The sequence below is a fragment of the Artibeus jamaicensis genome, unplaced genomic scaffold (genome assembly GCF_021234435.1).
Source record: "Artibeus jamaicensis isolate MK-2021 breed Jamaican fruit bat unplaced genomic scaffold, CSHL_Jam_final contig_387, whole genome shotgun sequence".
In the NCBI taxonomy this organism is placed as follows: Eukaryota; Metazoa; Chordata; class Mammalia; order Chiroptera; family Phyllostomidae; genus Artibeus; species Artibeus jamaicensis.
Window position 1 is genome coordinate 44,071,600 of NW_026521812.1, and position 72,089 is coordinate 44,143,688.

At 37.5% G+C, this 72,089-nt stretch overlaps 1 protein-coding gene and 1 pseudogene across 2 annotated transcripts; one reads left to right on the forward strand and one right to left on the reverse strand.

Moving 5' to 3' along the window:
* Positions 1 to 26,784: 26,784 nt before the first annotated feature.
* LOC119041797 (PC4 and SFRS1-interacting protein-like) lies at positions 26,785 to 30,067 on the reverse strand (annotated as a pseudogene).
* A 15,816-nt stretch (positions 30,068 to 45,883) lies between these two features.
* TENT5A (terminal nucleotidyltransferase 5A) lies at positions 45,884 to 52,770 on the forward strand. 2 transcript variants are annotated; one of them, XM_053664891.1, is made up of 3 exons: positions 45,884 to 46,207; positions 46,400 to 46,958; positions 48,035 to 52,770. In XM_053664891.1, exons 1-3 carry the CDS (start codon positions 46,188 to 46,190, stop codon positions 48,809 to 48,811), a joined length of 1,356 nt encoding a protein of 451 aa, XP_053520866.1. In that variant the 5' UTR covers positions 45,884 to 46,187; the 3' UTR covers positions 48,812 to 52,770. The 2 variants fall into 2 exon arrangements, with proteins under 2 accessions (XP_053520866.1, XP_053520867.1); XM_053664892.1 differs by having other exon boundaries at positions 45,884 to 46,152.
* Positions 52,771 to 72,089: the final 19,319 nt, after the last annotated feature.

Below are 72,089 nucleotides of genomic sequence, written 5' to 3' on the forward strand. Positions count from 1 at the left end.
TAGGCTTTAATTTCCTTTGTACAATGATCCTCCATCAATGGCAATGGAAGAAACAGAACGAACATGATTGAGTCACCAGCTTTTTCCGAAGCACTGAACTGTGCTTTATGGATGGCAGGTGTATGGAACTTCCTGGAACAGGTTGTTTACGAATAAAGACATCTTTCTGGCATTAAGAGGGCTGAGGGTATGTGGGTCCTGCTGATGTGGAGCATGACGCACTAAGTAACTGATTAAAAAGCAATGACTTCTCTGCGCCTGCATGCAGCCCAGACTGTTTTATTAAAGTAGCTCTTTGAAATTAGAGATGGCAGGTGGGCTAGCAGAAAGGCGCTGCTCTGGGAGAGTCTCAAGCAGCAGAGCAACAAAATTTATTTCACCTGACTGAGTGAGCAAGCATGCCCTTTAGATCTAGAGTTCTCTACTTCCTGACGGGGCAATTTCCTATGTTAGAATTCTTCCTACATTCTCCTCAATTCCATCAAGTTTGAGTTATTGATTTTCCATTCTGATTACTACTAAAATTTATTTTAAAATCACCCAGAGATAGAGTCCAGAAGAATCTCAAATATTAGAGGAAATAAAATGTCTTCATGAAGGTTGAAGTGCAAAGTGGGTATTTGGATTAAATATTTCATTTGGTAAGAGAGGCTGATAATATATCTTTGTCATTCTCATTTTTTAAGCCCCATAGTGAGCCAGCAGAGGGACCTGGGCCTGGGACCACAAAGACGCTGAATAAGAAAAACTGCAGAGCTTATACCACCTGGCCACACCTTGCCTGATTCCAAGGACACCAGGTGGCCAGGAAAAAACCCACAAGAATGTCACCCTGCCTCTACTTCCCTGCTCGAAAATGGCAGAATTTTACTCCCTTCAAGCCATTTGCTTTTCCCGCCCTGACATGGAAAATCCCACAAGTCCCCCTTTTAAAAAATGCCCATCTTTTTATCCACTCCCATTTTGTCCCCAGCTTTTAAAAATGGCCAAGCAGAGCCAGCCTCAAGTCAGTTCAGAGGACTTTTCTTTCCTCTGTGTTGCCTCCCCTATGCTCAAGCGTAAGCCTAATAACATTTGTCTGGAAATTTCTCTAGGGCTTTCTCTCAATTTCTATCTTGGAACCCAAGAACCCTAACATTGATAATAATAAGTTTGTAAGTTTTGAAATTTTCTAGCATTGCAATGACTGCTTTATGATAATGACATCTGACCACAAAAATATGATGATTTTACTTCCTTGTAACCACATTTCACATTGACTGTTACGTAGAAGTGACAACTGAGTTGATACTATGATATTTTCTAGAGTGGTAGGGACCTATTGATTGACAGCTGAAAGATGCCCATCAATTGGCCCTATTGATGTCCATCTTTGAAAGATGGACAGCTGAACATGGTTAGGAATATTTGGGTCAGAAAAATGTTGTCAAATCTGCTTAGGGTTGAACCTTCACTAAGACACTTTACTCTCTATTATTGTGTAGCTAAAACACCACACACATAGGGTAAATATCTAGACCTTACTTATGAAAATAGTTACTTCTCAAGTTTTAATAATTATTACAAATAAATAATTGAACTCCTGCTTCATAGGAGAAAAAATTACATTAAATTAAGTTACATGGTTGCTCAGTATTTTCAAACTAATTAGCAACCGTATACAATTCAAACCTATTTCTTTCAACTCCACCCCTCAATTTAAAAAATGATGATGACTAACATTCCTTATAAGAAGTACATTTGAGAGACCATATGAATTTGCCCTTTTGATTGGCTGGAAAATGTTCTAGTATCAAATGATGCTGGTTAAATTAAAAATAATTTTGCCCAAATGGTAGAGATAACATGAACTAGGAATTTGGAGACCTGGGTTTTCCTCTAATTGGCTGTCTGCACTTTGGTGAGTTGTTTAGACTCTCTGACTTTCACTTCTCTCAGCTCTACACTAGGATTAATAGTGTGTGCTCTCTGCAAATCTCTTAAGGTTGCTGCTGGTATCAAAGCAATAGTATATGTAAACTAAACTATGTTCTACAAGTACGGGACATTATGGACATTGAATAGCTAAGTTCAGTGTCAAAGTTTTCTTCTCAGAATATCATATTTCTCTAAATGGAACAATATTAAATAGAACTAGAGTACTACTGTCAAATAGCCATTTTTTCTCTCAATATTTTTTAAACACAAAGCCTGAGAACTGAGAAAATAAAAAGTTATGAACCTTTTGGATTTTTATTTGCAGGTTCACCCTGAGAATCACAGTTTCTGGGACTGAGTAAATACTACTTGCACCTGTCTAGTGGTACTGTCAATCAGAATGTCAATATTCAAACTTTGTTAACATCATCATCAACAGACTTTTTCTTACATTGACTCTAATGTGATTTATTGGTGTTTTAAAAGGAGTTTTGTAATGACCATTTTCTTTTCCTGCTAATGTTTCTGTCTAGTCCATTCTGATTCTTTGAGGCAAAATAAAGTCCTGAGGAAAACCTAATTTGAGGAGACCATGAGAGAGCAACCTAGGTAACTGAGCAGATTAGATGTGATAGGATATGCTTTACTCATTAAATACCAAGAGTTAAAACAAGTATGTGAATTTCTTTTTAAAAATCTATTTAAAACTGACAATGAATTTTGAAAAAGGCAAAATAGAAATAGCCACTAGGCAAGGAAAAATGTATCAGAAAGAACAAAGAAATTAAACAAGGGTGTATGTGAGTAAACAAAGCAAATAAAAAAAAACATGGCACATAAAGTAAAAAGAGAAAGGAAATAGCATTGACCCAGTAGTGGACAAAAATGGCTCTAGTATATATTTGAAAATATTATCAACTTACAAAAGGTGAAATTGAAACGAAAGTACTAAAATATAAAGCATCAGTGGGTATCAATAATATCTGTGGGTCAGAAAATGTAAACCCGTAAAGTATAGGTAACAAAGAAATTTCTGAAGATGAAATGTAAAGATGGGATTAATTATTCTAGAAAAGCTGTTTAAAAAATAAACCCAAACATTTTGTTGCCTACATAGCTCATCTTCCCTAGAAAATGTAAAGGTCAAAATATCTGTATGTCATATTAAGGCAATGCTTTAAAATTTCATTTCCTATACACTTACAAAATTATAAAAATTCTAAATTACTACATGCATATACCTTGCAATCGTGAGATCCATCGCCAATCTATTTGTGGAAGATTTTTGCATTTGAATAGTTAAGAATTGTCTTTCACAGGGAGAAAGGCCAGGATGGAGGCATAGGTAGACACACTGTACCTCCTCGCACAACCAAAATAAGGACAACAATTTAGAAAAAAACGACCAGTACCGACAGAAAATTGAACTGTATGGAAGTCCAACAACCAAAGAGTTAAAGTAGACATACTCATCCAGACTGGTAGGAGGGGTGGAGTTGGGCAGCCAGGTGGGGAGGAGTTGAGGCAAAGTGGTGGCTGGTGAATCCCAGGAGCGCAGGACGGTAGCAGGCAGACCCAGCAAAGTGGTGGATTGTGGAGGGGCACAGTGCTCAAGGTGGCTGGCAGACCTGGCAGTTCCACAGTTGTGCTCAGGTACACCAGGTGAAACAGGGGAGCGAAACAGACCACACAACCCAGGGTCCCAGTGTGGGAAAATAAAGCCTCAAAACACCGATTGAAAACACCTGTGGAGGGTGAGGTGTCAGGAGAAACTCTCAGCCTCACAGGAGAGTTCATGGGAGAGACAGACCCACAGGGTCCTAGAATGTACACAAACCCATACACATGGGAATCAACACCAGAAGGGCCCGATTTGCTTGTGGGAAGTGGGGGAAGTGACTGAAATCCCTCAGAGAGCAGAACAAGCATCATTGTTCCCTCTTGATCCCACCCCCACATAGTCACAGCCCAGCAACTGGGTTGCCCCACCCTGGTGAACACCTAAGGATCTGCTCCTCACTATATAATAGGTGTGTCAAGACTAAAAAAAATGGCCCAAACAAAAGAACAGATCAAAGTTTCAGAACAAATACAACTAAGTGACGAAGAGATAGCTAACCTATCAGATGCACAGTTCAAAACATTAGTAATCAGATGCTCACAGAATTGGTTGAATTTGGTCACAAAATAGATGAGAAAATGAAGGCTATGTTACATGAAATAAAGGAAAATGTACAGGAAACCAATAGTGATGGGAGGGAAACTAGAAATCAAATCAATGGATGGACCAGAAGGAAGAAAGAAATATCCAATCAGAAAGAAGAAACAAAAATTCGAAAAAATGAGGAGAGGCTTAGGAATCTCCAGGACATCTTTAAACATTCCAACATCTAAATTACAGGGATACCAGAAGGGGAATAAGAAGAGCAACAAGTGGAAAAGTTATTTGAACAAATAGTGAAAGAGAACTTACCCATTCTGGCAAAGTAAATAGACTTTCAGGAACTCCAGGAAGCTCAGAGTGTCCCAAAGAAGTTGGACCCAAGGAAGCACACACCAAGGCACATCATAATTATATTAGCCAAGATTAAAATGAAGGAGAGAATCCTAGAAGCAGCAGAGAAAAGGAGACAGTCACCTACAAAGGAGTTCCTATCAGACTGTCAGCTGATTTCTCAAAAGAGACCTTCCAGGCAAGAAGGGGTTGGAAAGAAGTATTCCAAGTCATGAAAGACAAGGGCCTACATCCAAGATTGCTCTGTCCATCAAAGCTTTCATTTAGAATGGAAGGATAGATAAAGTGCTTCTCAGATAAGATCAAATTAAAGGAGTTCATCATCACCAAGTCCTTATTATATGAAATGTTAAAGGGACTTATCTAAGAAAAAGAAGATAAAAACATGTACAGTAAAATGACAGCAAACTTACAATTATTAACAACCATATCTAAAACAAAAACAAACTAAGCAAACAACTGGAAGAGGAAAAGAATCACAGAAATGGAGATCACATGGAAGGTTAGCAACAGGGAAGTGGGAGAAGGAGAGACGGGGAAAAGGTACAGAGAGTAAGTAGCATAGATGGTAGGTAGAAAATAGACAGGGGGAGGGTAAGAATACTATGGGAAATGTAGAAGCTAAAGAACTTATCAGACACATAGACATGAACTAAAGGGGGGGGGAATGTGGGTGGAAGGGTGTGTGCAGGGTGGAGGGGAGTGAAGGGGGAAAATGGGACAACTGTAATAACATAATCAATAAAATATTTTTTAAAGTGTCTTTCACCCTGGCTGGCATAGCTCAGTGGGTTGAGTGCGGGCCTGCGAATCAAAGGATAGCAGTTCAATTCCCAGTCAGAGCACATGCCTGGGTTGCAGGCCAGTTCCCAGCAGGAGACACACTAGAGGCAACCATACATTGATATATCTCTCCCTCTCTCCTTCCCTTCCCCTTCCCTCTAAAGATAAATAAATAAAATCTTTTTTAAAAAGCGTCTTTCAGGGAAGGCTCTGGTTTAATATTTAACTCTTTAGAGTGGATATGGAATGTCTCTTTCACCTAAACAGAAGTGTCTTCTGCTAGAAGGACTTGGTTACACAAGTGATTGTCCATTATTATTCCTGTAATGCTTCAGCTGAGAGAGAACTTGAATTCAGAACCTGGGTCTACACTCCAGCACTGCCCTACATGCTAGGTGTCCTGAGGCTTAACTCATAGGGTTGATGAGAGAGTTAAATAAAACAATATCTGTGTATCTATGTACTATGAAATGTGAGCAAATTTACAGCATATATAGTTTTAAATTAAGTACTTGCCTTGGTTTTACAGAGTGATTTAGATGGAAAACAGTAAAATGTGAACACTTTGGCTCTCTCATTTTATACAATAGAGCTGGTGTTAATTAGTTCTAATCAACTTTATGTTTGGGGGGTATGCATATAACTTTGAAACCTGTCCCCCAATATTACATGTCCCCAAATTATTTTAACTCTGGAATTATCACCTTGTGCAAGAGAGTGTCAAGACATTGCACCAAAACCCACCTTTTCAGACCCCATTTCACTCATTCACCATGTATCTACCCTTCCACAGGCAAGACTATTTGTCTGTCATCTTCCTCATACTACTTGACTTTCTACTTCTGTATTTTTAGATGCTATTTACTTCACATCTTGTTCTTTTTTTTCTTTAGCAATGCATTATTCTTGTACCTTTAAAGAGCTACATCTTCTAGAAAATCTTCCATGATTGACTTCCATTCTTTTTTGCTAATTCTGTTTCCAACCCCACATTGAGAAGAGACTCATGCTGGATCTCATATCTCTGTAGATGTTGATGGTGTTTTAGGATACTACCTGAAACTATGACTGGGTCTGCATAATGACAGTGGATCTATGAAATAATTTCAGTCAGTTCATGGCAGCTTTTTAAACAAACACAAAACAGTCCATCCAGTACCCATTTACGAAAAGAAATTTCCATGAATCAGATTAGAAGTGCTGTTGGTCCCAGTTCCCCTCACACTCCAACTTAATATGTGTAAGAGAGGAAGGGAGGGAGGAAGAGAGAGAGAGAGAGAGAGAGAGAGAGAGCGAGCTGCTTAACTCCTTAATGGCTCAATCAGTAAGACATAAAGGAAATTAATTAGATAGGAAATTGTAGTCTGTACTGTGGCTAATTTTCTGTGAATCTTTAAGCAAGCCTCTGCAGCTTGAGTCTCTTGTAAAATGAGAGATCCATTGATCACTAATCAATAACACTAATTGATCCATAAGTCTCTTCAAGGATATATGACCCATGGACATGTAGAAGTCCATAATACATCTATGCCATATCATAACTGGAAAATACCTTGCCATTTTTCTATACCATTTACAAAGAAATTTGAGAGTTAAAATTGCTATACTTTATATAGATGTTATTGTGTGAGATAGAAAAAAGTGAAATTAAAAGATTAGAAAACATGCTTCTCTCCTGGCATTTTTTACAGTGGGGGTACATTGTGGACTGGCATGCTAGGTTCAAATGTTGCAGCTTGTCCCTCTCTGGTGCCACTCCAGGCCTTGCAAAGGAGTGATTAACTTCCTGACCCTTAACTGCCTTCTTCCTTACACAGTCTGAGTCCAGAGTCTCTTGATCCATATATTCGCTTATTTTAAAAGTTCTGCTATCTGTCAGGAGTTTTATTGGCTCACCCTGACTTTTGGAACTTTGAAATGGAGCAGAAACTATACAGGTGACCTCCCTGTACCAGCCTCTAAAGTCTACCTGTTGCTACTATTGCTGCTCCTCTGGGCAGGCTGACCCAGGCTTCTGGGTCAGCAGGTACAAACGACAGAATTTTAAGTAATAAATCAAATTTAATAGACTCTGACATACTGTGGGCAGTTGATGGTAATTAGTTTGATATAATTTCTAAGGCATTAAGGATAACTGATTATGCTATGTATTATACATAGTGAATGCTTTGTAAATGTTTATTGAATTACTAAACCAGACTGAGTGATATTTTACAGAAAGTCTTCCTGGGTGAGCCAAAACCAAGAAGATAAAGTTTAATGGAAATGAGCATCAAGTCTTATTCTTAGGTTGACGTTAATAATAAAAGGACCTAATATTTGTGTAGATTTTCACAGATTACAAATCCTTTACACATACTTTACATTTAAATTTACTAAAAGTGCCACTTTCCTATATTATCAATTTTTTTATAAATATATTAACTGTGATGCAGACAATATAAGTATCTTGCCCAAAGTTACACATTTAGTAAATTGATGTATTGACTCAAGATTAGGTCTTCTGATTTTTAAGTCCTATGCTTCTCCTAACATATATATTAAGGTGCTGCATGGATCTAATAGACTGCATCTATTCAGAAAGAGGAAGTCCTATCTTCAAAAATAGCTTTGGAGAGCATCAGTATTTTTTAAAATATTTTTATTTATTTATTTTTAGAGAGAGAGGAAGGAGAGGAGAAAGAAAGGGACAGAAATATCAGTGTGTTGTTGCCTCTTGTGTACCCAACTGGGGACCTGGTCTGCAACCCCAGCATGTGGCCTGACTGGGAATCAAACCAGCGAACCAGCACTTAGTCCACTGAGCCACACCAGCCAGGGACAGAGAGCATCAACCTTAACTGGCCTTCATGAAACTACATCGTGTAGACCAAGACTAACAGTCTTATTGAACTGTCTACTGTTCAGGTCATACTGGAGCACATATTTTATTCTGATTTCTATATTTGGGATTTATGAAGAGTCAAAAAATGGAGAGTTGCCAGGAATTTTTTCTGGTAGTTCAAGTTCTGAAAACCATGCCTTAGAAGAGGTAACTGAAGGAATTTGAGTTTTTCAATGTGATAAAAGAAATATTGGAGGATGGGGTGATATGTTCAGGAAAAGTATTTTCATTGTCTCCAAAGCTCTGAGCAGTTGTTACATGAGAGGGATTAGAAATGTAGATCCGGAGGCCAGAAGAGAAATTGTCAAGGTCATTTTTTAGTTAAGGAAAAGTTTCAAAAAATTGGAGTTGCTCAAAAATTCAGTGCATTTATTGTGAGATATAATTTGTAAATTACCGAGCAAAGATGGACAGATCATTTGATGTGGATGATGTAACTATGGTTTTGGCACTGGATGAGGTTAGAATAAATGAACTTTAAGGGCTTTTCTCAGGGCCTCTAAGAGTCTATGATTTAATATTTTCCTAAAATTGTTAAGCTTGTACTCTGTATCTATAAGTCTGTTTCTATTTTGCTTGTTAGTTTATTAGATTCCACATATGAGTGAAATCACATGGTATTTATCTTTCTCTGACTTGCTTATTCCACTTAGCATAACTCTCTTAAGGTTCATCCACTCTTGCAAAAGGTAAGATTTCCTTCTTTTTTACAGCTGAGTAGTATTCCATTGTGTAAATATATCACAGCTTTTTTATCCACTCCTCTAGTGATAAGCACTTGGGTTGCCAGTCTGTCAGAGAGATGGGGTAGGGGACCTGGGTGAAAAAGGTGAATGGATTAAGGAAAAAAAAACCTCACAGATGCAAGCAATAATATGGTGATTACCAAAAAGAAAGGGATGGGTGAAGGGAGATAGGAGAGGGTAACAGAGGTATAAATGGTGATGGAAGGAGACTTGACTTGGGGTGGTGAATACACAGGACAATATACAGATAATGTATTAGAAATTGTGCCCCTGAAACATAATTTTATTAACTAATGTCACCCCAATAAATTTAATAAAAAATAAAAACTTGAATAAAAAATTATTAACTTGAATAAAATTATTAACTTGAACAGAGGGCAAAAAAAATCTGTTCTCATAACCAGCATTTCTAGTGATACCTGTGTTCCACTATCCGTGCTTATTATATTATCCAAAACTTAGTAGCTTTAAACTATGTATCTTGTAAGAGCTATGGGGAGGCCTCTACATTGCCTAGTGCTCAGCTGGGAAGACTCCATGGCTTGGGGGAGTAAAGCAGGAATGTGACAGCTGGAGGTTGGAATCACCTAGAGCTGTGTTGTTCAATACAGTAGACACTAACCATACATGACAATTAAGTACATCAAATATATCTAGTCTGAATTGAGTTGTGCTCTAAGTGAAACAGATACACACAAAATTTGAAAGACTTAGTATACAAATAAAATAATTTAAACTATCAATAATTTGTATATAGATCGCATGTTGAAATAATATTTGTACATATTGAGTTAAATAAAATATTGGCAATATTAATTTCATTTTTCTTTTAAAATTTTTAGTATAGCTAACAGAACATTTTAATTTATATATGTGGTTCATATTATAATATTATTGGACATCACTGATATCAAGGTGTTTTTCACTCATGTACATGATGGTTGATGCTGGTTGTTCACTGGCATCACAACCAGGAAACTGACTGGAGCATCTTTTCATGTCAGTAGGGTTTGCAGTCTCATTATGGTTGAAATTTCTGTATGGCAACTGACAGCTTCAAAAGCATGCTTTCTGGTATGCAAGGTGAAAGCTGCATTGACTTTTTTGACTTAGCCTTGGAAGTCCTATGTGTCACTTTGCTGCATTCTGTTGGTCACCAGGAAATCATAAACCAGCACAAATTCAAAAGAAGGGTGCACTGTAGTAAAGTATGTGGGATGGGGGCTACTGTTTCAGCCGTCTTGAAAAATACAGTCTTTTACAACTTGTTACCAGCCAATGCCCATGGTTATGAAATCTTCAGATTTAAAGAGCCATTCCTGAAGTTTAAGTGAATTTATAGATAGGAGATAGATTAGAGTTCTTCTAAAGAGACTTTCAAATCTTGAAATCAAGTAAATATGTTATGCTTAGGAATGATATTAACAGCCATTATTAAGGGGGAATGTAATTTAAAATGCAAACTGTCATTTTGGTGTTCAAAATGCTGTCCATATGCTAAGAAAAGAGTAATAAATCCAGCCTGATGGTCACAGAGTTGAATCACACAACACAGAACACTTCCAGGGGTTTTGTTTTTGTTTATATTTTTTTGCATTTAACCAATAGAAGAATGACCCTAATTTCTAAGCGGTGCATATTCAACCTTGACTGGCAAAATTTTTTTTTCCAAATGTACTTACATTTTTGTTCACTTTAGTTAAGCCCATTGAGTATCAGTTAACAATTCATACAATGTGAATGGGAAGATATGACATGTTGGCTTGAGAATAATAGACACTTTGTGAAAGACATTAAATTATTTCATAAAACATCATTTGTTTAAAAAAATTACCCTATATTTGTTTTTGAGGGGCGATTGTGGAGTAGTTAAGCTGCACCCAGAATAGAAATGTCATGAAGATTAAATTAACATTTGACTTTAGTCAAACAAATGTAAATGGCCCAGAGTGCTTCTAGTAAATATGGAGTTCTGAAATCAATGATTGTTGATTTTTCTGTGTATGTTTTTCTCAAATATTAATAGAAAATTATTAATGTAAAATTAGTTTAGGTGTTAAATGCTCATGGTGTCTTTTACATTTTCTCTTTAGAGTTTTAGTTGTTCAGAGGATTTGTACTTTGATATTAATTTATTAATACAAATTATTATTTTCATTTATAATTGATGTGATTATTTGGTGGCCATTGAATTATTAACAATTTAATTTTAATTTGGATTTAATATTAAATAATTCTCAAAGTATCAGTATATGTGTCTATTACATTACCCTGGGTCATAAGCGGAAAGCACATTTTGATATGCCTCCTCAATACAAGCAGTTAATTGAACTGGGCAGTGGGAGTGGACAGAAGGCAAAATAAGTAAGTACAACAACAATTCACAACTATTAGCAACTGAATCGAAAAACAAACAAAAACAGAATCATAGACATGGAGATCATTTGGAGGGTTATCAGCTTGGAGGAGGAAGGGGGAGAATGGGAGAAAAGGTGTGGGGATTAAGAAGTACAAATTGGTAGGTACAGAATAGGCAGGGGGATGTTAAGCACAGTATAGGAAATGGGGTAGCCAAAGAACTTACATGCATGACCCATGTACATGAACTAAGACTGCTAGAGGGAATGGGGGTATAGGGGCTAAAGAGGGGAACATTGGGATAACTGTAATAGTATAATCAATAAAATATATTTTAAACAACAACAAAAAACAAATAAGCCTATATTATGTGCAAAAGTCATCAGAATTCTGCATTGCTTTATGATCCCAGTTGGCATTTTATTCCACTGGAAAATGGAGACAATTGTACTTGAACAAACAAACAAACAAACCAACAACCAGAACATAGTGAAAGATTTCCCTCTTCCACCAGAATGGTGGCCAGATTCACATGTTTAAAATCAGAAAAATATGGGCTGGATTTTACACACACAGAGAAAACTTCAGCTCTGCTCCTAACATTTGCTTTCCAAATAACAAGAGCTCTTGAACTGAATCATGAAACTGAAAATAGGTTCTAGTACCTTTTGAAAGAATTTTTACCTAGAAGAGAAGCTTAAAAGCTTCTTTCAAGAAAAAGTCCTTTCAAGACTCTTTCTTTACTTCCTTATTTAATGTAAACAAGAAAAACCAACAGGTAGTATAGAATGTCCTCAATTTAGTCTTACAGAGAGAGAGATTACTACTACCCAGTAAACTGAAGAGAAAGCTACATCAAATAACTTAAAACATCCCCTTTTCTCCTAAAAGTCTTTCAGATCTCAATTTATTTAAATTCAATAATATATCTGGTACATAAGATACTATTAAAGTATAGGTTAATAGAATAGGCTTTGTATCATACACACATGGGCTCTATAAGTTTCCTCAACTTGATTCCCACTCTAGGAAGACAGACAACCTAATTAAAAAATGGGAAAAGGATTCGAAAAGATATTTCTCAAAGCAGGGCATTCAGAGAGCCCAGAGACATATTGAAAGGATGCTCAGCATCACTAGCCATCAGAGAGATGCAAATTAAAACCATAATGAGATATTACGTTACACAAGTCAGAATAGCCATCATACCAAGTCAACAAACAAGTGCTAGCAAGGTTGTAGAGAAAAGGGAACCCTAGTGCACTATTGGTAGGAATACAGACTGGTGCAGCCACTGTGGAAAATAGTATGGAATTTCCTTAGAAAACTAAAAATAAAACTGCCTTTTGGCCAGCAATTCCACTGCTGGAATTATATCCTAAAAAATCTTCTGAAACATCAATTCAAAAGAACCTATGCACCCCAATGTTAATAGCAGCACAATTTACAATAGCCAAGTGTTGGAAGCAACCTAAGCACCCATTAATAAATGAGTGGATAAAAAAATTGTGGTACATTTACACAGTGGAACACTATGCAGCAGAAAGAAAGAAGGAGACCTTACTTCTTACCCTTTGCAACAGCACGAGTGGAACTGGAAAGCATTATGCTGAGTGAACTAAGCCAGGTGGTGAAAGACAAATACCATATGATCTCACCTTTACCAGGAACCTAATCAACAAAACAAACAAGCAAGCAAAATATAACCAGAGATAGTGAAATAAAGAACAAACTGACAGAAATCAGAGAGAAGGGGACAGGAGATAACAGGGAAAAAGGGGAAGGGTCATCAAGGAACATGTATAAAGAATACGTGGACAAAGCCAAATGGGGGTAGAATAGAGGGGGGCAGGTGGGGATGGGTGCTGTGAAGGCACATGATGAAGGGAAAGTGGAAACAATGGTAATTTAACAATGAAAAAAAAGAAGCTTGTAAAAATAAATAAATAAATATATGAATAAAATAAAGTGAGTTTAAAAATCACTAGGAGAATTTTAGGGAAGATTAGATACAAAAATATAAATCAATGGTTTAACACAACATATATTGATCCCTCACTGTTGTTATTATTAGGATACAGTAGGGCATCAAAAAATTGGGTATAGAGGGAATGTACCTCAACATAATAAAAAAACATATATGACAAACTCACAGCTAACCTCATACTCAATGGTGAATAACTGAAAGCTTTCCCTCTAAGATAAGGATTACTACAGGAGGCAGTCAAGATTACAGTCAAAATATATAAACACACTTGAATATTCATCAATAAAAGAATAAAGAACATGTAGGGCAGAATCCAAGATGGCAGCAGAGTAGGTAGAAGTTATACTCACCTCTACCCAGGACTAAACTGGAACTACAACTAAAATGTAGAACAATCAACTAGAATAAGCAACTGAAGACTAGCTGAACAAAAGTCTTTTAGCCAAGGATTTACAAAATAAACCACACCGAGACTGGTAGAAGGGGCAGAGAGGTGAAAAGGGCTGGCTCTGCACCCATGTGCAGTGGATAAAAAGCTGGATGGATATCTCAGCTGCAAATGCTCTCCTTGAGAAGTGTGGGGTCTCAATGCATGCCAGTGCTCTCCAGAGCACTGGAGTGAAGGAGAGGAGCCCACATAACATCGGCCTGTGAAAATTAGTGGAGATTCTGGCCACCAAGGATAGGTGGGAATTAGCCAGAAACCCAGGTACCAACTTAAAGGGACAATACACAAAATCTCATTTATGGCCACACATCCTGGGATCAGGTGGAGGGAGGTAGGGACAAGGGCTCAGAGTGGACTAGAGTTGTGTGAGGAGAGACTAAATTGTGTAGTTCTGGAGAGACAGCTGAAGGGACAACCAGCAAGGCCTCTGTGCTCAGTCTCTCTCCCACACTTCCACAGACATAACCTTTCTTGTCAAGCACTTCGAAGCATTAGCAGAGGGGGATGCAATAGCCCCATGCTTCTGACTTCCTGTCACCCTGCGATGCTGAACTCATGCCTTGCAGAGGAGGCAGTTGCTTTGGTCCCTGGTGTAGAGGTCTGGCAGATTCAGGGGTGACAGAAACTGAGTTGTGTGGCTCTGGGGCAGAGTCCATTCCTTCTACTTCCCTGAGCCTGAACAGTGCTGCCCCCCATTAAGAGATCCACTAGCCCCACCCTACCATCTTCCAGTGGATTTGCCCTGCTGAGCTAAAGTTCTTGAAGACATCTGGCCTCAGCTGGGGAGAGAATGAGTTGTGTGGCTCTAGAGAGAGGGCCATTTTTTCCCTCACATGCCCAAAGCAGTCCCACCATTCCTGTGTGAAGCTTGCCCTTCACCAGGCAAATCTTGGTCTGTTTGGGCCTAATGAATTCTGCTGGCCTCACTCTGACAACTCTCTGAGATCCCATCCCACCACAATGGTCGGAGGGAACCTGGCATGTGGCAGATGGCCTTGGTGTACCTTGGGACTTTGGCTGAGTGGCCTCAGACCCAGCAATAGCACCAAGTTTGAATCTGTATGACTTTGGTGAACACCAATTGCCCCTACCTGATAACTCACCAAGAACCTATCTCACACAACTTGCATATTGCCAGTCTTTTTCAATGACTGAGCCTAATAGGCAGCTAGCAGGCTGATGCCAATCTCAAGGAACCTTGGGCCTTTTGCTGATTTACCTTGGGCTTGGTAATGGTGGAAACTGGCCTCAGTGCACACCTTGGCTCCTCCCATGTCCAACTAAGCTCAGATAGGGAGTCACAAACTGTGAATTGCTTTTTAGCTTTGAAAAGCTACTTTTTCAGGTATCTCAGGGCCAGTCACAGGCAGTATGGGACATTGAGCTGCAATAGTGTCCCTTCCAAAAGGCCCCAGAACCAACACAGCTGGTGACAGGCTTCAGACAACATAAGAGCAGGTCCTAATTAGCTTCACAAGTGACACATTCAAATGAAGATCTTGACAGGCACCACACCCTGCTGAGGCAAATTCCCATTCATGTGGCTAGCACCTACATAGCAGCTAATACACTGGGGTTGGAGTCCATTTTCACAGCCAGCCAGCCTGAGGGTCAACCTCAAGCATGAATGGACCAACAACAATCAAAGATACAACTACAACAGGAGGATTCATATAGCTCACACAAAGGATATTCCTAGAGCACCCTGCTGGGGTGATAAGGGACTGTGCGACTAAACCATGCAGGACACCTACTATGTAAGGCCACCACACCAAAACTGGGAAACACAAATAGTTCATTTAATACACAGAAACACACACAGAGAAGCAGGCAAAATAAGGAGATAAATCCCCAGAAACAGAACTAAGTGAAAGGGAGGCAAGCAATCTACCAGATACAGAGTTCAAAATAATAGTTATAAGGATGCTCAGGGAACTTAAGGGCAAGAACGGATGAACTCTGTGAGGACTTAAAGATATAGTAAGCATTAAATAGTACCTAGAAACTATAAAAAAGAACTAGTTACAAATGAGGAATACTATATCTGAAATGAAGACTACACTAGAAGAAATCAACAGTAGCTTAGATGAAGCAGAGGATCGAACCAGTGATTTGGAACATGAGATAGCAAAAAACACCCAATCAGAGAAGCAAAAAAGAAAAAAGAATTTAAAAACTGAGGATAGTCTAAGGAACCTCTGGGACAACATAAAGCATAACAACATCCACATTATAGAGGAAGTACCTTGTAGTCCAGGCTTCCCCTGCTAGGTGAGTGTTCTAGGAACTCATGCATTATCAGTGTACCAGCTGGCATTGTTGTGACAGACTGCATTTGGCCTCAGTAAATTTTTTTAATACTCTTTCAACATATTTGCCCATTGTATCATGGGAGATATACACAAACAATGTGTGGCAGTAAAATTTTGTTTCCTGATGAGGAAAAATGCAGTAGAAGTGGTTGTTATGCTATACACAGCTTACAAAGAAGCTGCTGTGAGTAAAACACAAGTTTATAAATGGTTTTCTCATTTTAAATGAGGTGATATGTCAACTGATGATCAACTTCATTCTGGGCATCCTTTGACCAGCTGAACTGAAGAAAATGTGGTCAGAATTTGTCAACCTATCTTGGAAGACTGCCATCAGACTATTGATGATCATGTGGAGTTAAATGAGGTATTGTAAAGTTCTCGTCAGTGAATTTTATCTGAAGATTTGGGCATGAAATGAGCTTCATCAAAATTTGTGCTTTGTTTGCTCATGCCTGAACAAAGAGACAATCACTTGGCTATATGCCATGCTTTGAAGGAGCACTTGGAGGATGTCCCTAATTTTTTTCCAAAGTCATAACCAGAGATGAATTCTGGTGCTACAGTCATGACCCAAAAACAAAACAGCAATCTAGCCAATAGAACACTGTCACTTCTCCATGACCCCAAAAAGCACAAGGGAAGTCAAACATTAAACTAATGTTCATCTGTTTCTTTGATATGAGAGGGATTATGTACTCAGAATTTGTTCCTCCAGGTAAAATCATCAACCAAATTTTTTACTTGTAAGTTTTGAGAAGGTTGAATCAGGATTTTCAGAATAAACATCACAAGTTGTGGCAAACAGGTGACTGGTTCTTTCACCATTCTAATGCACCTGCCCACACTATCCTGAGCGTTCAGCAGGTTTTGACCAAAAAAAAAAAAAAAAAAAAAAAACCGGTATGACTCCAATGCCCCACACCCTCATTCACCTGATCTCCCCCCAAGTGACTTTTTTTTTTGTTTTTCTTGATGAAAAAGTCCTTAAAGGAAAACGTTTTGCCAATGTGAAAGAGGTAAATTAAAAATTGACAAAAGTACTAGAAGGCACCAAAATCAACAAGTTCAAAACTGCTTTGAGTAGTGGAAAAAATATCTTGACAGGTGTATTGTATCATATGGAGAGTACTTTGAAGGTGACTAAAATGTATACATGTAAGACAAAATGTCCGATTTTTATAAATAAATTCCTGTTTGGGGGCATCCCATTTGAAGAAATAATGAGAGCGTAGTTCAAGAAATAGTGACTGAAAACTTCCCTAACATGATGAGGGGAAAAAACCACACAGTGAGGAAGCACAGAGAGTACCGAACAAGGTGAACTCAAAAAGTCACACCAAGATACATCATAATTAAAAGGCAAAAGTTCATGACAAAGAGAGAAACTTAAAAGTAAAAAGAGAAAGACAGTAACCTACAAAGATGCTACCATAAGACTCTCAGCTGATTTCTCAACAGAAACATTTCAGGCCAGAATGTAGTGGCACAAAATATCAAGTGATAAAATCAAGAACCTAAATAGCAAGGCTGCCATTTATAGTTGAAAGAGAAATAAAGAGCTTCCCACACAAGAAAAGCTAAAGGAGTTCATTATCACCAAACTAATATTACAATAAATATTAAAAGAACGACTTTAAGAATAAGAAAGAAAAATAGAAACAGTTGTCAAGAATAAAATGGTAATAAATATGTACCTATCAATGATCACTTTAAATATGACTGGCTTAAATGGTCCAATAAAAAATTTGGAATAGCTGAATGGATTAAAAACAAACAAATAAGACTTGTACATATGTTATATACAAGAGACCTGCCTCACAATGAAAGACAGACTGAAAGCAAAGGTATAGAAAAACAATTCATGTAATGGATATGTATTAAAAGTTTGGAGAGCAATACACATATCTGACAAAATAAACTTTAAAACAAAGACTATAATAAGAGACAAAAAGGGCATTACATAATGACAAAGAGATCAATCCAACAAGAAGAAATAACCCTTGTAAACATTTATGCACTCAACATAGGAACACCAAAATACAGGGTCTGGCAGAAGTAACGCCTGCCTGAGTGTGTTTGGTAGGGTAATAATATGGGTGTAATAATTTATAGTTTTAATTTGAACATTTCACCTAAAATAACATATCGTGTGCTTGAGTGAGATATTGCTATGTTACAAAAACACTGATGCAAAAAAATAAAAAAAATTTTATATAAAAAATTGGGGGAAAAAAAGAAAGAAACACAAGAAAAAGGGAAACTATAAAAAAAAATTTAAGAGCATTTCACCCCAAAGCAGCAGAATATACATTCTTTTCAAGTGCACATGGAATGTTTTCCAGGATAGGCGACATGTTAGGACACAAAACAAGTCTCAAACAACTTGAGAAGATTAAAATCATTCTTTGACCACAATGGCATGAAACTAGAAATCAGTTATGTGAAACAAAAAACTAGTAAAAGCACATACACATGGAGGTTAAATAACATGCTACTGAACATATAACGAGTTAATGAGATCAAGGAAGAAATCAAAAGACACCTTGAAACAAATGAAAATAGAAAAACAACAACCCAAATTCTATGGAATCTAATAAAAGCAGTCCTAACAGAGAAATTCATAGAATTACAAACCTATCTCAAGAAACAAAACACTTTCAAATATATGATCTAACCTTACACCTAACAGTACTAGAAAAAGAACAATAAACAAAGCCCAAAGTGAATAGAAGGAAGGAAATAGTAAAGATCAGAGTCAAAATAAATAAAATAAAGTCTATAAAAACAACACAAACAATCAATGAAACCAAGATCTGGGTTCTTTGAAAAGATCAAAGAACCACGGAAATACAAAGAATTATTTTAAAAATTACAAACAACTAAATGCTGACAAGTTGGAAAATCTGGAAAAAATGAATGAATTCCTAGAAATGTACCATACAAAACTGAATCAAGAAGAAACAAAAAATCTGAATGGACCTTACAACTAATAAAATCGAAGCTGTAATCTTTTTAAAAGACCAACAACCAAAGTCCTGGACTAGATGGCTTCACAGGTGAATTTTACCACATACTCTGAAAAGAACTAACACCTCTCCTTCTCAAACTATTCAAAAAAAGTTCAAGAAGAGAAAAACTCTCAAGCTCATTTATGAGGTCAGTATTATCTTAATTCCAAAACCAGAGAAAGACAAAGAAAGATGATTATAAGCCAATATCCCTGATCAACATAGAGGCTAAGATCCTCAACAAAATATTAGCAAGCTGGGTCCAGCAATACACTAAAGAGATCATACAACCATGATCAAGTGAGATTTATTTCTGTGACTCAAGATTGGTAAAATATCTGCAAATCAATTAACATGATATACCCCATAAACAAAATGAAGAATAAAAATCACATGACTGTATCAATATATACAGAAAATATTTGATAAAATCCAGCATCCATTTGTGATAAAAACTCTCAGCAAAGCGCGAATAGAGAGAACATACTTCAACATAATAAAGGCCATATGTGACAAACCCACAGCTAACATTATAATAGGAAAAAACTAAAAGTTTTTCCTTAATATCAGGGCTGTTCATTTTCATCACTGCTATTCAACACAGTGTGGGAACCCCTAGCCCCAGCAATCAAACAAAAAGAAATAAAAGGAACTCAAACTGGAAACAAAGACATAACATTGTCGTTATTTGCATATGACATGGTATTGTATGTAGAGAACCCTAAAGATTACACAATATGCTATTAGAACTGATCAATGAATTCAGTAAAGTAGCAGGATACAAAATAAATATTCAGACATTGGCTGCATTTTACACACCAACAATAAACTATCAGAAAGGAAAACTAAGTGAACAATCCCATTTATAATTGCATAAAAAATACCTCGGAATAAATTTAACCAAGGAGGTAAAAGACCTGTACTTGGAAAATTATAATAAACTGAAGAAAAAAAATCAAAGATACGAATAAATAGAAGCATACCTTGCTCATGGATAGGAAGAAATAACATCATTAAAATGGTCATAGCACCCAAAGCAATCTATACATTCAAAGCAATTCCTGTCAAAATGCTAAAGGCTTATTTGACAAAATTAGAACAAATAATCTAAAACTTTTTATAGGACCATGAAAGACCCTGAATAGCCACAGCAATCTTGAGAAAGAAGGACAAAATTGGAGTTGTGTGAGTTCTTCATAAATTTTGATATTAACCATTAATTAGATATATCATTGGCCAATATATTCTCCCATTCAGTAGGTTTTCTCTTCCTTGATGTTTTCTTTTGCTTTGCAAGAATTTTTTAGTTTGATGTAGTCCCATTTGTTTATTTGTTTCTTCTGTTTCCCTTGACCGAGGAGATATATAAGAAAAAATCTTGCCAAGAGAACTTTTGAGATTTTACTCGTGATGGTATGGCTGTGGTGATAGTCCCAGGATTTCCGGACACTAAGGCGGGAATGGCAGGGCTGAGCTACATATCTGTAAACAGAGGGGGAATGATACTGGTACCTTTAAAAGGCAGTATAGATAAACAAAGTGAGATGGCTAACTATATTTACCTAAACTATAGTATCTCCTAGGGTTAACCTTGGCAGAACAGGATTATGTTAATGAATTCCTCTGAAGCAGAAACTGTTGTCCTAGTGCTCAGACTGAGCTGTCATTAAATGTATGGTGAGTAGATTAGTAAATGTTGAATAAACAGCCCAAAGTCCAGGCTGAAGTTATTTTTTTCCATATACCCGGTTTGACTAAATCCAATGATGACCTTTGGAAAGGGCTTGAGGGATGCAGGCATCCCAATGTGTTTTTCATTTCCTTGATGATTGAAGGCCCACCAAGAGAAAAAAAAACAGATATTTTAAAAAATGTTTTCTTAGGGTCAGCTAAAAGGAATCCTTCAATGTATAAGTGCAGACTCACACTAGTTTTCTTTAGTGGGTTCTCTTTAATTTTTTTTCTGAAATGAGATGATAGTTGGGAAAAAATTAAATCATTAATATCTCTGCTGATGTGTATAGTAAGAGGTAATCCCAAAGGAAAAGCCTTTAGAGATTGTGTTTATTGAGGTGTACATATTCTTTTAACACTGAGCTGCACGTAATTTGCCACCCACCAAGAACAAGCTGCCAAAACATAATGCTTTAGTAAACAATTAGTCAATTGCAACAAAAGAAACTTAATAGGCTTAAAACGTAATTTTTAATAATGGAAAACAATAATAACAATAAAAAGTCTTTGTGTAGTGAATAAATATGAATTCCAAAACTGACACCACAAAATAGCATACTTAAGTTACATACAAATAAATTTAGAATAGGTAAAACAGTAATTTATCCCTTTTAAACAATAATACCAAATAACTTTTGTGCACCAAGATGCCAAGTTAAGTAGATACTTATATAGCAAATAGAAAATAACTGTCCACAATTTTTATTGATGAAATTGAAAACATAATAATAATAACTGAGTACTTTTTTGTAATAGAAGTCTACTAATGAAAAGAATGAATTTTGTTGTTGTTGTTACTTATTAGAGGCTCAATGTTAATGTTTCTTATCATCCAATTGATTGCAAATATTTTTCCATAAAAATCATTCCTGCTACTGAGGCTGTTGACTAGATTTTGCTCAGTGGCTATAAATTGCTGATCACTGGGTTAGATGCTTGGAAGAAGACTAGCAAAAGCACTGTCCATGCAAGAACGAGTAATAGTTAATCAGTAACATCCTTTGGTTAGACTTTCCATGTTTTGTTACTGGTTCCTGGTATTGGGATAGTGTACTACACTGCAAACCAAATAATAGGGAGTCCTTAACATAAACTTGGAATCTTTTAGCAGAGACTAAGAGTATGTAAAAATGATTGTAAATACCTCGATACAAGAAAAGGAACCTAGCACAGAGCAGTATGAGCCAGTCAACACAGAAGGGAGAAGAAAACAGCTTTCAGAATGGTAAGAATGGAGGGAATTCTTTGTCAGTGGTAAAGAGTATAGCCCATTCATTACTAAGGAGGAACTAGAAATTTAAATCAGACTCTATCCAGAATAGTATATATTTGTATTCAAATCAATATCTTTTTTATTCTAGAATCTGTGTGGCTTTAGTTCTTACCTACAAATCCCTTCACCATCTTTACAAAGAACTAAAAAACATCCTAAGTGTATATATGGTATCTTGGCCAATTAAATGTTGGTGTCTACTAGAATCAAGACTCTGAGCTTCAAAGTGAAGAAAATAAGACAACCAAGCCATGACCTCACTCCTATCTTTCTTTCCAACCAAATGTTCCATTAACATGAAAAGTATGTCTATTACATAAGAAAGTCTTTGTCCATAGCCAGGTTCTATTTTTCATATAGGAATCCATTAGACAAAATTCTTTGGCCTGGGACAGTAATTTACTCATTCAAAAGGCTTTTAATAGACTTGTGAACATTCCCTCTTCAATATTTTAAGTGACCTTAGGTAAAAGAATTCTTTTCAAGGAAAGGAATCAGTTAAAAAACTCAGATGCTAGAGTCAGGTTTCTGAGTTTAAATCTCAATTCTATGAGACCTTGGGCAAGTTACTTTTTGTTTCAGGATCAGCTCAGCTATACAATGGGGTAACAGACCCTGCATCATTGGATTTTTGTGAGCATTGAATTAATTCATGAATGCTACTTAGCATTCTGCCTGGTGCATATTATATGCTCAATCAATATCAGCTATTTGTATAATTAGTTAGTATTTAATTTTCTTATGATAGTTATCATAATGGCAATATCACTTTCAATATTAAATGAATGGATATTTAATTCACAAATTCATTCACAAATATTTTCTGTGCCAAGCATTAATATAGTCACTTGATAGCATAAACAAAATAGGTAAGATCAGTGATCTACAAGAAAAAATTTCTCACATATATTTTTTCGGTTTTTTTTCCTTTGTAATTTTTCACCCATGGTTCAGTATAGCTAAGTTTTCTCTAAAAGGATGATTTCAACAGTGTGTAGTGGGAGTTTCTGTAGTTCTCTTTCTAATGATTCAGTGCTATTCTGTTGTACCCAGAGGCGAGTTATCTTCATCTCAGCTCTAAGACTATGGTGGTAGGGTTGAGTGTTGCATGAAACTGAAAGATGGAGCCAGCTCAATTAAACATGAGGGTAGCATTTTTTTGTCCAGTTTTGAAAGTTCAGTTTCTCAAATAGTGCTTATTAAGTACATAGTAGGTTCTTGGTAAGTATGAATATGAATAATGGATAAGCATTTGTAGAATTATGAGGCCTTCTTAAAGTCAAAGACTGATTTTTGTTACATCACTATGAAATAACACTTATTTGTATGCTTCTTCCCCATATAATATGTGAAAGATATTTTCTTGCAGATGCTGAAAAAAAGTGTGTCATAGCAGTTCAGAAAACAGGCCCCCACTTCACACTTTCTAGCCATGTGACTTTTCCTTATCTTTGAACCTCAGTTCTCTCTTCTATAAAACAGGGGCAGTAATACTAGTATCATACTAGTGTTTCTTTTTTATCAAAACTTTAAGTAAATTGATATATAAAGCATTTATATCAGTGCGTGTCACATACAAGGCTCTGAAATGTTATTGAAATTACATAATAATCTTATATCATTACTAACATATATTTTATGATCTCAAATATAATGTTAAGCATATTGTTTGTGATCTATAATTATTATTAGGTGACTAAATAATGTTTATATATTACAAACATTTTAAACTATTTTTGATCTTGAGAACAAACATACCTATAAAGCAAGGAGGCAGTACCTTCCCCTTCATATGTACATACCTATAAAGCTATAGGCAGTACCTATAAAGCAAGGAGGCAGTCATGGGCCATATCTATTTGGGGAAGTTCAAGAGGCCTTTGATCAACTTTTGTTGTTAGGAACCCAAGGCAAATATAACTGAGAATGAGGTGGAACAGTGGATTGTTAAGATGTTAAGATATGTATTTGCACCTCGTCCTGTTTTACCTATGCCTATGCATAAAGTATATCAGAGTATTACAAAGTATATCTTAATCTACCACAATTTGTCTTTCTCTGCCCCATACCCATGCCAATAAATGCACTTTGGCTAAATTTATGGATACATTTCCTGATAGACGCACCCACTGATGACTTCTCAGCTCTCCTCCGGATTATTTGAAATGTTTAGGGTATGCTGTCTTTGGGAAACTTTCTATGTCCTTAAAATGTGAAATACCCCATATCCCATGCCCCTAGCCCAATTTTCTCTGGTTGCTCCTCTGTTCTTCTCATACCCCTGTGGTTTTCTTCCTTTGCTTCACTGTTATAATATATGTTTATGTTTTCTGGGGTTGTATATTTAAACCTACTATCTTCTTATAATTTCATCCTTACCCATGTTTTACAGTATTATATATTAACTAGTATATTACATTGAATAATGACTTCTCAAGGTATCCGGTCCTAATATTTGGAACTCGTGAATGTTACCTTACTTGAAAAAGAATCTTATAGATATGATTAAGGTAATGGTTTTGGTGTGAGAAGATTATTCTGGATTAACCTGGATTGTCTGGATGGGCCCTAAATGTCTTCACCACTAGGGTCTTTATAAAAGAGGGGGAGAGGGAGATTGATACAGATCATCACAGAGGAGAAGATAACGGGAGGCAGAGATTAGAATAACATGGTCACAATACAAGAACTGTCAGCAGCCATTAGAAGCTGGAAGAAGCAAGTAATAGACTCTCCCTTAGATTCTCTGAAGAGAGCATGGCCTGCTGACACCATGACTTTCACTCAATGGTACTGACCATAGCTTTCTGACTTGTAGAACTATGGAGGAATACATTTTTTAAAAATTTAATCTCTATTATATTTTTTCATTACCATTTAGTCCCCTTATACCTCCCTCTCTCAAACAATTACCACACTGTTGTCCATGTCCATGAGTCCTTTTTCCTTTTTGCTCAACCCCTCCACTCCCTAACCATCCCCCTCCCCCTGCCAACTCTGCCACCACTAGCTGTCATCCTGCTTTCCTGATCTGTGAGTTTGCCCTCATTGTCCTCGTTAGTCCCATCTGTTCATTAGATTCTACATATGAGTGAAATTATATGGTATTTGTCTTTCCCTGACTGACTTATTTCACTTAGCACAATGTTCTCCAGGTCCATCCATATTGTCACAAAGGGTAAAATTTTCTTCTTCTTTATGGCTGAGTATAATTACATTTTGTAAATGTCCCATAGTTGTTTTATCCATTCTTCTACTGATGGACACTGGGTCTACTTTCATATCTTAGTGACTGAAAATAACACTGCACTGAACAAAGGGGTGCTTATGTTCTTTCAAATTAGTGTTTTGGGTTCCTTCAGATATACTCCCAGAAGCTGGCTCACTGGGTCACAAGGTAGATCCATTTTTAATTTTTTGAGGTATCTCCATACTGCTTTCCACAGTGGCTGCACGAGTCTGCATTGCCACCAACAGTGCAAAAGGGTTCCCCTTTCTCCATATTCTTGTCAGCACTTGTTGTTTGTTGATTTATCAATGATGGCCATTCTGACAGGTGTGAGATGGTATCTCATTGTGGTTTTTATTTGCATTTCTCTGATGATTAGTAACACTAAACATCTTTTCATATGTCTATTGGCCATCTGTATGTTCTCTTCAGAGACATGGCTATTTAGGTCTTTTGCCCATTTTTTAATTGGGTTTTTTGTTATTTTGGCACTGAGTTTTATAAATACTTCATAAATTTTGGATATTAACTCCTTATCAGTGAATATGTTCTCCCATTCTGTGGATTGCCTTTTTATTTTGTTAATGATTTCCTTTGCTGTGCAAAAACTTGTTAGTCTGTTGTAGTCCCATTTATTTATTTTTTTCTTTTGTTTCCCTTGCTTGGGGAGACATAACAATAAAAATTGCTGCAGGCAATATCTGAGATTTTGCTGCCTATGTTTTCTTCTAGGTTTTTTGGTTTCTTTATGCTTTTGGTTCTAACAGTTAAGTCTTTGAATTTATAATTGTGTGTGATGTAAGAAGGTGGTTTAATTTTATGTTTTTGCATGTATCTGTCCAACTTTCCCAATGCCATTTATTGAAAAACTATCTTAATCCATTGTATGTACTTGTCTCTTCCATCAAATTTTAACTAACTATAAAGCTGTGGGTTTATTTCTGGGCTTTCTATTCTTTTCCATTGATCTGTGTGTCTGTTTTTATGCCAGTACTGTGCTGTTTTGATTACTACAGCCTTGTGGCACAGCTTGATATCAGGTAGCATGATTCTTCCAATTCCACTTTTCTTTTTCAGGATTGCTATTGCTGTGTGGGGCCTTTTGGGGTTCCATATACATTTTTGAAATATTTGTTCTAGTTCTAGGAAATATGCCATTGGAATCTTGATAGGAATTGCACTGAATGTAATTGCTTTGAATGTATAGATTGCTTTGGTTAGTATGGACATTTTAGCGACATTAATTCGTTCTATCCATGAACACGGTATGTGCTTCCACTTATTTGCATCTTCTCCAATTTTTTCTTCAATGTCTACTTATAATTTTATGAGTGCAGGTCTTTTACATCCTTGATTAGGTTTATTCCTAGGCAATTTGTTATTTTTGAAGCAATTATTTTTGTTGTTTTAAACCCCAAGTTAAACAGCAGCCAAAAAAACTAATACAACTAGAAAATCTAATCTATTTTTTATAATTAAGCAATGTTTAATTACTTTTAAACAAAGACACAGAGATTTTCTCCCTTAAAACCTATGCTTATAAAAATTTTAAACTTTCATCCATCTAAGTATTTCAAATGAAAACCATTACAAACTTCTCAAATGTTTGGTATATCCCATGTATGTCAACATAGAATCCTTCAGAGATATTTCAGTCTCTCTGTCTTCATGGAATGGCTTTTTCTTATTGATTGCCTTGTCTTCTTTTTCACATGCTATGGCTGATTACTGTGTTGAGCATAAGATCCTCCATATGAGTCTTTGAACCTGTTTGTTCCTTTTCTAGCTTTTTGTTTGGCTCTTTCTTCCCTTGATTTTTGGTTTTATTCGCTTCCTCATGCTATCTTTGTTCAGCAAGAGATTTATTCAGCTCTTGTGTGATTACAGAATCCCTTACACCAATCAAAAACATGCTTTTAAACTTGTTATACAACATGTACACTTTTTCACTATAGTCACTTAGAATCACCATATTTTCTTCATTGTTATAATTATTTGTAATTATATGTGTGTTTCTGAGCTTGTTGCCTTGTGACCTGAAGTGAAGCAAGTTCATCCAAGACCTCAGTGTATTTGTTCACATCTGTTCACATCAAGATTATCAACTTTGAGTGGAGTTTTTATTTCAGCATGTATTCTTTGAAGTCAAGAATCCCTTAATGTTTCTCTCTTCTTCATTTTCTTAACCGCTGGCTTCTTTCCTTTATTTTCAGTCTGCTGCCCAGTTTTCATTTGTTCCTTTTGCTTGTGTTTTCTATCTATTGTTTTTTTCTCATGTTGGCCTTTTAGCATATTCATTCTGTGTTCAGTCTGAAATTTTCTTCCACCTTTGCTCTTCTTTTTGCCTTCTTGATCATCTCTTTCTTCAGAATCAGAGGTTAATATAACTTCTGTGTTAGCTAAATTTTTCCTTTTTGATTCAACTTCTTTCTTTTCTTTTATGTCTCTTTTCTTTTATGTCTGGCTCTTTTGTTGGCTTATTTTCTTCCTTTAGGCCCGCTTCATCTTTTTTTTTTTAATTTATCTTTAGAGGGGAAGGGAAGAAGAGAGGGAGAGAAGAAACATCAATGTATGGTTGCTTTTCGTGGGTCCCCTGCTGGGAACTGGCCTGCAGGGAACCAGCCTGCAACCCCAGCATGTGCCCTGACTAGGAATCGAACTGCGATTGTCTTGTTTGCAGGCCCGCACTCAATTCACTGAGCTACACCAGGCCAGGGCTCCTCTTCATCTTTTTTAAAGCTGCTTTATAGGTTGTTTCTCCTCTTGTTGCCTTTTCTTACTTTTGTCTTCTTCACTTACCATGTCACTCTACCAAGAACAGGTCTGTTTTATCTTTTGGGGTATGCCTCTTGGTTTGGGAATCTTGACTTCTGTATCTGCAGCTCATCCTCTTTTAGGACTCACTCTTAGATTAGCATGCTGTCACTATTGTCACCACTTCAGCTACCTTGGTTTCTATTTACTTTGCTGCCTTTCTCTAAAATCTATCTTGGATTAATATCTCTTTTTTGAGTGCCAGATCCACAAAACCAAATACCTGTTGCACATGTCCACTAGATTTCCCATTTGACATTGGAGCTAGTTGTTATTGAGCACTTGCAAAGAGTACTTGCCAGGCACTGTTCTAAAGCCCTTTAGAAATATTATCTAATTTAACCATTATTTTTTAAAGATTTCATTTGTTTATTTATTTAGAGGGAGGGTAAGGGAGGGAGAGAGAGAGGAAGAGAAACAGCTATGCAAGAGACATTGATTGGTTGCCTTTCACCCTGACCAGGGACCAAACATGAGCCCTGACTGGGATTGAATCGGCAACCTTTCACTTCACAAAACAATGCCCAACCAACTGAGCCACACCAGTCAGGGCTAATTTAATCTTTATTTTAATATTCATTATAACCCTATGTGGTACTTTATTATTCTCACTTTAGAATGAGAATTTAAGTCGCTTGCCCAAGGCTATAAAGATGTTAAATGCTAGAGCTAGAATTGGGACCTAGGGTAGTCAGACTTCAGAGCCAATCACTAGTGGCAGTGCCTTGCTGCTTTAATTGTCTGACATCTCAGGCTACTCAGAGCTTGTGCCATGCCCAAGCAGAAGCATCCAGGACCTCTGAGGATAGATCACTTTAGCTGAATTCATAAAACCTTTACAGAGCCTCTATTACCTGCTGGGTGCTCAGTGTCATTCTTTGCTGCCATTATCAGAGGCAATTTGCTGATCTTATTCAAATATCAAACTCTCTCAGTCTAAAACACTTCCCAAATTCATGCAATTTCAGAGTTAGGACCTATACCAGGAGGAAGATCTGGGACAGATATGAATTACTGTTGACTCCTAAAAGCCTCATGTTTATTGACAAATTCTATTCATAGGGTACTGTGGCTATGATGTTGCCATGGCCAATTTCACTGCATTGGTACTGGGCCCTAAAAGAAAGTGAAAAAGCTGGAATTGAAAGCACCTCTTTTAGTATTTGTGAGGGCAATTTTCCTCGAAAGTCCCCCCAGCCACCACGGATGAGAGTAATCATGACTGAGATGTGATGTGATCTGCTTGGGGAGGAGAGGTGGCCATTTTCCCAGAGGAAAAAGGCCATGAGCAGTGGCCAGTTTCTCAGAGGAAAAAAGGCATTGAGCTCCCTCCTCTAGGGGCTTTTATTGGGTTGTAATACACAGGAATACAGAGCGGCAAGGATCAAACAGTAGATAACATTTCAAGGAAATCTGAGGGCTTAGTATGAGTCAGAGTCAGTCAGAAATAGAGTTTTAGAGTTTCCTGCTCAAACCCTTAACATATGAAGGAAAGCACTCTTAGCAGATTTCACAGGTTTATCAGCAAGTCTTTGTGATGCCAGACTTTTCCTCAGGGCATGCTCTAGCAAGGCAAGGGGCTGCACCTCTCCCCAACAGGTATTCAGGCTTAAGGGGAGTAGAGCCAGGAATGGCTTCTCCCAGAGAACATAGGGACTCTGGCTATGTCAAAGCCTGGGGTGGGGGGCAAGAGTCCATTGCTCTTTGTTGCAGCCTCCTGAGTCCTTCCATGAAGGCCTCCCAAATGATCCAGTCTGGCTTAGGTTGCCCCCTGCTGTGAGGGGTCTTACCCGTCATTGACTTCCAACCAAGCTTTGGGGGCAGGGAGAGGAAACTGAGACAGTATTTGCTACCAGAGACAAGCTTTGTCTCCTGCTGCTCAAATTCCAAAGGTCACCCCTTGCCCTTAGCCACAAGGGGTAGAGTTACAATTCCTAGAATCAGGCGGAGCGGGCTACAACAAGTATTTATAGAGTCTGACCTTCCGTGCTCTGTATCCGGCATCTGGAATCCCAGGATCCTTGGCGATCCAATATTCCCCTCCTGATTCTTCCATTATATTTATAAGTTGAAATGTGAACAATAAGAATAATAGCTACAATATCTTAGTCATCTATGAGGTGCCAATTAGTAGACCTATACTGTCCATTTAATACTTTCCACAATTCTCTAAGAAAGTAATACCATTGCTATTTTATAGATAAGATACTGAGGCTTAAAGAGGCAAACTCTCTAACTTGTCCATACTCTAACTTTTTTATCACATCACCTTAGGCAGTACTGAAGAAAGAAGCAGGAGACAACCAGGTATTTCATAGATCAGGAGGAGGTCAACTCAAATTACTTCTCCATTCCCCAAGCAGCCAGGTTTTGCAATTTCTGTCTCCAATATCACCTCATGCTCGGGCACAATAAACTTTAGTAATAATACTGATATTAATTTATTACATATATATGTAAGTATTTATAAGTTGCCAAGTTCTTCTGCATAAAAGAGCTCCTTCCCTAAGTATGGAGGGAGGTAGATCCTCTTCTTCATTCTCAGATTTCTGTATTGGACTAACCTGTCTGTTGAGAGGTGTATTTTCTGTTAAGCTAAAGAAGTTTACATTTTAGGGACTTTCATTTGCTCAGGCATAGGGTTTTTTAAGATTTGAAAAAGTAAAATATTTTAGCCACAGTCAGAAAAGACTGTTACCTCTTCTCATTTCAAATTCCTCTCCACATATCTTTCTGTCGAGTGGTGTCAGATTGGCTGAATTCATTTTGGATATTTGGCTAATGGGAAATTGAGCTGTGATCCTTTTAGTTGGGTTTAGTGAAATGTAGTCCCCATCTACTTCTGGATAAAGCTAATTGTTGCTAACTGTTCTCATGAAGGAATACTTTCAGAAATACTCCTGATTCTCACTAGCTTGGGATCATGGAATGAAAACACAGGGTTAAAGGTTGGAATGCAATAGGAGCCTATTCTACAGTGCCAAAAGTATGTGGATAACAGAGGAGAATGAAATAAAAGATTTGAGATGTTCAGAGCCTGAAGCTCATTTGTGGAAAATTCTTCAAGCCATCATACATATAAAACTGTAAGCAAAGCTTTAGATTCTCTGATGCCAACTTAACTCAGAAATTCTCTTCTATCAAGAAATACATGAGGAAACAATCAGAATATGGAAATGAAAAAAGTAAGGAATAAAAACACTATAGGGTGTGTCAGGAAGGCAAATAAAAGCATGAATTTTGTGGTGATATTTGTCTGCTTATTAAATATATGCTTCACAGTAATTTCTTATCTTATTCTAATTAAATATTCACTTATATCTATTATTTTGCATTTTTCAATTAAAGATGGCCTCTATAATTTTATAATTTCAAGCTTCAGATTTCACAAGTCCTACATCTGCCTAAGCTACTACAGAATTTAAAAATGCACTAACTAATCAGATCCTTAAGTGAATGGTTGATGGCAGGAGAGAGGTAGGAAAAACAGATCTGTGGGCTTCCAGGAGAGTGGTTTTGGAAGTGAATGGGACATAGGCTCCCCAGCTGCGGAGAGAGTGATCAGGTACTGCATGCTACCTGACCTCCATGCCAAACTCAGTTGACCTACTTTTCTCCTAGTAAGATCAGTCTAAGGACCAGGCAGCTGTCACATCACTGCAGGGGGGTAAAGCCTCTGCCAACAAGCTACCACATCTCTTCTCCACCTCTTATAGAAACTAAATGTCAGACACGTTCTTTGGAGTTTGGACAATTTTCCAGTTTTCATGAATGAAATTATTAAAAGCAACATTCTTATAAGCAATTTGTAAATGAGTATTAGATATCCTTCACTACTGAGGCTTAGGAGATATCAATGAAGATGAGGGTGACGACCCAGCAATCTTGACCATGCACCATGTATTAGACCATATGTTATACATGATATTATGCATGGTCTCAGTTTATCCTCCAACACAGGAGGAAACTGTTTAGAGGGGTCACCCAGCTCTTGGCTGGACAAGATTTCATGGAGAGTAGGGCACGAAAAGAGTTAAATGAGAAATTAGAAGGCAAGGGCTTTAAAAATTTCAGGCATTTCATAATCATGCCTTGGGTCAGCCCTGCTTAACTGTTTTTCCCAACTCTAGTAAAATGCTGATTACTACTTCTCCTAAGCACACAGAGCAATGTAGAATAAATACACTTTACACTATGTAGGGTATAAAAAATAACCTATGGGCAATGAAATTATGTTCGCTCAGCGTAAGTAATATAGTCAGGATTAAAAGCCAAATGACACCTGGTTTCAACAAAAACCAATTACCAAGGGGGAAAGTGTTTTCAAGACAACTAGAATGAGACAGTTAAACATTAACTTTCAATGGTTTGAAGTGTTTAAGTTTTGCAATGGTGCGGTTTGGAAGCTCTCCAGCAGGAAAAAAATAGCTATTTCCTTTTAAGAGGAGAGCTCTCTGCAATATTTTCTTTGCTGAAATAATGTGATCCTTAATGAGGTCTTACATGACCCAAACTTTAAATGGACCCATTATTTTAGTTGACCTCATTCTTGCTAGGTTTTTACAGGTCAGCAATGAACTATCAACAGCTTCCTGATAAATAATCCTACTTACCCAAAGAACTGTTAGTCTGTTAGTCTTATCTATGCTAAGAGGAAGCTTTTATTGTATCAGGCTTCCTCAGTGAATAATAAAAACCAAACTAAAATTCTTCGTAAAGGTCCAACATTGTGAGGTTTGAAAATAAAGAAACAGATTAAAAATTATGATGCTGCCCTGTCTTCAGCTATGCTGCCTGCTGAAAATCTATGGTTCATTCAGAACAAGAATTGCTTTTACAGTAGAGTCAGCAGCACAACTAGTCTGGTCAGGAGCTGCTCACTGGGTGGCTCTCTCAAAATGAATGGACATTAAGCACATGCAGTTAATTTCTTTGGTGGTCTGGTTTGAGAAGCAATGGGTAAGGCATCTCAAGTAGCAACCAAAGTAGCTCCCACTGGAAGTTAATTTTCTACAATTAGAGACTCATTTCTTTGACTCTGAAAATCTTTAAGAGTTTATTAAAACACAATTGCAGTCTTTGTCACCTGCTACAAAACAAGGCAGGTATCGGATAGTAGGAGAGAGGCATGTTTTCACAACTGATGCAAAGTATCCCAGGACGAGGAAAGGTGATGAATAGTAAATTTGGGTTTTTTTTCAAATGGCAGAGGGAATAGGGAATTCATGTTGGTCTCATCTAGCAATTTGTAAATGGGTTGTTTGAACATATGGGTCTTAACATGTTCATAGATTGTGGGTGTGTGCATATGTGTGTAAAGTGGAAAGGCTTATTATTAGAGTCTGCCTCTCATCAGCACGGCATAAAGTTCCTCAGGTAAGGATGTGATTTAAAGGATTTCTGCATTTGCTAATTGCCCAGCACATGTACCCTTTCTTTTCAAGGCAAGTTTTGAATTTCAGTGATGATTTATTATAAACCTATTTCTCATTGGTTAGAGACCTATCCCAAACATTAGTTTAAATCCAAGCTGCTCAAGTAGATACAGATAGAGAGATTCATTAAGATGACGTTCTCTAAGGGAGTCATTATATCCTATACCAGACAAACTGAAACATAAACACGACATTTGATCCAAGGTACTATACATGTTTTATTACTTGTGGTGGTGGAAGTTTTTCAAAAGTTTATGCTGGTGACTTTATACATTAAATAGAGCATGGATCAGCTTGCACTGGGAAGAAGTTCAGTAAAGTTAGTCTTGTTACCTCAGAAGATCAAGGGATATTCCTTCTCAGAAAAAATGAAAACTTAATAGACATTGAGTTTCATATTTCCTCCCCTGAATGCAGTTTTTGTCAATATTTTAAACTAATTTATAAACTCTCCTAGAGAATAACAATGACCCAGAAAAGGGATGTCTAGCCAAAAGGTGTGAGAAAAGACCTACTGGTGACCATCAGGGTCTGTTCCAATTCTTTTTAAATGTACCCTTCAACAACAACAACAAGAGCCGGTTACCTGTAATTTTCCCCTATTAATGGTATAATCTTCTTATAGTTTTAATCTGCATAATTATAAATAATTGTTAAATAATAGGCAGGGTATAAATACGGGAATGTAATACTTGAAATAAAATATAACACAGAACTCTGTATATTCTCCCTTTATGTCCTTTGCAAGGTGACCTCTTCCATTTCCATGTATGTGAAGATATCTTTTTTTTAAGATTTTTTATTAATTTATCTCTAGAGGGGAAGGGAAGGAGAGAGGGAGAGAAATGTCAATGTATGGTTGCCTCTCGTGGGCCCCTGCTGGGAGCTGGCCTGCAACCCAGGCATGTGCCCTGACTGGGAATCAAACTGGGATCCTTTGGTTCACAGGCCCGCACTCAATGCACTGAGCTACACCAGCTATGGCAGATATCTTTATTTTGACTAAATCCCTCTTCACCTTAGTATAGGCCAGTGGTTTCTATGACCACTATGCTGAGTAGTAAATCCACTTCATGCTAAAATCCAGTACTTACACATATGTATATATATGCATAAGAAACTGAAAGCAAATGTCATGAAACTACACCATGGCCTCTGATATTTTCTATTCTACATCATTCTATTTCAATAATACTGACGGTCAAAATCACCAGAAAAAACTGTGTGACCCTAATGGGTTGTGACCCACAGTTTGAAAAACAGTACTATAAGCCAGCATCACTATTTGCCCAAAGATCTGTAGCAGCTTATTAACTGGCTTCCTTTTGCCCCCTTTGATTCCCTGTTCTATAGAGCAGTAAGAAGGACCTCAAAGACAAACCTGATAATGTCATTCATCTGCTCAAAAACTTCAGTGGCTTCTTGCACTAACAATAAAATCCTCACAAGGCCTACATGATCTATCCATTGACTTTCTTTCCAGCCTAATCTTATGCCCTCTCTCTGTTCCTCAATATGCTCTGGTGCCATAGAATTTGCTTCAGTTCCTCCAAGATACCAGATTTTTGTTTCTCTGGGTATGAAGTGTTCCTGCTGCCAGAACACTCTTTCCCCAACTTCTAATGGCTTGTTATTGCTTATCCTTTATTTCTGGGCAAAATTATTTTCTCTAGAAAGAGACTTTTCTTGACCACCGTAGTTGAAGTAAGGTCATCTCTACTTATTATCTATTTCAGCCAGTTGTGTCAACATTTACATTTAGAAAAATGATTTAAAAAAAGACTTGGCAGCTAGCAAACTTTGACCAAGTAACAGGCAGGATGGGCTGGTGGGAGGAAGACCCAGAGCCGGATATTACAATTCGGATAATGAGAACAATAACAATGAAACAGATTTCACTGGCAAGAAACAGCAGGTAATTGCCCTCAGGGGATGGCCAAGTCAAAAATTTGACTGCTTCATGGTTTGGGTAATGTAATCCAACACAGATGCTGGACCAATTTTTGTTATAATGATAGCACAGTTGCTATTTTCTGTTTAACTATAATCAAAGTAAATTTTCTAGTGCAATTAAATATAGTAAAATATATTGTAGGCATTTATTAGCCAAATTGATTTAAAAAAAAAAAAACAAAGTGGCATGAGCCCCAAATGAAAGCAAAGTAGACTGAGGCCAAAAATGAAGGGAGCCATACGGATAGATTAGATGTCATAGCAAGAGACTTGAAACTGGGTTGCCTTGTGTTTGAGAAAACTACAATGCACTTCAGGGAGACACACATTTGTCCACACACTTTGGGAGAATAATTTATATTTCGATTTTACAAGACCCATAGTTATGGCCAGTGCTTCCAACTAGGTGCACAAAAAGCCTTTTAATCTTAAGAAGAAGAATGTAGTGCTATCTCTGTTGGTTTGTGAATGTTGAATTAAATTCTCTGTAGTTCATTTCTGCTATACCACAATAAATGATATAAAATATTACCCTCTGAGAGGAGTAAACTGAAGAAAGAATCACAATCCTATATAGTGGATAGATGACCACCGTGCATCTTAGATTTTTGAAGAACTAAACAGTTTTAAAATATACTGTCCCTTTCTCTTCCTAATCATATTAGTACTTCTAAACCACATACTTTGGTTTTTGATTTGGGATACACAGTCATGATACTTAAATGTTTTAAGAATATAAGAATAAAAGTTTTAGTCAAAATGTTTATTAATATAGAATTTGAGTAATAACATAATATTTTCATAAAAGTAACACTGGAACATCCCAACAGCAACCAGAAGGGAGGGGGAGAGGGATAATGGTGAACAGAAGGGCAGGGGAAGGGACTAGTCCGAAGAAGGGAATGACCCATGTGTGAATGAATGACCCATGGACATGGACAATGATGTGCAGATTGACTCTGGGAGAGGAAGGGGGCTGGGCAGAGGGGGACAAGGGGGTAAAAATTAGGGCAACTGTAATATAATAAGAATAAAAAAATTTAAAAAGTAAATGGTATATTTAAAAAATTTTATACCTATGCATGAAAGCATAATCTGAAATCTAAAACCGATTATTCTTCATATGTCAGTTGATTTGAAAAAAGCAGAGCAGTGGTGGGAGTTTCTGAAGTGTTCCCAGAGGTGTTGAAGACTAAACAAGATAAGGAAAATTTAAATCTAAAACAAAAAAATTTTCATGAATCATATATAAGTGGGGCTTCAGAAAAATGAGTCACCAAATAGTCATAAAATAGGAAACTTTGCTTTGTAATGGCATTGAGGATATTTATTAAAACTTTAAAGTTGACTATATTCCACCTGAAAACATTATTCTACTAACTAGAGAATTTTCACTATAGATACACAGAACATGGTTAGGCTATTTAATCTAGATTATTTGCCAGGTAATTTTTAGGTAACCATAGCGATCAGACCTAAAGTATTTACAAAAGGCAGCTTAATAATGGCTGATAGCACTGATTTAATAGCCATTTATCTGTACCAATACACAGGAAATAGGAAAGGATGTGTGAAAGAACAAATATCTAGGAAGAAAATTAGGGAAGATATAAGCATGTGCACACACAGTCTCACTTCCCACAGAGGCTGCATCCAATGGCCCCCAAACCTCCTGCAAATCACAGATATAGGTATAGTACACCACATTAGGATTTGAGCAGAGCTGAAGGCTCGGGCTCTTCATGTTTTAGTGCAATGTAAAGCACAGTTTGTAAAGTTTCTGGTTAATTTGATCACTACAGGCATTCAAAATCAATAATGCAAGTTTCAAGTGAATAACATTGGTCTAATTAAATTTAGAAGACAACTGAAATTTCCATTTTGCTCTATTAAAAACAAGAACTTCAACCAGACATCTGGCTGTTTAATATCATGTACATAGAGCATCTAAGTTATTAGCTCATTTTGTTTTTTTAATTCAAATGTTTGCTATCTTTAGATATAAAAATGGATTAAGAGTTAGTCATGATAGCTCATTCTCTGTGATTTACAAAGAAAGTGTGACTCAAAATAATGCTCTATCCAATACATAAATGGCAATTACTTTCATGTCAGAACTATTTTTGTCATCTTTTCACTTGGCCTAGAGTTATATGAAATAGAATACATTGTAATATACTACATAAATATAACATTCTGCTACAATAACATTTAAAGTAAAATATAATGACTGTTTTTGATGTTATCTTCTTAGGATTATTATTTTTTGAATAATGAATCAGAAATATAGATGCACTACTCTGAGCATGAAACGGACTCACCTTGCAGGTATGACCAGTGCTCAGGAGTGTACTAGCTGCCTGTGTCACATCTGATTATACTAACTTCCTCAACAAGCCCTGCAACCCACAGAAGCACGTCAGTTACATTCCAGGACATATCAGGAGTAGAATGGAAGCCACTAGACAAGTTACAAGTGCTTACAAGAAGCATTTATTTTCTAACACACAACAAAACCATATATTCCTGGTCAGTGGGAGGATGTTGAACTGCTGCTCACACAGAACTCATGTTAAGTAGATGCAGTGGGATGTGATTGCCAAATAAATGTCAGTGAAAAAAAATATCTTCAGAATTTTAATAAAAACTAGGGAGAGGTTTTTTTTTTAAGACAAAAAAATTTGCAGGCACCATTTTTTCTCTTTTAATATTCTAACCTTGCTTTCTGCTAAGGAAAATTGAGAATGTCACTTCTTTTATCTATACAAGTACTCACTTCATTGACTAATTACAAATTTCAAAACCTAAAGGACAGTTCTTCCATTCTTCTTTAGAGATATCTTATTTATCTAGATGGTGAATACTTAATTATGTGTTAGTCCAAACTACCTTTTAATTCCCAGTACCTCTGTTGGAACTGTGGCTTATTAGAAACCAATCTTTCAGAGTCAATTAACTAGCATTTTGAAGGCTTTCTTTTTACTAAAAAGTTAAATGGAATCTCTTTTATCCCATATAGCTAGAACAAACTCAGGCATCTTAGTGTTCTCCATCCCAACCCCACAGAGTCCCCAACTAATTTCCCAAGTCACATTTTACTGAGGGAGCCCAGGATTGCCAAGGTTAGGTTAGATTTTTCTTCCCAGAGTCATTTGCAGGGTTAAGAAAAAAAGCCTGTCTTTTAAAAGCTGTCTTCTTAGTAGCTTTAAGAAAACATTTGTTTCCTTAAATATCATTTAAGATATCAATATCATTGTTTCAATATTGTTTCTAGTGTTCAGTTTCTCAGACTTTCTACGATAATGCATTTTTGGTTGTTTACTATATTCCATAGTAACTTCTCTCAAATATCATCAAGATAATATTAATTGTACTATTTATTTATTTGGCAACCCATAATTATGAGGTAAGGGAAGGAAATTAATAGAAAAAGTCAATAAAAAGTAGTTATAGAAAAGTTATTACTGAATCAATGAATGGTTTATGCATATGAGTAAATATACTGATTCCATAACTGCTACAAATTCTGTGGTAGTTACAAAATTTCTGAATTTGACATATCAAATGGTGCTAGCAAAATGAATAGATATGATTTTTAAAGTATCTCCAAATATATCCATATGTTAGGTATATGAGTATATCTAATTAGGTATATGAGCTGGATATACCTCACTAGGTATATCCATAGGTATATCAGGTATAAGATAATGGTTATACCTACCTGTAGGTATATCCATTAGGTATTTCTGCCTAGGTATACCTCATTAAGTATACGAGCTGGACATACCCATAGAAGATGGTCTTTTATTTTTTCTACAACAGACATGAATATTTTAGGCCTAATTCCTTTTAGAAAAGAGGATAATTTATTATATTCTTTCTTGTGCACTTCTCAAAGTTTTACAAGCACCGTAAGTAAACATCAACATTTTCTTCAGAGATGTTAAACATTCTTCCACTAAAAACTTGCAGAAGGAAAAACTTATAATACAAATATTACTTTGGGGTAAGAAATTTACTTATTCATATTTGGTAGTGTTTGAAAATATACATATATTTCTAGTTTACATTTTGCCTAATGAATACAACTTTTGAATGTCTCTTTTGTTTAGAGTAAGCAAAACAGTCTGGTCCATGGGACTTGCAACACTGATTGAAACTGTAAGCATTTCACCAACATGTCAAAACAGGAAGAACTTCTGGCCTAACAAGCACTGATAGTACAAGAAAATACTGGTTAGTCTTAGTGATAAAGAACTTTATCGAAGAACAATCTATATGAAGTTTGATTTTAAGAGTGATAATATAGGTTTGCGTGTCATATTTGTAGCTTTCATATTGAATTTCCTAAGATCACTAATCAAGACAATGGATAGATTTTTATGTGGTCATAAACTTCATATAAATATTATTTAAAATAACACCTTAGGAAATTACACTTATAAGGTGCTTAATGGTAGAGTAAAAATGCTCTATAAGATGTTCACAGGTGAGAATTTAGTCTACACACAAAAAATATGTGTATAGGTAGAGTACCCCTTCACACTATTTGTTACCGATCATTTTAATTCACTGGCACCAATGTCAGATTAAACAGTGGGATCAAGAGAAAGAGGTGTTAGCCCATGGTTGAGAACAACCGAATTTAACTAATTTTTTTCATAAGTACATTAATTTAAGGAAAATCATCCAGCCTTTCTTCATCTTTAAAATTTGGACTGCACATTGGTCAGATAATTTTAAAGACAAATACAATATGATCTCACCTATAAGTGGAACCTAATTAACAAAACACACAAATGAGCAAAATAGAACCAGAGACTTGGAAATAGAGAACAAAATGACAGTGACCAGAGGGGAGGGGGAACGGGGGGTAACGGGGAAAAGAGGGAGAAAGGGCAAGAAAAGGAACATGAACAGAGGACTCATGGCGCAGACAATGGTGGTGGGGCAGGGACTGACTGTGGGAGTGTGTAAGGGGTGGTGCAGGGGAAAGCAAAGGGGACAAAGGTTGGATAACTATAACTGAACAATAAAAAATTCCAATCAATAAATAAAAGTAAAATGAGATAGCATAGAAAAAAAATGAACAGTTTAAAGCTATAAAAGTTAACATCTTGGCTGGTAATAACCATACCAAAAAAAAAAAGTTGGACTGCTATTTCCAAACTAACCTAGAAGTTGTATGACTTAGGCTGTTTCTGGCCTTCGATAAATCCTGAATAAATATTTGTTATTTCCTTGAAGAAACATGGGGGAAAGCATTTCATAGGCACCATTTTCTTGAGAAAATAGGTACAATAGTCCCTCCTTATTGATGGGGATTATGTTCCAAGGCTCCCAGTGGATGCTTGAAACCATACAAATTGAGATAGCACTAAACCCTAAATATACTGTTGTGTTTTTTTTCCTACACATACGTACATGCACTTTACAGCTTTTCTTTGGCATATCCGAATTCCCAGCATCACTATTCTTGTGCTCTGGGGTCAATTACTAAGTTAAATAAGAGTTAGTTGAATACACCCGTTGCGAGGCAACGAAGAGGCTATTAGGTGACTAACAGAGAGGAGCATCTACAGTGTGGAGATGCTGGACAAAGAGGTGATTTATGTCCCACAGAGTGAGACCTCAAGAGATTTTATTACACCACTTGGAATGGTGAGCAATTTAAAACTTATGAATGTTTATTTCTGGAATTTCCATTTAATATTTTTGGACTGCAGGTAACTGAAACTACACAAAGAAACACCAAGGGTAAAGAGGGACTACTGTAATTTAGCTTCACAAGTGAGTTTTAATTTCTACATGAAGCACTTTGATTAGTTGCTTCTTAACACTAACTGGACAGCAGAGAGATCTTCAGTTTCCTCTGCAGTGTAGAGATCTGCATATGCATGTTTCTACCAAAGGATGCCTGTCTGTCCGTTCATGGCCTTAGCGAACACTAGGACTTGCCCTATAAAAGCAGTCATATGGCAAGGGGTGGAGGGTGGCTCAAATTCTTCACATTGCCACTGCTCTGCCTAGGCTTAAGGTGCTTTTAAAGGCTCATATCACTTTTTGTGAAAAGGAGCACAGAGCAGAAGCAGTGGAAGGTGGAAAATCCATGGAGAGAGTAGAGAGGGCAGGTGTGAAAAGATCAAGGAGGAGACGAGAATATGGGAAGACATTGGCTGGAGTGCTGTGGGAGAGAGAAGTTGTAGGCTGAACTGCAGCTTTCTGGGCTCTCTCTCTTTCTGGGTATGAGCTTGTGGAAATCGTTACATATTTGTTTGTTTGCTATCTTCTTTTTTTAATTTATTTTAATTGTTGTTCAAGTACAGTTTTCTGTCTTTTACTCCCATCCCAGCCCACCCCCAGCCATCCCATCCCCACCTCCCTCCCATTTCCACTCCCCATCTTGTTTTTGTCCATGTGTCCTTTATATTTGTTCCTGTAAACCTTTCCCCTTTTCCCCTGAAATTCCTTACCATCTTCACTCTGGTCACTGTCAGCCTGTTCTCCACTTCAGTGTCTTTGGTTATATTTTGCTTGTTTGTTTGTTTTGTTGTTTAGGCTCCTGTTAAAGGTGAGATCATATGGTATTTGTTTTTCACCATTTGTGAGAAGACAGAAAACAAAGCAAAATGGAAAAGGTAGTACAACTGCTAAGTAAACCTGGAGCAGTCTCCAAATCTCAGCTGGTGCTTCAGTGTTAGTGATGTTTCTTGCCAGCTCTCTCTAAGGCTGCTTAGCTTGCTAGCTCTCAACTTTCATGAAGGCAGGTCATTCACAGCTGGGGAAGAAACTCCCACAAGTCCAGTTACGTCTATACATTCTGGTTCTCAACAGTTGTTTCAGGATAAAACATTTTGATTCTCAATGTTATGTCCAAGATGAACATTCAGAATGTGTAAAGAAGGAAGGAGCAGAATGCAGTCCATTTCAGTTTTAAGTCAAAAAGGAAAATGAGAGGACAGGGAAAAGACAGACTTAAGAATGAAAGGGACTAGGAGAGCAGCCACTTGCATGGATGGGTCTGAACCAAGGCTCTTCCACTTCTGTAAGTTACTTAACTATCATTTGCCTGATTCTGCCTATCTCGAAAATGGGAATATAATAACTTAAAGTTCTGATATTTGAAGAAAGTATAAAAGATATAATGTATATAAAATACTGAGCACACTGCTTGCCACATTATAACAAACTAAATAATGTTAACCATTATTAAGGCTAAAAATGAATTTCTTCTTATGGTGATAAGTCCAGATGGTGATTATGGTGATTGTTACTACAACTTTTAGATCAACTAATTAATCATAAGTACTTTTTCCCAAAAAAATGAATGTCAAGTTTTCTTTTAAAAATGTCAGGTAGAAATTTAGAACATCATATTGCCATAGATTTTTGCCTTTTAAATGGGGAAAAGTAAATATTCACCAAACAGGTTCAGAAGCTAAAGACTGAAGAGAAAATTGCAACTCTGCACCTAATTTTAATCTAAGACTAACTGTGTTGAGAGATGGCTGTGAATGTGTCTGAAAGCATAAACTTTCTCATTTGATAGGTATTTTGGTTAGCTAGGAAAAAATAAATGCTTTGCAATTTCAAAATTTGCAATTTTATATAAGGATGAATGTTTTTTTTCTTCCCAGAATGTAAATATCATCTCTATTTGAAGACAGGGAAAAGAGGGACAAAAGAAGCCAACAAATGCTTTAACTCAACAATCTATATAAAATGGCCACTATGAATCAGGCACATACGAACCAGTAAAAGCACCACTAAGGCACTGCTAAAAGTAAGATGTCCTAATGCAAGAGGTAGGGCCTGGATATGGAGATTTGGAAGGTTACAGTGAAGGGGAAAAGTTACAGTTTGGGAGTGGGGAATGCTTTGCTGAAGGGTTAAGGAAGTGTTAGCCACAAAGCCCTGGCAACTTAGGAGAAGGGGTCTTGCTCCACCACTGTTGAAATCCATCTTTTCCCCAGTAAAAGGTCTCATGCATAGCAGACCCTCCATATCTGGCTTCATACACTTCTGTCTCTCAGCCATGCCCTTCATTCTTGGTAGAGGCCTTCAGAGCAGCTGGGCAGAGAATGCCTCTGCTTGGAAGAGGGTCCCAACCTAGAGAACAAAGCTGAAGGGCTGTTACCAGTGTAGTACAAAGTATGGCTGGGCTCCATGTGTCAGGATCACATGGGCAACTTGCTAATATGCAGGTTCCTTTAGCTCTGCAGAATAAAATATTGGGCATGCATGAAGTGCAGGTACTCACCAGCTCAGAGATTCTTTTTTTTCTTCCCCCCTCCTTTTTTTTTTTTTTTTTTTGAGGAAGGGTTAAAATAAAGTACGAAATAATGGCAGTGGGGCTGACCTCTTGCTTCTTTTCAGTGCAGTGTATCTCATGTGTGATCTACATCTTTGGCCTTCTTTCTAGAAGGGGAAGAATTCAGATTGGCCTTCGAGGGGGAGAACATTTTGAACAGGCCTTTTGTTTTTCTTTTAAATATTTTTTTCCTATTTGTATGGGTCTTGCCTTCCAAATAGAAAGTACTGGCAAGATACAGACATCCTGTTCTTGAAAATCATGGCTAAATAGCAGTCAAAGCTAAACGAGTTGAGTTTAAGGCCTGACCCAACCATTAGCCATGAAACTTGGGCAAATCTTTTTATCTCTAGGTATCTGTTTCCAAATCTCTGACATAGAATACCTTCTTGAATTGAAAAATAAATGTGGTTTTACGCATAAAGAATTAGGCCCAGAACTGATCAGTAAGTTCCTAGAACCTCCATAAACCTTATCCAAATGCACTGTCAATATGACTTCTTACCGTGGTAGTTTATACAGCCTTCCTCAAGCATTTTCTAATTCTCTTATAGTGCCTCCTTTGCTGATAACCCCTTTTCTCCTTCTTCCTCGGCAATCGAAAGAAAGCCAAACAACTATTATCTTTTGCTCTTCTCTCCCAGTTTCCCCAATCCTAGTTAGCCCACTATTGTGTCAGATCAAACTTCTCTCCTAACACATGTTCAGTTGAACACTACTTATGTATTCATCTTGCATGTCCATTAGACTGTGAAATGTCATTTTTAAATCCTCAGCATCTAGCTTGGTTCCTGGCAGTTAATAATAGGTAGTCAAACCATATACACACAAAGATTCAACTTTTCTGAATGCCTGTATAGAGTGGATGGCTGGACAGTCTGTTTCTGGGGAGGCATTGACCTATGAGAATTGTATGGTTGTCTTCTTAGCCGCTGGTCTGTGACGCCCCCACAGACCTGAAAGATAATGGCCTCCGTCTAAAGTTCAGCCAGTTTCTCCGTTTTGGGACACAGCTCTGCAGGGTACCAGCAGGGGGCGGCGTTGTCACGCAGCTGGATGCTCCGCGGGTGACCGTCCGGAGCCCCCCCAAGGCACGCAGCTTTGGTGGGAGCGCGCTCTCTTTAGCCCCCACCTCAGCGTCTCGTAGCGTCTACGTGAAAGTTACTCTTGTTGGGGAAGAGACAGCGACCGGCGGGAATAGGTAGCCAGGTGATAGTGGGGAGCTTTCTAGCAAAGATTACCCTCCTTCCGCACTGTTGAAGGGGTGGAAGCTAGGGGAAGAAACTTTTATCCTTTAAACTTGTACTTTCACGTTTGGTGGAAAACTACATTTCACATTGCCATCCACCAGAAAAAGGCAAACCTTCGCTCCGTGGGAGAAACGCGCTTCGCCCCCTTGGGCACTCAGTGAGAGAACGCGCCACGGTGTGGCCGGGTCGGCTCTGGGCGCCAAAGCGACCGTGGGCTTCCCGCGCCTCGCTCTAGACCCGCCTAGTCCAGGACGCTCCGCAGCTCCCCGGCGCGAGCCCCCGGGGCGTTGCTCAGGGACCAACCTGCTCCAGACGCTCGGAGCTTCTCGGGCGCAAAAGTGGGACGCACGTTCGCGGCCCCGCCCCCGCGCCGCCTCTGGCCCCCCAGGCGCTGCGAGGCTTCCCGACTTTTCGAGAAACGAAACTCGAAGAGCAAGCCCTTCCTCTCAAGCACAGAGGTTGATTGGCGAGGACAAGTGGACTCTAGCTCACCCCGACACCGGGTTTATTAATGAAGTAAACGGTCGCACCACAGTTCATGAAGAATCTTTGGCGCCCCATCAATAAGCTGTAACGCGCTGTATCCAGCGAGAATTTTGTTTGGGAAGTTTCCGCAGTTGCGGGATTTTAGTTGAGATCCTGTTTTGAGGACCACCTAGGACTGGGCATTTTTAGTGTCTCATCGTCAGGGGAAAATAAAGTGTGGGTGAGGGGGACTTGTACATAGGTCAAATATGCATAAATACACGCACAATACGCACAGACACAGCCACTAGCGTTGCGACCCGGGAACCGCTCACCAGGGCTGACGGCGCTCAGCCCCGCGGGGTCCACTGGGCGGGCGGGGGCGTTGCCCTATGCAGATGAGGGAGGTGTGGTCAGCGCGCGGCGCCGGGCCCGGAAGCGCGGAGATGCCCGGTATAAAAAAACTACTGAAGACATTTTTCACGCACAACTGCTAAAGCTCCAGAGACGGGTGCTGCGGCGGCAGCGAGAGCCGCCACCTCCGGAACCACCGCAGCTGAAGCGGCAGCGGCGGGGGCGAGGGGCGGGACTGTCCACCGCTGGCGAGTGGGGGCTGGGAAGGACTAAGTGGCTCGCCGTGGCGGTGAGCGCACTCGCAGCTCCTAGAATTATCGGAGCTTGGCTGTTCCTCGCTAGCTGCTCTCCTAGAAGGGACGGCCGTCTTCAGGTGACACAGACGGGACTCCCGCTTGCGCTTTCCAGATGCATCAGCGATACTTTTGGTGCGGGGCTGCTTTGCGAGGCGCGACGCGCGCGGCTGGGGTCCGCGGGGGGCTTGGGGAGGGAGAGTGTGAGAAATCCCGGAGCCGAGCCGGGGAAGGGGGAGTCCTGGGAAAGGGGCGCGCTCATCCCTGTGCGGGGTCTTGTACCCGTCACGCGTCCTCATCGAGCTCCTTTCTCCTCTTCTGTTTTAGGACCGACCAAGGCCAAGTGGCTTTCGGCGGGCACTTCATGGCAGAAGGTGAAGGCTACTTTGCCATGGCCGAGGAAGAGCTGGCCGGCAGCCCCTATATCCCCCTGGGCGGCGACTTTAGCGGCGGCGATGTCGTTGACGGCGGCGGTTTCGGCGAGCTCTGCTTGGACTATTGCGAAAGCGCAACGGCGCACTGCAACGTGCTGAACTGGGAGCAAGTGCAGCGACTGGACAGCATCCTGAGTGAAACCATCCCGATCCACGGACGCGGCAACTTCCCCACGCTCGAGCTGCAGCCGAGCCTGATCGTGAAGGTGGTCCGGCGGCGCCTGGCCGAGAAGCACATCGGCGTCCGCGACGTGCGCCTCAACGGCTCCGCCGCCAGCCACGTCCTGCATCAGGACAGCGGCCTGGGCTACAAGGACCTGGACCTCATCTTCTGTGCTGACCTGCGCGGAGAAGAGGAGTTTCAGACTGTGAAGGACGTCGTGCTCGACTGCCTGTTGGACTTCTTACCCGAAGGGGTGAACAAAGAGAAGATCACACCACTCACTCTCAAGGTAAAGTCGCCCTCCGTGGGCTCGGGTCCACTCCCGGCTGGGGCTGGGGTTTGGAGGGCCAGGGGAGAGGAAAACATGCCACAGATTTGTGGGCGCGTTTATTTATTGTGCTTTTGATTTCTTTTTGAATGGGTAAATTAAGGTGTGTGGACGGTGTTGACTGTTTTACTTAACTTGGTGCTTCAGCGCCACAACTCTCTGCTTCCTCCTCTGCCCTTCCTCCTCTTCCTTCTCCTTATTTTTTAACTCTTGGCTTTCCTTGTTTGAGTCTTATACAGAGTAGATTCTAAGAGGAAAATTGAAATGATGTCAGTCATTTTTATGAATCATTTAATGATCCAGTCTTTGGGAAAATTGTAAACTGAAGGAGAACCAAGCCAGTGAGTTTATATATTGTATTGGAAAATGTGAATAGATTTCCTAGATGCATTCAGCTGACTGACTCCCTGTGTTTAGGACACACTTGGTGCTTCTCGAGGTTGGCTTATGTGTCTGTTAAGGATATAGTGGGTCCACCCTCCTCACTTTGGTTCAAAGTGCGTTTTATACCTTTAGTTAAAATTCGAGGGATCAGCCTCCCAGAATGGCCTAATACTATAATTCACTTTGACTGCAACTGCTGAGCACTCCTAGAGGGACAGACAAGATACTGATCATATCTGTTGTCTCCGGGGAGGAAAACTGGGTGACTAGAGACAAGAGTGAGAGGAAGACCAACTTTTCCTGAATGCTCTTCTTTCTTTTCAATATTGTGTGAATATTGTATCTGTAAGGCCATTTTCAAAAAATAACATTTTGAAAGTCAGACATGACAACAGAACCTCTTAGTACTGTGCTGCATCTGCCAAAAGCCTCAAACTATTATTTCTAGTCTCTCCCCCAGACGGTAAAACCACTCGTTAAATGTGTTTTTTCCCCGTTTTCAGAAACTGTTTAAAGCGCCTAAGTAGTGTTTTGCTGAAATTTGACAAAATGAAAGGGAAGGAGCAAAATAAATCTGATCTGTGAAGAAAATGTGTTTGTTTATTATTTTTTCTAGGTATGCTGATCTTCTTGTTTTGTCTTTTGAATTGTAGGAAGCTTATGTGCAGAAAATGGTTAAAGTATGCAATGACTCTGACCGATGGAGTCTTATATCCCTGTCAAACAACAGTGGCAAAAATGTGGAACTGAAATTTGTGGATTCCCTCCGGAGGCAGTTTGAATTTAGTGTAGATTCTTTTCAAATCAAATTAGACTCTCTTCTCCTCTTTTACGAATGTTCAGAGAACCCAATGACTGAAACATTTCACCCCACAATAATCGGTGAGAGCGTCTATGGCGATTTCCATGAAGCTTTTGATCACCTTTGTAACAAGATCATTGCCACCAGGAACCCAGAGGAAATCAGAGGCGGAGGCCTGCTTAAGTACTGCAACCTCTTAGTGAGGGGTTTTAGGCCTGCCTCTGATGAGATCAAGACCCTTCAGAGGTATATGTGTTCCAGGTTTTTCATCGACTTCTCAGACATTGGAGAGCAGCAGAGGAAACTGGAGTCCTATTTGCAGAACCACTTCGTGGGATTGGAAGACCGCAAGTATGACTATCTTATGACCCTTCATGGAGTGGTGAATGAGAGTACAGTGTGCCTGATGGGACATGAAAGAAGACAGACTTTAAACCTTATCACAATGCTGGCTATCCGGGTGCTAGCTGACCAAAATGTCATCCCTAATGTGGCTAATGTCACGTGCTATTACCAGCCGGCCCCCTATGTAGCAGATGCCAATTTTAGCAATTACTACATTGCACAGGTTCAGCCAGTATTCACATGCCAGCAACAGACATACTCTACTTGGCTACCCTGCAATTAAGAACCATTTAAAAACGTCCTGTGGGAAGCCATTTCAGACAAGATAGAAAAGAAAAAAAAAAGAAGAAGAAGAAGAAAAAAAGGTTAAATGACCCAGTCCTGATTAGGGATATGTTTTGTGCAATGATGATCTGCTCCTGGTTTTAAGCTTGGCAAAGCTTGTAGATCCTTTTCTAGGTATGGGAGCATGATCTCAAAATGATCCCCACCCACCATCAACCCACGCACCTGATCCTCCTACCCAGTTGAATTCTATCCTGAAACAAAAGAGACCTGTCACTGAAAGGAACCAGGTTCTCCTAAATTAATGAGGGAAGACATGCTTAATGACAATATGGGTTTGCTGTACCTTGCTCCCATAGCTTTGCCATAGGAAAAAAAGGTGGAGTTTCTTATAAGATGGAATTCACAAAAGGGAAAATATAAAGAAAAAAAAGATCTCACCCCAACTTAATTATCAAATCAGGAGTTCAGATAGTAATAATGCAGGAAGAAGGGGAGCTCTAACATTGGGATTGTTACCTGAAGCTTATAGCAAGTGCTTTCTGTGAAACTATCCTATTGCGTTAACGAAAATGGCTTACTCCAAGTGAACAGTAGTAGGTTGGTGCAGTTTTCATAACAAACAGCAGAACTTATGATGACACAATCCATTATTTCCAGCTGCATGCATAGCTTGCATTTTTAAAATGTGAAAATGCAAGCAAAAACAGCTGTAGCAAAGAAAGTATGCTCAAGGACCAAAGATTTAACAGATAAAAATACCCAAATAGAAGAGAGATAATAGAATATATAAAGAGTTACTATATTTGTTACACACCAATATACATCAAAGTGCCTGTTGCCTTCTGAAAATTTGAAGTAGAACATTTTTATGGTTTAATGATTATTTTATTTTATCAGGGACTACAGAAGAAAATAAAACAACACATAAGCTTGTGAATGGTGGAGGAAATGCCCTATTTTTTCTTGGCAAATACTTGTACAGAGTTAACAAGTGTCGGTGTGATATTACAGATATATGTGTATGTGTATGTATACTATGTGTGTATATATACATATTTGTGATATGAATATATTCACACAATACATTGACTATGGTCTAGAATAATGTAGCAAATAGGAAATGTTTAAATACTGTGTGTTTTTATGTTTTCAACAGGATGACATGAGACGTGGGCATATTGCAGTGATGAATTAAAACCCACATCTAAAATGTTAAAACAAATGAAGGAGGAAACAAGTAATATATTTGATAGGAAGAAAAGAGATTATACAGTTCTAATGTTTTTTTCCCTTGTTTTGTGAGCCATAGAATTCCACAAATGGGAGAATATTTGTTTGGCAGAGCCCTTTTTTTTTAATATATATATATTGAAATACCATTTTGAAGGTTTGAACCCTTTTATTTTTTTGTAATACTTGCATGTTTCCATGGTGTATAATCCAGTGGGTCATGGATCCATGATAGTCTATTTAAATTTCTGACTGCTAAAAAGAATTTCTGGTGATCTGAACACTACTTATTAATATTTAAATTAATTTTTAATGAATGCATTTTGCATTTCAAGACCACTAGAATTTAGTAAATGTGAAATGACCCTTTTTAAAGAGTATTTGCACAATTGCTTAAAATTTATATGAGATATATATTATATATAAAATTTTATGAATTTATGCCAATATGAAACATCATCGATCTGGTTGTCACACTGCATTTAAATATTTAGTACTGTACTTTAAATTCAAATCACTTCTCATTGAATCAAATCCAACTTTATTTTCTCTTTCCCAAGAAACCAGTCACAGTTTTGTGAAATGAACTGGCATTACTCTTTCAGTTCAGTCACACCTGATCCTAACACTATTTCTTCTCCCAGCCCTAAATTCCTTTGGACACTGTTCTCTGAAAATGAGTTTATTAAAAATAAAACTAACACATAAAAACCTTCTCTTTGTATTATGAAACACCAACATAATCCCTGCCAACTCTAATGGATGACTGCTTACTATGATAATTTCTATGAAGAACCAACCAGATTTTTGTGATCAATTAAGATGGTTTGGGAAAAAGACTAGCGTCATCTTATTTGGCAGTGTAATTTGTTTGTTATCTGGACATCACTCAGATGGTCAATGCCAAATTAATCTACCCAAATCACCTTTTGCACATCCTTCTTGAAGCCTTAACAGGAACTTGATGGGTTTGCTGTAGCAGCTTCCCTGTGAATTCTGTCCAAGCTGTAAACAGCTACTGCACTGCCACTCACTATTTCCTAGGGAACTCTTCCTTTTCCCATGTTGCCTCAGTCTCCCTCTCTCCATTCCTGGGTTTGAAAAATCGTGAGGTCCCAGGAAATATTATTTCATTTGCAGAATAAGCCTGATACTTAACTGTCAGAAGCCAGAGTTCCACCTGCCCACCTTTTTGGAAGTTTTCTAAAGGAAAACTAAGAACACTCAGTAACATCAGAGCAGCTGGTAATCTGCCTTTTTCCTTCTCATCCTAACTCTCGACAAATTAGTTGTCCATTATTTTGAAAAGAGGCTAGAGATTCCTGACTCTTCCACAGCAACAACCTGTTGTTAATTTATGACAGATTTTTGTTTGGAGGGGTCTTATTTGAAAACATATTTTTCATTTATTTTCTCAAATATTTATGCCCTTGCTTACTCCAGGGTTGGTAGCATAGTTGGAAGTGCCAGCACCTGTCATTCAGATAGAATAGGTTGTACTCAAGACAACCTTCAACATTTACTTTAAAACTTATATATAATTTATTTCTCCTTTGTATGTACTATAGTCTTGTGCATATGTAGTTCAACAAACAGTGGAATATATGTCTCTCTTTGTGGATGTGTGGCCTAAAAAATTGAATGTCTGCTGAAAAAGATTCATGCGTATAGGTCAGAGAAAAGAACAGCTCTCGACTCCTGATTAGTGCCTGTGATTTGCTTGCTTTTGTGTTTATCTGGCCTAGTGTGCTGTTAACTTAAACAGGAAGAAGTTTTATCTTCTGAAGGTTCTTCTCACCTGTCCATTCTGGCATGTCAAAGGACACTTAACCTGTGAAAATGCCCTTTTAAAAAGTTTACTTCATTTGCAGGAAATAGAGTTGCCTCAAGAAATCCTACCTACATTGAGAGGGACTTTTCCTTTCTAGAAATAGGGTCAAGTATATGCTCACTTTAATATTAGGTGGACTATTTTAACATGGCTCCAAAAAATTGCAGGGTGGAAGAATATCTGTAAGCCAAGCCGAGGAAGAAATGCAAAGAAAAGTGAACATACTGTTTTTCCCACCCCTCTCTGTTTGCTTATCGTTGGTTGCTTTACTGTGCATAAAGTTGTTTTCAATGCAATGTTTGTCAAATAAATATTGTGAACTATTCTGTAAATGAAATGTATTATGTTGAAAGCTATCTGCAGTCAAAATATGCTTTTTTGTTGTTTGAAGACAAAGTGTGTTAGATGAAACCAAAAAGCCAAAAAAAGTAATTTCATATATAGCACCTATTTGAATATAATCTTTCTTTAAGATTTCTTATAGCATAGCCTTTTCAGTGCTAAGAAAGAATTTCTGTGTCATATTTTGTTGTAATAATGGCTTGCTAACAAAGTACATGGTAAAAGCACAAAGTTGGAAGATGTTGCGGTAACTTGCTGCACGGCCCTGCAGAATGAAAGAGGCTCTGCCCGCTGGCTGTCTCTCTCTCCAACCATTGCCTCCTCTGAGACTCTGAGACGTCCTACTGCAGCAAGCTGCACCTTGGGTCACTCTTTTGGAATATTTTTACTTTAGACTGTGTCACAGGCAGAAAAGGAGTTGATGGAGAATGGATTCTTAAAAACTGACATGTTTGAATCAGTGCTAGAGGGAACAGATTGTGAATTTTGTTTACAGCATCCAATATTTGGATTTTTTTTGTAAATAAAAAGAAGTTATTTTTTTCTATTCATTCGTGTCTGTTATCTTTGGTGTCTGCATTGGCTAGAGACTGTGTCCTCTGAATTGCAACCTGTATCCATGAGAAAAGACAGGATAGATGTGGGGGTAGACAGTCTTCAGCAACTTTCTGATTGGAGTTCAATAAATTAAAGTGTTCAGCTTTCAGCCAGTTCATTTCTAACTGGCTCAGTTAGCTCCAGAAGAATCTAACTGATGAGTTCCAAAATTTTTTATCTGGGCATTAACTTAACAGTGTTAAGCCACTTAGATATAAGAGCTATTTTTCATTATCAGTAGAGACTCCTGTATTTGGACTACAGGGCTCCAGTATCCCTGAGTGATCCTTGGTTTTCATGAGGAGCCCAAGTTCTGTGATTTGGTTTTCAGTGGTGTTATATACACATATATTATCTACTTGGGGCTTTATAGTGTTATTGAGGGAAGTAAAAGGTAGAACAATCATAGGATCTAATATATTATACTTCGTGTGTATGTATATGTATTCGGGGTTCAAAGAAATCATCCTTTTGTCTAACATTTAATATAACCTCACCTGTTCAGATCACCAGGGGCATCCATTTATTTATTAATAAAATTTTTTCTTTGTGTAATTTTGGAGACTTTCTTAATACTGGTAGCATGAGAATTTGGTAAGCCTAGGCTATTATTATAGGACATACTTGTGGGTTTTAAGATCATTTAAAATCCTGATGGATAGAATCCATGCCTGACACTATATTTATAAAAGAGCCACTCCTGGCATTTAAAGCCAGCTTCCCTCATGTATACATCATAAAAATACAATGTGGTTATTTGGTTTCATAGTGGTGTGTGTTATACTCTTTTTTTCTTTGTTGCAACCTCTTCATCCTACAACCAGTCCCTCGTATTTATGTGGTCATCATAATTGTTTTAAACAATGTTTGAATAAGGACAATATATGTTAGGCTCCTCCTAGACTTATATACATCCTGCTACTTCTAGTTGAATTACCAGACTTCACTTAGCTATGCCTGTAGAGAAGTCAACCACCCTTCCTTTCTTTAGAAACCTTCTTTCCTGAACATTCAGTTCTTTTAATATAAAATAGGACGAGAACTGTTAAAATCATCCAGTACTTCAGAAATTAAACTGTGATGTCCTTCATAGAACCAGGTTTGAAATAAAATGATATGAACATTCTTCAGTTTAATAGCAAATAATTTTTAAATGACAGTGCTCTCACCCAGCAAGGTCCACATCTTGGTTTCTAGTGACACACTCCAGACAATGGAATCAGATCGCCTTGGACAAATGGGTAAATCTAGGGCTGGGGCAGGGACTATACCAGAGGAATCTGGAGCATCTTGTAGTTCCAGAAAGCAAAGATGTGCTAAAAACAAAACAAAACATCACAATGATGAGCATGTGAAAAGGATACAGGCATCAACTGCAAGAGCTCGAACAGCCAAAGCTTGAATAATTTGAGCAACAAAATAAGTAGCATTGGATTATAACCCGAAGTATAATAAATATTCATGAAACAAATAGATGATTGCATAAATAAGCAAATGGGGGCAAAGAGACAAATTTCCTGTGCAGAATTCCAAATCTATGTAGATGCTGCCCCCTCAAGGAGGTGGAGCTTAACATTCTACCTCTGAAGTGTGGGCTGTGTATAGTGACTTCCTTCCAAAGAGCACTTACAGCATTGAAAAGGCTGAAAAAGTAACCATAAACTGTACCATTGGAGAAACCTGACAAGCTACAGAAGGCCCTGATCAATCCATGAAGATAGCATGTATCATTGTTATGTGATGAAAATGATACTTCACTTCTGTGGTCATCCTTTCCCTAACCTGCACCCTCTGTCTAATTATGAAGAAAGCATCAGATAAATCTAAGCTGAGAGAATAATACAAAATACTGGCCGAAGGAGTACTCCTTAAATCATAAAAACCAGGAAAACCTAAAAACTGCCATAGCCACAGAGAGCCAAAGAGACACGCCAATTAATATAATATGGTATCATGGATGGGATCCTGGGGTAAAAAGGATGCTAGATAAAACCAATGGAAATACGAATAAAGTATTATTGAAATGATATCTCAATATTGGTTCATTAGTTATGACAAATGCACCATACTAATGTAGTACATTAACAATGGGGAGAGTAGATGTGGAATATAGGGAACTCTGCACTATCCTCACAATTATTTTGCAAATTTAGAATTATTTTCAAATAAAAAGATTATTTTAAAAAATGAAGACTGACCCTTGCTATCTCTAGAGAAGTGGCTCTTATAAAAGTAATAGTGAATAGTTCATTTTACTTTTTAATGTCTTCTGTACTTAAAGTGTTAGGAAAGCAGATGAAGGAGTGAAACTAAAACGATGCTTTTTACTCCAAAGTTTTGGAGAAGCTTTACCTACAAATTTTAAGAAAAAGGAAGGGGGTTGAAGAGAGCTAAGTTGTAGGCAGTATTTGCTTATAAAGTAGTAGAAAGAATTCATATTACCTTAGAGTTTTATGGAAGGGGAATACTAAAAGCAACTATAAATCATTGTGTAGATATTTATAAACATAAAGTACTACAATGACCGAGGGGCTAAACTTATGTAGCCAAAATATTCAGGTAACCCTGGAAAGTTGTTTAGAAACTATCTACAAGCAAATGCTAGGGAAGACTAATATTTAGTGGAGTGTTGAAATTAATTATTATTCAATGTAAATAGCCACTTTCATAATTCACCTGCTTACCTAAGCTTCTTGGTTAGCATATCAGGTTTTCTTAAAGTGAAGGGACACCTGTTTTTGTATTTACTTCCTCAACTCAGTCACTGGAATTAATAGTTCAAAATGCAGTTTTGAAAACTAAATGCCTTTATAATTTTTAAAAGCAACAATTCCAGCTTAACAGTTCATGAAGTTAGGGAAAGGCTGTGCTTTCTTGCTTAGGGACCTGGGGCACCCTGAACTGCAAGGATTTATGCATATGGGACTAAGTTGTTTCTAAGCTCCACAATGGAAAGTTCCCTTCAGGATCCCCTTAAGAAACTATTAATTTTCCAGCACAGTGTGTACTTATCAGTAATGCCAAGATTTTGTGGCATCATCTGGCCATGTCATTAGAAAACAGTTGAAACACTACTCTTTTATTTTTTCTTTTTTAGCAAAATTCAACCTAATGAACTACACTAGTAGGCACTATGGATAATGCCGTTCTGTGCTTTAATCCTGAATTGCATATGCTTTGGAGTTTATTTCTCAGTATCTCTTCAAAGAAGATCATGGTTTATATGTTCTTCATTTTAAAGAAAATAATCAAAAAGTACTAAAATATTTCATTTTAGACTCCAATTATCAGAAAAAAAAGAAGAGGAACAAATTCAATCAGTTTAAAGGCCTAATGACTGAATTATTTGCTAGATTTAGTAAATAAAAATATAGGATGCCCAGTTAAATTTGAAATTCAGGTAAGCAATGATTTTATTTTCAGTATAAGTATGTCCCATGTAATATTCAGGACAACTTGTTAATATCTAACTTTAGGTACTACAAAACAGTGCAGTCACAGAGCACCCATACACCAAACCCTCTGGAACGTGGTTCATTCATTAAAAATTTGCTGAGTAGCTTTTATCTGTTTATCCTTGTACTAGACTCTGAGACCCAAAAGAAATGAAAGTCTTGGTCTGTTGAACTTTAGAAGGTTCTACTTGCAAGTAGAACTTACTTGCTGAAAATTAATTTTTCAGCTACCCTAGGGTTAATTACTCATGAGGCTTAGCTCTGCATGGGGCACCATAAAGAGCTCTGGGAACTAATGGAGAGTCTGGATGAGGGTAATAGTCCTTGAAATGTGCCTTTTTGGGAGCTTTCAGAGGCAGAATTCCCCATAGGTAGCCCCATATAGGCACTGGCCATTTGCTTGTTTTGCAGCAAAGGACAGGGGTAGATGTATTGCATTTTCTGCTGAGGGAAGCAAAAATTCTCCCTGAGCTTATGGACACTTTCTTGAAAACCATTTCAAAAATCTTTAGGACTTAACTAGAATGCACCTTGAAATTTTATTGCCCTATAATCCTGTTTGCTGCAGCACATTAAAATTTCCTTGAATGTTTCTTATGTAACCACTTCTGGTTAAATGTCATCTTGAAATTATTACACTTTAGTCATTGCTGCTTTTTCCAGAGCTGGATAAGTCCCTTTCTCAGATGCTTCAAATGCACCAAATGCACCATAGACTTTACCCCTCCTAATTTGTATAAAACCAATTGTGTCAGCCTGGGTATTTGTTTAGTTAGGGTAGAGAACTTATTTAAAGAACATTTATAACTGTCCTGATTATTATGCACTCCCCTGGACTACATGGGTGAAATCAGCAGCTGTCACCATCATCAAAACATTTATTAAGTACTTTCTCATGCCCTTGTTTTGATACTCCGTGAATATCTACAAATATTTATTAAAAACTGGCTTCTCACTAGCAGATTTAATTGAAAAGTGACACAGGGATATAAACAAACAAATAAAGCACAAAGTGGCAGTGAAATTAAGAAATTTGCCAAAATAAGAATGGTTGAGCTCATTTCCACTCAGGAGCATCTCCTGGTTTTTCTATCTCCTTGGAAAGCAATTATTTCAAGTTTTTGCATATCTTGCTTCCTCACTTTACTATCATTATCATTATTATTATTTGTTGTTTAAATGTTATTTTCTCAGAGAGATCTTTACTTAAAATAGTTTTTCTCCAACATTTTTACCAAGTTACTGCACGAACCTTTATCCTGATTTATATATATATATATATATATATACATTACACTTGTCACTGCCTGAAATTTGATTTAAGTTTATCTGTTTATTTATTTGTTATAACAGAATGAAATTCCATAAGGACGAGAAGTTGGTCTGATCTCCTTCTATGTTCTCAGTGTCTGAGATAGTGCCTGCTACATAGGAGGTACTTGTTAAATTTACGTGAGTGATTGAATGAATTCCATTTGGTTCAAGTGAGAGGTGAGATAAAATACTTACTTGGGAAAATTTTATTTACAATACCCAACTGCTGGAATCAGCCTAGATGCCCATCAGTAAATGAGTGAATCAAAAAACTGGTACATTTTCATAATGGAATACAATGCAGCAGAAAGAAAGAAGGAACTCCTACCCTTCACAACAGCATGGATAGAACTAGAGTATTACACTAAGTGAAGTAAGCTGAGCAGTGAAAGACAAATACCATATGATCTACCTAATCAACAAAGCAAACAAGCAAGCACAATAGAAACAGAGACATGGAAATAAAGAACAATCTGACAGTGACCAGAGAGGAGCTGTGAGGGGGACAACAAGGGAAAGAAGGGTAAAGGTCAAGAAACATGTATAAAGGTCTCATGGATAAGAATATTGGGGGGGTTTGAATGCGGGAGGGGTTGGGCAGGGCAGGGGAAAGTAATGAGGGGAAAATAGAAACAACTGTAATTAAAGAACAATAAATTTTTTTTAAAAGAAGATGTAAAAAGAGGGAAGAGTGATCAGGAGCACTTAAAAATAAGAGAAGGATCTCAGAGATTGCCTGCTCATTGAAGGAGCACAGAAGAGAACCCAGGGGGGTTCCAGTGTTAAAATAATTTAGGGGTACAAAACAGTAGCAGAGAGATAGCCTCAGCTGGGGATGTTTAGGGCAGCAATATTCAAGCCTTTTTGGTTTCTGAGCTTGAGCAACTAGCTGAGAACAGTGGGACAGCTTGTGACAGTATTTGAGTGGCATGGTGCTCAGGGACAAGTGTATTAGGAAGCAAATGTAGTGCCCACAGCTCTGTTCACTTTGTTCCAAACCAAACCTGGCAGCCTTGTAAAGTGAGGAGTACAGTGGTCGTGGGCAGTGACTACACTCTTTTTTGCCATCACCTGCTAAATCTTTCATAACTAAGGAGTAGTTTTCAGGACAATGTGCACAAAGACCAAGGTCTGTCTCATATTTTACATAAGAGCAAGGAGTCATGAGGTGGGAAGTTCGCTTTGCTATTTGAAGAAGACAAAGGTATAATGGGCAGTCTGTTCATCAGCCATTCCCCAAATGAGACAATCAGTATTTCCATTGGCATCTTTAACTGGTCAAACCTTAGAAAACAAACAGTCTTTACTGTGGGGCCATTATACCTGTTGACTATTTGCTGTTGATTTTACCGGAGTCTCATTTTCAGAATTCTGTCCTGTTGTCAAACTCTGTGCCTGCCATGTTATTACATAATGTCACAGTAAGGTTTCTGATTTTAGGTGCCATTTTGTAATTGCTAAGTTAGATATTTGGTGCAATAAGGATCCTTGATTTTAAAATATTATGTAAAAATGAGTTTCAAACTTTTTATTGCCACTTATATACATTGAAACCAATTTGAATCATCTAGATCTTGTCCTCAGTCCCCGCCCAGGTAGCCCATGACAATTTTCAAAGGAAGGGAGGTTGTGAGGGAGCTTGATCAAGAAAAGTGAAACAGTGAGATACATTTCATAAAAAGTACTCAGAATTTCATATAAAGTTCCCATTATAAAGGAATTAAGTTTGGTGCTCCCTAATCAACTTAAAGTTTTAAGAGCCACTTGAGTATATCTATAAAAGAAGGGCATATAAAGAGATACCATTTCCTTATTTCCAGAAAAATATTAACTATTAATGTTATTTTTACCAGAGTATATGCATATCAGGATTTTGATCCCATAAGAAGTTTTTTATTGCTTTTCTCCTGCACTGTGTGGTCTTTAGAGGCTACCTAGAGGAAGGGACCTGGCATTTGTTGAGTTCTTACTCTGGGTCAGGATGCTTAGCACTCTACATACATCATCTTCCTTAATTGCCAAACACAATACTGGTAGACATTATAGTCCTCATTTTACTGAGTAGGAAATGGAATCTGAGAAAGATTACCCACCCAGAAAAGAGAGGAGGGAGGATTTTAAGGTGTGTCTTAACCTTCCCATTGTTTGCTGTCTTCTTCTAACCTCCCCAAGCCCTCCAACCTTTCAACCTTCACTGTACATCGTCAGTGCTGCGATTTCTCTCTGTTCTCTATACTTAAGAGCAGAAGAAGGAATAGAGTGGCAGCCCAGATGAGGTACTGTTAACCCTAAAAAAATAATATGGCTTTACAATGTGAATAGTTCCCTGTAGCAGGCCTTACATATAGATATAATTATAGTATAATATCAGTAGTAGATATTCAATTTGATAATATAATTATATTTTCAATTTAATAATAACAATAATCCTGATACTTAGGTTAAAATAGTATTATGATGATCTGTTTTAAAGGAAGAAAAATGAGACCTAGAGAAATGGACCTGATGTCTTTTGTACCTAAGGCATAAAGGCCTTTAGAAGTCATTCAGTGATTGCGTAGAGAGTTTATTTCTGTCTGAGGCACACAAGGCAGATTGGTCCTTCTACGACCCCTTTCCTATCAACCATCTATCTGAAAGGCAGGTGCATCGTTGCAACACAGCAGTTAGAAAGTTCAGGAAGAGCATCAGAGCTTTTCTTACGGTATGAGATTGCATAAATGGTCTATTGTGAGTGGATTACCTTACGAAAAATAAGCATGATTTAAATTTTAACTTGTCAGTCAGAATTCAGTGAACTACTTCAATGCTGTCAAACCTGTTTTCTGTATGTCCTATTATAGAGAATGGGCCACTTAATCTTTACACAGTGATCAATTAGTCTGACTTATGTCACTGCTAACTGACAATGCATGCTGCCAGCTGGCTGCTTTTGATTTTTTTTAATTTTAAAGAAAATGCCTGAAAGGAAAGGTAAAGAGTATAATGAGACATTCTAACCTCTTACAAAACTCTGAATAAATTTCTACAACTTGTAAAGTGTTCATCAGTCTTCTTGTGCTGTAGGATTTCCACACCTGTTTAGTTGTGACAACCCAAACTATGTGTTCCTTAGCAGTTGTCTCCTGCTTTGCAACTTCTGCTTAATGATGCCATAAACCTTTCTCGACACATAACGTCAACAAGATTCTTTGTCACTTGGTAGATAACTTAGAATTATTGGGGGTATAGATGGGTGTAAGATCTTTGGACCTGGATTCTAGTCCTGTACTAGAAGTAGCTTATGCACTTCTAACATGATGCTTAAGGAAACACATGCATGCCCAGGTCTGATGCCTAACAAGTTTTATTTAGTGAGCATCAAGTGAGACAAGAATATCCATTAACTTTTATAAAGTATTTCTGAAGCACAGTTCTTTTTATAACCTCTGCTTTACAGATGCTGAAAGTGCCAAATCTCTGTCAGTTAGTCTAGGCCCTCTAGAAAGCAGGGCCTAAGATAGTGATTATCATCTTAATAGTTGATTTGTGAGGTATAATCAGAGGACATTGGTGTAAGAAATAAGTGTGACTAATTGCAGTGCAGTGTGTCATCATGCTGGCTACTGCATCACAGGGTGCCACAAAACAACACTACACAACAGTGATTCAGCAGACTTGTTCAATTAGCAGGAGGAAATTCTTCAGGTTTGCAAGGAGGCACTCAACCTTGGAGTATACAGAAGAAATAAAGGGAGAGAGAGGGAAAGGAAGAAAGGGAGGGAGAGGGGAGAGAGGGAGGAGGAATATATTCACATGGTTTCTCCCTGCCTCCCTTGTCTCACTGATCAAGGTTCACTCTTTTGAGAACTATCTTTTCTGCATGTGCAATATCCTCATCTGGCCACTAAGAAGCTGTTCAGGAGAACAGGTCTTGTTCCCTACTGGATGATGCTTCACTAGATTACAACATGTGGGATCTGGCAACACATGGATGCTAACTCAGCAAGAGAGAAAGAAGGTGGTCAAGGTTTTCATTCTACAATGCAATATTGTCACTGGAGGTAAGGAAGAAATCACTGAGGGATTATCTCAGCATGTCATAGAGACAAGAGTTGTACTTAAAGCATGAATGGGAGATTGGGGGAGGTAGGAGCCACAGAAAGTGTATTGAGAAAAAAAAGTTAGTGTTGAATATTATTGATTGGCACTTGACATCTTTCCCCATATTTCTCTACTTTACCATATATCCCAGGAATTAGAAGACAAAGATCTCCATTTTTCAGACTCCCTTGCAGCTAGGGCTCTGGCTGCAATTCAGGTTTTGCTAGTAGTAGGCACTTTCATGCAATGTGGCACAGAGGCCTTTTTTATGTCACTGTGATGTCTCTGAGCAAGTTCCTGATGTGTATATTGTTACCAACAGCAATTTTTTGAACTCTAGATTGCAGCTGTGATGGTGCGATTTTTTTCACTTTGATTTTATTGTTGACACTATTACAGACACCCTCATTCCCCCCTCCATCCGGTCCCCACACCCCTTCCTTATGGCCATCACCATAACCCATGTCTGCAGGTTATACCTATATGTTCTTTGGCTAATCCCTTCACCTTCTTTCATCCTGTCCCCTCTTCCTGAAAGCTATCAGTCTGTTCCATGTATCTATGGCTCTGTTTCTGTTTTGCTTGTCAGGTTATTTTGTTCGTTACAGTCCACATATAAGTGAAATCATATGGTATTTGTATTTTTTTGACTGGCTTATTTCACTTAGCATGATAATCTCCAGGTCCATTGACTCTGTTGCAACAGATAAGACTTCCTTCTTTTTATGGCTATGTAATATTCTATTGTATAAGTGTACCACAGGTCTTTTATCCACTCATCTACTGATGGACACTTGAGCAGTTTCCAGATCTTGGCTATTATAAATTATGCTGCTATGAACATAGGGGTGCACATATTCTTTCAAATTAGTGTTTGGGGATTCTTAGGATATATCCCCAGAAGTGGGATTGCTGAGTCAAAAGGCAGTTTCATTTTTAATTTTTTGAGGCAACTTCACATTGTTTTTGACAGTGGCTGTTCCAGTTGGCATTCCTGCCAACATTGCACTAGGGTTTCCTTTTCTTCATATCCTCTCCAACACTTTTCTTTAAAATATTTTATTTATTTATTTTTAGAGAAAGGGGAAGGGAGGGAAAAAAGAGGGAGAGAAATATCAATGTGTGGTTGCCTCTCAGGTGGTTCCCACTGAGGACCTGGCCCACAACCTAGGCATGTTCCCTGATTGGGAATTGAACTGGTGACACTTTGGTTTGCAGCCTGTGCTCAATCCACTGAGCTACACCAGCCAGGGTCGCCAACACTTTTAGATTGCTAATTTATTGATGGTAACCATTCTGAGAGGTGTGAGGTGTAATCTCATTGTGGTTTTAATGTACGTCTTTCTGATGATTGGTGATGTAGAGCCTTTTCTTCATATGTCTAAATGCCATCTGTGTTTCCTCTGTAGAGAAGTCTTTATTCAGGTCCTTTGTCCACTTTTAACTTGGGTTGGTTGTCTTCCTGGTGTTAAATTGTATAAGTAAGTTCTTTATAAATTTTGGATATTACCGCTTTTTAGACATACCAGCAAATAAGTCTTCCATTCTATGGGTGTCTTTTTATTTTGTTGATAGTTTGTTTTGGTGTACAAAAACTTATCAGGTTGATGTATTCTCATTTGTTTATTTTTTCTTTTTGTTTCTCTTTACTAGGGAGAAAAATCAGATAAAGTATTGCTACAAGCAATGTCCAAGATTTTTTCTGTCTGTCTTATTTTAGGATTTTCATGGTTTCAGATCTAACATTTAAGTTTTTAGTCCATTTTGAATTTATTCTTGTGTGTGATATTAAGAAGGTGGTCATTTCATTTTTTCATGTACCTATTCAATTTTCCCAACATCACTATTGAAGACACTGTCTTTACTGCATTGTATGCTTTTGCCTCTTTGTCAAATATTAACTGACTATATAGGCTTGGGTTGATTTCTGAGATCTCTGTTCTGTTCCATTAATCTATGTGTATTATGCCATTACTGGATTGTTTTGATTACAATACCCTCGTAATATAGTTTGATATCCAGTTTTGTGATACTTCTAATTTTGTTCTTCTTTCTCAAGGTAGGTGAGAGTATTTGGGGTCTTTTTTTTTTTTGACTCACAGACCAGTGCTCAATCCACTGAGGCACACCAACCAGGGCTTTTTGATTCCATATAAATGTTTGGAATATTTGTTCTAGATCTGTGAAATATGCCAGTGGTATTTTAATAGGAATTGCTTTCAATGCTTTGGGTACTGTGGATATTTTAATGATTCTAATTCTTCCAATCATGAACACATTATACTTCCATTTACTTGTACCTTCCTCAATATTTTTTTTCAATATCCTATTTCCAATTACAGGTCTTTTACCTCCTTGGTTAAATTTATTCCTAGGTACTTTATTTTTTGTTGCAATAATAAATGGTATTTTTTTTAGTTTCTCTGATAGTTCATTATTGGTGTATAGAAATGCCACCTATTATTTTGTGTCCTACTGCTTTGTCAAATTTATTTGTTAGTTCTCATAGTTTTTGATGAAGTCTTTAGGGTTTTTATGTACAATATCATGCCATCTGCAATTAGTGGCAGTTTTCTTTCTTTCTTTCCAATTTGGATGCCATTTTTTTCTTTTTATTGCCTGACCTATACAGCTAGGACTGCTAGTACTACATTGAATATGAGTGGTGAAAGCAGACATCCCTGTCTTGTTCACAGTATTAAGAAAAATGCATTTAGTCTTTGCCCTTTGAGTGTGATGTTGGCTGAGGGTTTGTCATATATGGCCTTTTTAGTGTGGTCCATTTATCATCACTTTGCTGAGAGTTTTTATCATAAATGGGTGCTGGATTTTATCAAATACTTTTAATGCATCTATTGATACAATCATATAGTTTTTATCTTTCATTTTTTATGTGGGGTATCACATTTATCCACTGTACCAACCTTGCATCCCCAGAATAAATATAACTTGATGATGCTATATGATCTTTTTAATGTATTGCTGGATATGGTTTGCTAAGATTTTGTTGAGGATTTTAGCATCTAAGTTCATAAGAGATGTCAGCCTATAATGTTCCTTCTTTGTAATGTCATTATCTGATTGTTGAATTGGGATAATGTTGGCCACATAAAATGATCTTGGGACATTTTTTCTCCTCTTGAATTTTTTGGAATAGTTTGAGATGGATAAGTGTTAGTTCTTTTTTGAATGTTTGATAAAAATTCACCTGTGAAGCTATTTTGCCCAGGACTTATACTTGTCAGGAGTTGCTTGATTAATGCAATAATTTCACTAGTTGTAGTTTATTTATTCAGATTCTCTAATTACTCTAGATTGTGTTTTGGAATTTATCCATCTCCTCCTGATTGTCCAATTTGTTGTCATATAGTTGTTCATAATGTATTCTTACAATCCTTAGTATTTCTGTGCTGTTCATTGTTACTTCCCTTTTATTTATGATTTTATTTATTTGAATCTTTCTTTTTTTCCTGATTAGTCTGGTTAAAAGTTTGTCAATCTTGTTTACCTTTTCAAAGGACCAGCTCTTGGTTTCATTGATCTTTTGTATTTTTTTTAGACTCTAATTTATTTCTGCTCTGATCTTTATTATTTTTTTCTGACTCACTTTTGGCTCTGTTTGTTGTTTTTTTCCATTTTCTTTAGGTGTAAAGTTAGATTGTTTATTGTTAGATTGATATTTTTCAATTTTTTTTTTTTAGATAGGCCTGTAATGCTATGAATTTCCTTCTTAGGAGTGCTTTCACACTATGTTCCATGGATTTGGGGGGTTTTCATGTTTCCATTTTCATTTGTTTGAAGTTATCTTTTGATTTCTTCCTTGATCCCATTCATTGTTTAATAACATGTTATTTACCTCCATGATTTTGTGTCTTTTACAGTTTTTCTCTTGTGGTTGACTTCTAGTTTCATATTATTATGGTAAGATAAGATGCTTGATATGATTTGAATCTTTTTAAATCTATTGAGACTTGTTTTATGTTCTAGCATGTGGTTTATTCTAGAAAATGTTCCATGTGGACCTGAAAAGAATATATATTTTGCTAGCTTGGGGTGAAATGCTCTGAAGATATCAATTAAATCCATTTGATATGGTGTGTCATTTAAGGCTGCCGTTTTCTTGTTGATTTCCCACCTAGAAGATCTATTATTTTATTTCAATGGGGTGTTACAATCCCTTGTTATGACTATATACCTGTCTATAAAGTTTTGCTTTACATATTTAAATGCTCCTCTGTTGGGCATATAAATGTTTATTAGAGTTATATTCTTTTCTTGAATTGCTGCTTTTATAATTATGTCATGTCCTTCTTTGTCTCTAACTATATAGTTTTTGTTTTAAATTCTATTTTGTCAGATATAAGTATTGCCACCCCAGCTTTTTTTCATTTCCACTTGCATGAAATATCTTTTTCCATCCATTTACTTTTAGTATATATGTGACCTTCATCCTGAGATAGGTTTCTTATGAATAGTATATATATGGGCCTTGGGCCTTGCTCTCTTATCCATTCAGCTACTCTATATTTTTTGACTGTCACATTTAAGCTTTTTACTTTTAAAGTGATTACTGATAGGTACATATTTATTGTCACTTTAATTTTTGGACTCTGTCTCTGTTTTGTTGTTGTTGCTGTTATTTGTCATCATTGTCTTCTTCTTTTCCTTCTTCTTCTTGTTTTCCTTCTCCTTCTTCTTCCAGACTCTTTAACATTTCTTGTAATATAGTTCTGGTGGTAACAAACGCCTTTGGCTTTTTTTTTTTGGTGTGGGAAGTTCTTTATTTCTCCTTCACTTTTAAATGATGGCCTTACTAGGTAATGTAGTCTTGGCTAAAGGTCTTTTCTTTTCATCACTCTGAATATTTCACCAATCACATCTGGCCTGAAATGTTTCTATTGAGAAATCACCTAACAGTCTTCTGGGAGACTACCTTGTAGTAACTGACTTTCTCTTGTGACTTATAAGATTCTTTCTTTGTCTTTAACCTTTGGCAGTTGAATTATGATGGGTCTTGGTGTTGCCCTGTTTGGGTCCATTTTCTTTGGGACTCTGTGTTTCCTGGACTTGGGTGTCTTTTGTTCTTCACCAGATTAGGGAAATTTTACAGTCATTATTAATAGTTTCTTAATCCCTTTCTCTCTCTCTTCTTGTGGTACTGCTATTATGTTGATGTTGTTATAATTCATGTGGTCCCAAAGTCCCCTTAAACTATTGTCATTCTTTTTAATTCTTTTTTTCTGCTTTTGATTAGGTCTTGTATTTTTACCTTCTCTTCCAAATCACAGATTTAGTACTGTGCTTCATCCAACCTACTTTTTATTCCTTCCAGTGTATTCTTTTTTTAATCCTCACCTGAGGATATATGTTCATTGATTTTAGAGAAAGAGGGAGATAGGAAGAGAGAGAGAGAGAGAAAGAGAGAGAGAGAGAAAGAGAGAGACATTGTTTCTTAAAAGAGAGATTGTCTGCTTCCTCTATGCTCCTCAACCAGGTATCAAACCCACAATGTAGGTATGTGCCCTGACCAGGAATCAAACCCACAACTTTTTGGCATATGAGATGATAATCCAACCAACTGAGCCAACCAGCTAGAGCTCCTTTCAGTGTATTCTTGATGTCAGATATGGTATTCTTCTTTTCATTTTTTCATAGTTTCTATGTTCTTTTTCACACCGCTGTAATTCTCAATAAGTTCCTTGAGCTTACTTATAACCGTTACTTTGAACTATCTGTTATTAGATTAGATAGTCTTCATGGGTTGGCCTTATGTGTAGTAAGTGTCTTGTGGGCCCCAAGAGTGTAGTCCTCTTAATCTTGTGAGCTGGATGCTCTGGGAATGTCCCTTGTGTGCATTATTTGAGCCCTAGTGTCATGAGTGTTGATTGCTGTTGTCCTGTTCATGTGTGGGGTCAACCCTCATGCTGATTAACTATTAGGCTGAACCCCAGCCATGGTGGGTGAGATGCTGAGAAAGTGAAGTCTCAGTGTGGCTTCTTTTGTAAATCCTTGGCTATAAGACTCTTCTTCTGCTAGTCTTAATTGTTTACTCAGGGTGATTATTTTTTAATTTAGTTGTATTTCCTTTGGGCATGGGAGGAGATAAAAGTTCTATTTACTCTGCTTCCATATTGAGTGTTCACATTTACTTACTTAACATTGTCCTGAATTCAGCTTCAGAAATGATCCAAAGTGTGTATTTGTTTCGTGCTCCTGCTTGCCCCAGTGCAGCACAGCTGGGACATCACCTACATGTTTCCCGCTTCTCCTGAAAACACCTATGAGTGCATCAGCCAGCACCCCTCCTTTCCTTAGCAGAGGCCACCATGTGATAGTTTGATTTTAAAACCAAAAGTTGTTCTGATGTCACCTCCTTCAGTCCTTTAAAAGTTTTTGTAAATAGCCTCTTTCTGCATTTAAATCTCTTATGATTGAAATATCTGGAGCAGTTTCTGTTTCCTATTATGCAACCAGACAGTGAGAAGCACTGAGAACCAAGTAGGCTTTGTGGGAGCTTGATGCACTGAGCTTCACGTTCTGATCCTCATCTTTATCTAACATCAACCCAGGAAAGGGAAGGGTCAGCAAGCATGGATGGTTGAAAGAGTATAGAATATGTGATCAAGATTTTAGATTTAATTTCTAGACCTACTATGTACAATTTAATTAATTTAGACAAGGTACTTAACCTCTTGGATTTTTTTTGTTTCCTCAACATAAAAAATGTACTAATACCTAATAACTCTAACTCAGATCATTGCTATACAAACTTAATGGGATAATGGCCATAAAAGTTTTTTTTAACAACTTTAATCATATGTTTTAAATCTGAAAACTTTAAAGCATCAGTGCTTTAAGTAGTGTATATTGTACATTGTTACCTGGATTGGGATGAATCTGCCCAAACAACTCCAGAGGCAAGAGCAGTTTGCTCACCATTGCAGCCCTGGTTCTTAATACAAAGCTTGACATATAGTAGGTGCTTGATTAATGTTTGTGGAATTAATAAATGAAAGATACCTAGCAGCCCCTATCCAGACTATGAGTTACAGTTGGGAAAATAAGAATAGATTCATGTTTGGTTTCACTCATGACTGGCCAACACTGGGCTCTGTAGTGTATGCAGACAGCACTTAAGAAACTCTTTGGTCAGCTCCTATCCCCTTTTGGTTGGTGACCTAATCAAGTATTTAGTTTTCAGTTCATTTCTTCAAAAGATGTTTGAAGCACTCTACAATATGTCATTTTCTGACCAAATCTTATTAATGTAATGAACATTCAATTGTTAGGAATCCGTGGAGCATATATGAACATATACATCTCTCTTTCTCACTTGTCTATGTCATAAAGTAGTACTATGCTGAGAGTCTCAATTTTCCGTGTATCAGGCACTCCCATAGCTGTTATAGAACCTGCTTTCCTTGCTCATTTATATTGTTAACAAGATCTATGGATGATTTTGAGGCATAGAGGAATTTAGGAACCACTGGTATTGGTGGCTTTAAACACTTTGTCTAGTGAAAAAACATTTTTACATCATTACATATGTATTGTTCTTTGAAATTTTACAAAAAGATTTTGAAACTTATTACTATAAATAAAGACTATTTTTATATTCTACTCCATCCTCTCCTATTTAATTTTTGTAAAATGTTGGTCAACATGTTTGGCCAAATGTTTGATCTACTAAATAGCTTCCACAAACCACATGTGTTAGCACCAATAGTTTGAATAACATTGGCACAAACCATGTTAAAACATACTAAGAACTAGGCACCTAATAAGTTTCTACCTTGCATTTATTTAGCAAATAATATATTACATATATTTTTTAATTTGCACTATACAAGAGCATTAAGATGAGTATGATGACTCCAATTTTACATAAGAGGAAATGATTAATCACATCTTCTTACTCCAAAATATGCTGGTATTTCTGTTATGCATCTTGTTTTGTAATTTTGGTACAACTTTACTAAGCTTTGTTATTTGAGACAAGTCATTTTGCTTTTCTACATCTCAGTTGCCCCTTTTTAAATAATTTGAGGGTGGGCTGGGATGGAGGAGTGGAGGACTGTATGACCATAACATTGGAATTGGGATTGGGTTAGTTTTCTGTCTTGATCTTGACTGAAAGAATAGCATTTGTGAGCAGGACATATATTTTGGACTATTTAAATTTTCTTTCTTTTCTATAACAATAATGACAAAAATCAATGTTTAGCATTTTAGTGAGCACTCCCTCCAGTTCAGGCATGGCACTTAGAACTTTACATCCTTCAGTGAATCCTCATGAACAACCTTATGAGTTATATGTCATTGTTATCCACATTTGCCGAAGTGGAAAGTAATATTTAAAGAAGTTAAGTGGTTGCCTAAGGATACACAGTCAGTAAGTGGGGGTGTGGCGGGCTTACTCCTGAGAATCTGACCACCAAGCCATACTGTCTTGCAAGGTGGTGATCTTGACCAGAGCACAAAGCTGACTGCTTCCAGAGCACCGGTGAATTTGAGTGACTGGGTAGATATTATTATGGGGACTTTCTGGGATTCAATCTAATTTATTAAAAAGAGAATTACTTTATGGTTTTCTGTATTATAACTGATACTGGTAACAAATTGCTTGCATTACTGATACCAGAGTTGAGAAACTTTTACTTAATATTTCCAAGGTCTCCTTTTATTCTTACAGTCTTTGTTTGCTAAGGAGATTTAAAAAAGATTATATAAATAATATGCTTCCTCAAATCTTAGCACTTTTAATCTGTTCCTGACTAGTGGGCTGCCTAATCACCTGGAACTTCAGAGCTATTATCTAAACTATTCACATATCAACTCTAGAAGTTTTTTAAGTTGGGTGACTGGGATAATCCAGGAAGAAAATATTAGAACTTCTGTTTTCAGCTGGTCCTTCTAAGAGTTTATACTTGTGCATAATGCATTAATGTAGCCATATATGTATCACATCAATGAATAAACAAACATTTATTGTGGGTGATCAAAAAAGTTTAGAGACTACCCATTTAACCGTATTTCTAAGTGAAGCTGATTTTCTCTATGAGTAGAGGGAAGATTGTTATCTATTGTTATGTAACAAGCCACCCGAAAACTGGTAGTTTAAAACACTATCAATATTTGGTTTTCGCACAAAGCTGCAGTGTGGGTTGGGTAAGGCTCAAGGGGAACAAATGGCCTCCGCTCTATCAGGGTGGCTTGAAAGCTGAGCTGGAGCCGTCTGCATGAAGACTGTTCACTCACAGATCTGGCAGTCAGTGTTGGCTGTTGTCTGGGAAGACTCAAACAGTTGGAGGGAAAAATAGCAGGGGTTTTCGGCACCTCTCTCTTTTTTTCTGTGGCCTTTCCATGTGATGTCTGCAACAGGGCGGCTTCAGCTTAACTGGACTTATTACAAAGCAGCTCAGGCCACCCAAGGCATGTGTACGAAGGGAGAGAGAAACCCGGTGATCTTTTCTAGTCTAGACTCTGAAATCATACTGGGTCACCTCTACTTCACTTTTTTAGAATAGGACTCCATTTTATGATGAAGGAGTGTCAAAGAACTTGTGAACGTATGTGAACATTTCTGTGTTTTGCTGAACCTGACTGGGGACAGTGAAAGGCCAGTGATTTTGCTGAACAGCATGTAACTAAATCTGTGCATTAAGCTGCTGGCTGTACATGAACCTGAGAGGCTGAACCCGTCTGGATGGGTTTCCAGACTGAGAGATTAAACCCACCTGTCTCCCTTTCATTTCTGCCTCCACACCCCAGTATTCTAACAGGCGTGTGAGAATCCCTTCAGGCTTCTAGTCTGGTCCATGAGTATTTGAAAGGGCATTTGAAGTTGGGAATGAAAAAGAATTCTTTTTTAAATAAACTAGGTGACACCCTACTGAAAGGGGGAGAGTAGCTGGATTCCTTTTTCTATTCAGGTAGGCCTAAGAGTGGGGTTAAGGATTCTCCACCAAAATATTACTATAGCAAAATGTCATCATAGGTGTATATATTAATTTCAAAATGTGTACATCTCCCTTCAGAAGATCATATCAATAATAGATAGATGTGCATTCAAATAAAATTTTGTGTCTTTTCTATAGTCATTTTCCTACTCATAAGTTAATTGATGTTTCTAAAGCAGGAGTATAGCTAATGAACATTCAAAACCATTTTCTTCTTTTGTTTTTCCCCAAATTTCAGATAAATAAGTTAAATTTATAGCATATATTTGAGTAAAGACTATTTTCTATAAATAATAAACCACTAGTAAAATAATTCTCTCTTAGTAACCTATTTCACTGAGGTGTTAGAGCAAAATGCTTTGATTAATATAGCTTTCATTTCTCATGATTTTAAAAAGTATACTCATTTCTGAAATTATTCTGAATTCTAGTCTAAAGACTAGTAACAGCTTCTTTTGATAT

Excerpts from the sequence above, each read along its gene's own strand:
- TENT5A (XM_053664891.1), top strand. The coding sequence starts at position 46,188 with ATGCATCAGCGATACTTTTG. Across the intron at positions 46,208-46,399 it reads ATGCATCAGCGATACTTTTG|GACCGACCAAGGCCAAGTGG; the intron begins GTGCGGGGCTGC and ends CTTCTGTTTTAG. Across the intron at positions 46,959-48,034 it reads TCACACCACTCACTCTCAAG|GAAGCTTATGTGCAGAAAAT; the intron begins GTAAAGTCGCCC and ends TTTGAATTGTAG.